The sequence below is a fragment of the Dermacentor silvarum genome, chromosome 9 (assembly GCF_013339745.2).
Source record: "Dermacentor silvarum isolate Dsil-2018 chromosome 9, BIME_Dsil_1.4, whole genome shotgun sequence".
NCBI lineage: Eukaryota > Metazoa > Arthropoda > Arachnida > Ixodida > Ixodidae > Dermacentor > Dermacentor silvarum.
The window spans coordinates 76,814,247-76,886,335 of record NC_051162.1 but is presented as its reverse complement, the minus strand read 5'-3'; the positions used below and the strand labels follow the sequence as shown (position 1 = coordinate 76,886,335).

Below are 72,089 nucleotides of genomic sequence, written 5' to 3'. Positions count from 1 at the left end.
GGCCTGCTGTCCTGTAGCAGTAGTTTCGCTTGTGCCAGGCTTTTCAAATGCTGCTCTCCATAACTTTTCAAAACGTGTAAACTCAAAGAAAATGCTTTCGAAAAGTCACAGAGAGCACCAAACGAAAAGACTGACACGAGCGAAAATACTACTACAGCAGAGCAGGCCCGGTCTCTACTACGGCCCGTACTGCTCCCCAGGGAAAATCAGCGATGTATATTTGAAGGTAGAGCGCCGTAAGGCGCAAGAAAGGTGTAATCTGCCATGGCTGAACGAGCACGAGCGCCGGAGGCGCAAGAATGTCTGTCGGACGTACTGCGCCCATGCAAGGAGAATAGGCTACGCCAACGAGGAATCCACCAAAAAACGCACAATACTTTGTGTCCGTCTTATCGTAGTTGAACGCATTACCTGCAGCTACTCTCTGCCCATTGACATGTTAGGAGTTACGTCTTTGCGGTTTACAAAGCGATGTCCCCGTGGCACATGGGGACATCGATAGTTAAAAACGGTGCCTCGTAGCATATAAACACAGAAACGCAAATAAAAAAAATTTACTGAGAAACTTAAAAACGTCTCAGTGGTATATTGTCCACACTGGATAAATAGAAATACAATTGCACCGATCAAACAGTACCGCCTTTATCGTGGGGGCCAGACGTACATGCACTGCTTCCCATGAATTATCCTCAATTAGTTTTATACGCGTACATCGCTATCTAACTTCCATTGCCATATTACAACAGCACCGAACGCTTAGAAGTTTCCCTGTAAACAGAGCTCATTTCATTCAGCGGTAGAGGAAAACAGCGTCTGAGAGTGCTATATTTGGTACGTCGTCGTCATTGAGTCTGGGAAACCAACGAGTGCCTTGCGTCGACTACTGGAAGCCATGACGCAGACCAACAGGTGGTCGTAATGTGTCTCTCATCGGAGCTATTGAAAGCGTTCCTATTCCGTCGTGTCAACGAGTGACAGTTGAAGCAAATATTATATTTGTAGTTGACGTGGCGACTTCTTCATCACCGACTACTGCACTTTTATGGTGACGTGAAGATACTTGGCACGGAAATCAAATTTTTGTTCCGTTCCACAGCCTCAGCTAGTAACGTGAATATATAATTAGTGAGGATGAATGAAATGTGACACATGTCTGTGTTCTTGAAACGGATTGAGTTCAAGGTAATTAAAGGAGTCATGACACCAAATTTTATATCTAGAAAAAGCATTGCATATTAAACCACACGGTGTCTCACGGCGCGCTGGCAAAATATGAGTGCATTCGCTGCGGAAGAAGATCTGTATATAATTTTTATGTATCAGTTGAAACGTACCACAGTCTTGAAACGCTGAGAGGTGGCGAAATAAATTGTCACAACCAAAAACAGCTCTATCGGCTAACCTAGGTCGATCTCCAAGGCCGTGCTTTTGTATGCTGCAAGCACCGGAAGTTCTTGCACGAGCTTAAAATATGTCATGCTTACCTTGAGCGATTTATTTCTTGCCATTGCGTTTCAGTGGTTTGCTGCTGCTTTTTCTCGGGCGAGTGAAGAAATTGCGGGTCCAATTCATCAGCGACGCCGTTGCTGAACCATTGGGTGTCAGAGCGTGCGGAACAAAACGTCCGATATGGAGTCGCATTGTTCACAGTGCGGTGGCCAATCATTTCCTGGCGTCATGCATTCCATGAAAAAACGGCCGTCGTCGTTAAAATGATTGCGTTAGAGGCCGCAATTTCTAATCAACATTTAGGAGTAAAAATGTACAAAGAGAGCCACTGTTCTCGTGTGTAAACCCATATTGGGCCCTCTACTAAGAGGGACAATGATAAACTGAGAATAGTCGGCCAACCGTGTGATGGCACCATTATGTGAAAATTTCGAGCAGGAGCCTAATCTGCCATGTAATCAAATGACTTCATAGCTAAACTCATACAATTTAGACTATGAAGCTAAAGAAAGCATGCGAGAAAATAATTGTGGCGATTCAATACTAACGTAGATGTAATGATGTAGGGGAAATGATAATGAACAAAACGGCAGCTTCTGGCAGGTGGGTACCGAAGCCACATCTGGCCTATCACACCACGTGCGCTGCTTTATAATCAAGCTAAAGCGGCGGCCATCGTACCGCCCACGTTTTACGGTATCCATGTATATGTACAGCCAGCATCGCTCCCGGCAATAGCAGAGATGTTGGAAATCCTTGAACACTGTAGGCATCACATAGTACGTGATCTCAAGAGCAGGCCGCAGGCGATAGTTCATATGCTTATAACTACCAGAAAATTATGCCTTTCAGAAATCCTTCTGGCTCATTACGCTCACAAGAAAAGTTTATGTGAAGCGAGGTGTCTTCTCGTCCACCTTCGATTCCACTTACTTTAGTAAGTAATCGTAAGAAATATTTACCACTACTAACAAAACAAAAGAAGCCCCTCGGAACCCCATCTTATTCTCCCTCATAGCAATCTAGAGATAAGTACACCTGTAGTGTATGAAACTTTCTGATCCTATGCACTTGTGACGGAGCATAACACAAGTTTTCTTATTATACCCGTGATTTTAATGGTGACTAAACTGTTAGATTCCTTCGATTTCAGTCCGGTTATATTTTTACGTGAATAATTTAACCGGCCAATTCACAATTGCTCAACACAATGGATGAATTTTACAGCTTAATGAGAAATATCCTTATAGAAATAGCGTGACAACTGCAATAACGCATTCAAGCAAGTAAGCGAAGATGTTGGAATGTGACAAGACTTCTGTCCCCATAATCATCCACGTGTGCACAGTTGCAATATCTGGTAAATATAATTACGGGGCGAATATATTACAGGAATTTATGGAGAAAAATAATTGCTTTCACCAGGTGTAGAAGAGACAACATCGATCCTTTAAGCAGGTAAACTAAAACTGAACAAACTATTACCAAGTCCGTCGAAGTCCTTCGACCCTTTCCAATCATATCTATTCTATCATAAATCTTTTACACAACGCCCAATGCACATATGCCAAGGTAAATACTAGCCGCATGTGCGTGTTTCTAATTTGGCGTTCGCTAGTTAAATAAAGAGAGCAAAATAGGTTATGATGTAAGCTTCAGCGAGTACGTACCTTATTGCTGTACCGTGTTATGTCCAGTTCTCAGCAGTATAAAAAAAGGGAGTTGACAATTTTCCGTCAGCAACCTCTAATCAACGATAGACCATAGAAAATTTATCGCCCTCTTGCTTTTCACTTCCGTCACAAAATGTTCGCAATATTCGATGAGACCGATCGAGGCAGATTCTCCGACTCCGACCATACCTTGTAACGGCCTCGGTACGATGTGCTTTATTTATGTGACGGCTTCGTAAGAAAGCGCATCTAAAGTGACTAGACAGCGCGCACCGAGAATCGGTGCCCGTTTTGTTCTTGCTCACAGCTGCTTCCCACAGACGTTATTGAACATCATGGCAGCTTCCGTGGACTACATTTTCATAGCACAGAGCTTCAGATGCCTCATTTGCGTTCTCTTTTTGGCGTCTCTGCACAATAGACACGTTGTAAGTACGGCATTTTCTCTGTCTACTTCTATTTAGGACTCCTTCAAATTATTCGGCACGGTTCATTTTCTATAGCGGTGGGTCTACGTGGCGTACGGTTACAGGGTGGTCACAAATGTTTTTTTAACAGCACAAAAGAGTTCACCTAAGAAGATAATTTTGCAGCGCTGTACATTTTTATGAACTGGCTATGTAGTTGGTAGTTGAGCTTGCACCAGCATATTGGGTCATTACAGTGCTTGAAGTTACTCTCAAGGATTCACTCGGTATGGGTTTTGTTTAATTTATCCTGACGCGCCACAAAATATTTACAACACATTCTGACCCCCGCCAGAATTTTTACCTACATGGCTAAACATAGTAACTTTGAAAAAGCCAGACAAAATATGTCGATCTGACTTCGACACCGCTTGTGCCGACGAACATCAAATTCTGTAGGCGAAGAGTCTCAGTGTCGATGATTTACATAATGTGGGCTTGCGGACCCAACAGCGAAACGATTGGGCATTTTCTGTATGAATATCCAACATACCAGCTGGCGCTGTGTGCTGCTGAGCTGCTGAGCAAGTTCCGACAGCTTAATCTTGCTCGAACTGCGATTAATGCTATCTCCTTTTCAAAAAGTCATTGTTTCCACTCAGTATGAGGATCAGAAAGCTTTACCAAAATTCTTGTCGACCACTGCACAAAATTCTCGTCTTTATGATCTTACTTTGCGTGTGACTGTGTATTGTGGTGGCGTGCCTTCCTCTCCCTGTTTCCTATTTTTATCTCCTGCAGTTCTCTGTCGTTTCTTCCTCTCTCCTCTTCCTAAAATAACTAATAATAACCAGTGATGTAATCACAACATATTACCATTAGTGCATGTGCAAGGAGGGCGCATCGCTAAATTTATTGGTAACATGTAACCCTTGAACATCATAGAGGTGATAAGACGCACCGTAGTGAAGTGCTCGGAAATATTTACCAAGTCAGTTTCTTTAAACAACAATTAGAAAGCAGGTCAGACGAACTGTTTCGCATAACTTTCCATTAAAATGAAGTCGTCGTTGACGCGAATCGAACCCAAAACCTCGTTCTCAACCGCAGCCCACCACAGCCAGCCCCCTGCGGCATGTGGCATGTAAATTTTAATTGGAGCCAGACTCACACCGGCAGCCACCTTGAGGCATTTATATAATAGACCACTGTCGGAGGACCTCTTGCTAGGCGCAGGGCCACAGAGCTGTCAGACAACAGAGGCAATGCGTGCTTTTTCACGCTTCTTAGGCGACACGGGCCTGGACTCACGCTTGTGATAATCATTTGTGCAATGTGTCCTTTCACCTAGTTCCTCCCATTATCATACCCCATTGTGACCCTCTTTCTTGCCCTCCTCCCCTTCCCTTATGTAGAGTAGCAGGCCAGATGCTCCATATTCCGGCCGACCTCTCTACTTTTTCACATCAATAAACTACTTCTTCCGAATTGAAGCCGAAGCAAACTTGACGTTACCATCGTTGCATCTGCCGTTCAATTTACATCGCGGAACACTTAAAATCCCGTAAATGCAACAATGCAAAAGGTGTTTAGTTGACGGTAACACAACACAAATATCTCACAATCTACAATCTGAATTGTCCCGTATAAGTTGTAAAAATAAATATTGCTGTGTTTTTTAAAGTTATTTGCTTAGAAGAGGTAAATACACGACTTTAGGTTGTCTTATTTGGTTTTGTGTTGCTCTTGTATCAATTCAGGCACATGGAGATAGAATCAACGGGCCCGGTGAGCTTCTTTATTGTATTTCGTAGTTATATATATGAACCTTTCACTAACAATAATGTTGACTAATTAGAGGAAACTGCCCATTTGAAGGTGTCTAAGGCATCGCGAGAAATTTTCAGTTTGCGAACAATCGTCAAAAATGTGGCACTGATGATGTTTGTTTTTAAATAATGTGGAATTACAACTTCATTTCATACAGGGCTGCTTTTCCTTTGCTTGAAGTTGTTCACCCTTTCTTTGTCCAGTCGACTGTCATTTGTTTCACAACAAAGTTGGTATTGTTGGAAAACCTAAGTTGGAAAACCATTCGAATTAGCGTAATCAGATATGAAGATGTTGGGCATGTCGAAAATTAGATTGCATCAAAAATGCATAGGGTAACTAGGTACACCCATATGAAATTACCTGATTTTCAATGCGAAGCAAGCCTTCGCACGCCAGCTTTCGTACCCCATATTAAGGTGGTTTCAGCGTTATAAGAGGAACATGCCACCGTCCGCTAAATACTTGGTGAAACTTTACCTTAACTTAATGCTTGTAAGAGCCACAAGTGTCTTCCAAGAGGCTACGAAGACCATGACCTAGACAACCCATGCTTGCAGCTACAGGTGGTGCCACGCAGGTACTGACATTTCATGAAAGAGCTTTGCACCCAGCCCCTGTGAAGAGTTTAAAATATATAAAAATTTGACGCGGTACATCTGCCATGTAGCTAAACTAGTTGAACAAATGAAGGAGAACATGCTTTATTACAGAACACGCCCAAAAAGAACACGTTTATTTTATATCCACATGCAAGAACAAAATTAGGGCTTAATGGATTTCAAGTTCTTGATGTAAGACAACGCTTGCCAACATGACGCAGAATTTCTAACTTTCAGTCACTGATGCGACATGCGAAATAACAATTCAATGTAAATTTGATGTGCCCGAATATAAGAAAAAAGACGGAATATATATTGAAGGCACATACAGCAAACAACAAGAATGACAAGTTGCCGTTCTCCATTTTGAACTTCTCTTCTGTACTTTTAATGGGGAGGAGGAGGAATAAACTTTATTTCTGTACAGCAGATTTGTGAGGCCTAGGCCTCTCTACCTAGAGACGGCCTCGAGCCCTTGCGGAAGCCACGTATATTCCAGACTCCCGAGGAGCAACGCGCCTACGAAGAGCCATGTCCCGCATGCGCTTGGCGTTTAGTGCACATCATCATCGGTGGTGCTTGCCGCCCGCCGGCGACGATTGCATTCTCGTCTCTGTTCCTGCCGTCGCTCTTCGTAGGCGCGGTGCTCCTCGGGAGTCAGGACTACACGCGAATATATAATAATATGTAATAATATATAATATTATAGTATATATAATATATAATACCAAGTGACACGAGAAAATGTGTGTGCGTATCTATCGTCACGGTGACCACCGATCAAGGCAATAAATGTACTCGTACCTTTGTTCAGAATTCTGTGTCCCCTCTGTGTCGTGTGCTAAATAGCTTCGCTGGTCATCCACCATCACAGAGTGTCGTGCCATCGCCGTCATTCCAGCCTTGTCATACGGCTGTCATCATCCATTGTTGTCACGCCATCGTCGTCACACACTCGCTGTCATGCAATCGTCCTTATGTCGGCTTCGTCACGCGGTCGTCATCACACATACTTCACTACTAATAATTGTTCATCTCGTTGTCAGCATTCCATTATCGTCATACCGCCTTTGCCCTTGCATTGACGCCATTCCTTCAATCGCTTGTGGCAAGCGATTGCCATAGCAACGTGGGAGGGTACCGGATTATACCACATATAGCCAAAGCAATGGAAATCTCAGAATGACAACTATAGATGCTTAACAAACTGAACGTCAAAAAAACGGTGTGCGGCTGCATTGTTCGAACGCTAATCGCATTACCCATCGATAGTAATTTTGAGATGAGCTCTGGCGTAATTTTATTTCGTTTCTTTTTTTTCTAGCGTCAGTCCTATTACTGCAAGTTTTTCCTGTAATTATCCTTGTTAAGACATTGCCAGAAACCCTAAATTTATTCAATAGCCTAAACTAAAACAGAAGACTACCTACGGGTTAAGCTGCTTCTAAAATAACGACGCATGTATAACCATCAAACATCATTATTTGCATAAATTTCATTTATTCATAAGCACAATAAGTAGCACATTACTTGTTGAAGAAACAGGTAACTCATGCAAAATTATTGCAAACATTGCGGGATCTGGCTATTGGCAAAGGCAATGAGGCGTTGTGGGTTAACCACAACGCCTCATTACCTTTCCGAAATAACCACATTCTCTCAGTCGTTAGACTAGTTAAATCAAACCTCGGTGCCTTTTAGTTCCGAGAAATCAATTACACACGATGCGAAAACTTGATACCTCCATCTTGTCTAATAAATACCAATGTTACCAGGTCTGCAATAAGAATGAACTGTATTTTACCGAAAATACATACTAATTATGGTAAGCAACGCGTCCATTTTCATCCGTCAATTTCTGGAACGCATTACCCATAGATTTTGAAACCTCAAAAATTCACCAATTTAGGAAACTAAAAGAATATATCCTTTCATATGCTGATGTTTAGCTAATGCTAATAAGCATTCTTTCAATATTTCTTTATTTAGTTTTCAATTTGATACCATAGTATTGCTCTTTGATGTACTTTTCATTATATGTATTCGAGTTTGCCAACTAAGTCATTAAATTATGTCAATTGCACGGTTAATTTATATTAGTGTTTACGAGATTAAGTGACGGTGCTCTTTCATATGCTTCTTGCTTATGCCCTTTTAATTACTTATTTACGCTATTTATGTTATAAAGATTTAATTGTTCCTTGTTCACGATTCTTTGCAACTACAGTAATCTGCGCTTTATTATGTTTAGTTTCGAAAAGAGGTCGCATTCTAGTCTTTGACTTCGGGACCTCCTTCTGTACTCTTAAGTCTTGTAATATTTTTATTCACCAGAATAGAAACGATTCTGATTCGCTCATCTCTCACACCCCTTTCCCTTCCCAAGTATAGGGTGGCAAAGAGGAAATAACCTCTCGTTATTCTCTCTACATTATCATTGATTTTAACTCTCTCTCTCGCTCTCTCACTCTTTCCTGGTGAATTTTAGAGTGATTTCACGCTGCAATTTTCATTTGTGCCTAGTCAGGTGGAATAGTAAAAACTTAATTTCAACGAAATCTTGTCATCTGTTTAAGTATATCACTACATTGTAATTACGTCCTTCTCGCATTACAGAATGCGGCATTTCAGCACCCATCGGAAGGATTGTTAATGGCGAAAAAATTGACCGGCTACAAATACCATGGATGGTAGGCACAGACTTCCCGTCGTATTTACATCGCTCCCTATCCCTTTCATCAGCCTATCTTCATTTCCATAATCACCGCACATTTTGGCAAGAGATTGTCACGTATCACTAACTTTACGCAGACGGGAATTTCAACGCTCTTTTGAAAACAGCATTTAAACATGTTTAATTAGTTGCAGATTTTTCTAATAGTTTTTTTTTCATTAGAAACCTAAAACACGCGTTTATGAATGATCACTTTACCAAAGGGCGATTTCAGTGAAAGCAAGTGGCTGAATTTGCTAATTAGTGCAGAAAGTAGAGGAAGTGTGAGTGAAAGTTTATACTTCGCACAGTTATCCGAAACATGCCCAACTCACCAATTTCTAAAAGCAGGTGTGCCCAAGCTTTCTTTCTCTTCATTTCGTTAAATAATTTACCACAAAGAAATTTGCCCAGATAGAGGGGCGATCAAAAGGTTTTGCAACTCGCATATCAGGAAAACTGCCAGACCTTGGAAAAAAATTATTTTTTAACATAATCTCCCCTCACACTAATTCACTTCTACCACTTTCGTGATAGGCGTTCGATACCCTGAAAAACATTATTCCTGGTTGCCAAGCCACTCCTCTGCGGCAGTTTGGAGCCAGTTCAAGTCATCAAACCTCGTTCCTTTGAGGTGTTTCTTCAAATTCGAAAATAAATAAAAGTCACTAGGAGCCAGGTCGGGACTGTAAGTGAGTGGTCCAGCTGTTCGAAACCACTCTCGAATGGCAGCCTGGGCAACACGAGACCTGTGAACTAGGGCGTTGTCGTGCAGGAGGGGGACACCTCTTATCACTAATCGTCGGCGTTTTTCCATGATGGCTTTACGCAGTTTTCGAAGAACGTTGTGGCAGTATTCGCCTGCAACTGTCCTACTGGTTTCAAGATACACAATGAGCAGAATCCCCTTTGCGTCCCCAAAAAATGCCGCCATCACATTCCTTCCTGAGCGTTGGGTCTTGAATTTTTTTCTGGGGAAGGGAGCCCGAATGCCTCCACTGCATAGACTGCTGTTTTGCTTCTGAGTCCCACTGATGCAGCCACGTCTCATCCCCAGTCACTAGGCGGGAGAGAAAATCTTCCGGGCCGCTTCAATAAAGGTGCAAGAGTTCCCTTGAATGCACGTGGTAGTCTCGGTCTTGCGCTGAGAGGTTCCATGGCATCCCATGTGCCGAGACATTCGTCATACCCAAAACATCGTGGATGGTAGTGAAAGCACTGCCATAAGAAATGTTCAATTCTCCGGTAACTTCGGACACCTTGATTCGGCGATTATTCATGATAAGGCTCTCGCAGAGGCTGAATGGTCGAAATCGGTTGAAGTGGTCGGCCGCCCTGACCTTGGGTCGTCTTCCACGTGCGCACGACCGTGTTTAAACTCATTGAACTACCGAGTCAGTGTAGCATATCAAGGACATTCACTGCCATACACATTCACCATCCTACTGTCTATCTCGTTGGCGAAACTTCCTTCTTTGCACAAAAATTTGATAACGCTCCTGTACTCGAGCTTGAAATCATGGGAGGAGGCCATGTTCGACTGACTGATGCAGACCAAGTAACGAACTGGAAGGCATGATATGCAGACCTTGCTAGGCTGCAGAGATGATCTAAGCAAAAGGTAGAGAGAGATCACTGTCAGATGTTTGGTTATAGCCAAGTTGCAAAACTTTTTGATCTCCCTAACTGTGCACGCCACTGTGTTAAATGATGTATGCGCAGTGGTCTAGTTAGCATCAAGTTACTATTTCACTGCAATGACAGTGCTAATAATAGGTTTTGTGTGTAAAACAAGTATCCAAGAGCACTCCTCTGCTTGCTGTAGCTTCGTTCATACTTGAGCATGAATATCCATATCTGAGTATATTCAAGACGGGTGCTTCCAATGTAGGCACATTTTGCAGCGATGAACAAGCGAGATTGCCTTGAAAAGAGGCAGGTGAACATTTCAGTCTCTACCTCCATCTTGATAATCAAAGCTGTTAACCCACATATTCTTTGGTATATTTTACCTTCGCGCGTGTAAAGCATAGGGCCGGCAAGAAGTATTCCTTTTTTTTCACCTCACATTACTTCAAAGGCCTTTTGACCAAGTTGTGCTAGCCTGTATTACTAAATCTTTTATTTTATTTGTGATCAGTTTCTTTTCCATTCACAATTACTGTTTTTGTTTTTGCAATACCACTGCATTTTAGCCTGCCCCACACCGTGCGCTTGTGCCACATTTTTATTAAGGTACTCGCTACGACCATCATTTGCACTTGCTGAGCCGCCGTAGTAGTTCAGTGGCTCTAGCATTGCGTTGCTGTACCCGAAGGCCCGGATCAACCCTGGCCGCGGCGAGCGCATTTCAATGGGGGCGAAAACAAAAAAAAACGCTCGTTTACATTGATTTAGGTACACAGAAAATGATCCGATGTGATCAAAATTATTCCGGTGTAAGCCCTGCGGCGTGCCTCATAACTATATCAGGCTTTTAGCGCATAGAAAAAAGTTATTCATTTGCCTTTGCAGGAAAGTGTTTCTCTTCACCAGATCCTGCAAGCAATGAGGACGTAATATTGCTACGGGAGCAACGGTCGTGTATTATGGGACATAAAGTGTATTCTCAAATGCGACGTGTACTTAAGACACTTGTCTTTAATATACTCACGTATGGATAGTCGAGCCGATCCATGTGTATTCAATGTGTGCTTTTACTGCTCACCTTGAACAGGTGTCTTTAGGAATACAAATTACAGAGATTCACCACAGGCAAATTTTTCGTCCGCTTTGAGGCCCATTTTCTTCTCTACCACGTGTACTTTCTTCTATAGGTATACATGGAGATAATGTACATGGACGAAGCAAAAGGTCGGGTAAAAATTAAGTGTGGAGGAAGCATTATCTCACCAAACTTCATCCTCACAGCTGCACACTGCCTCTACAGCAAGTAAGTACTTGCAAAATAAACGCGAATCACGATGAAGCGCGTACGTCTCTGGCAAATTTCCTATGCCTCTCTTTTGATGAGGTAACGATTTCTAATTTGGTATAGTCTCTAGCTTCATAAGCTTCAACAGAAACATTTTTCTGTACTCTGCAAGGACCAAGGTTGTCCCATGACCATCGTATTCACCTTGAAAACTCAAATCAAATCAATGGTAAGGACAAATGAAGTTTTCTGTTTCGGTGAATCTGCCCTGGCTAACGTCGTTCTAATCGACCGAAGCGAGTGTGTTCACAAGGGGATGTGAGGAGGTGTCCCTCGCTTAGGGTGGCAAGTGGAATTGGGGCACGCGTGTCCGATACTTCGCCGCCGGGGATGACCATCGATAGCGCCCCTTCTCGCGTCCTGTCAGCAACGTAGTTAGCGTTCACCTCACAGCAGGTATAGAGAGAGAGGCTTCGTGTGGTTTCCGCAGTAGCGAAAATAACTCATGCAGTGCAATGGAGGTTCGTGCATTTTCGTAACAGCTACAGCACAACCCAAAAAAAGCTTCTGGTTAAAAAAATTATGTATCGATCGGCTAGAAATATTGTCTTTCACTGGTCCAAATGCGTTGCACAGCATAGAATATGCTTTGTCATCAAAACGCTACTAATTTCTAGCACACTGTATTTATAGTTTAACTGGTTCGTCCGATGTATTTGGGTGATTCACAAAGTCTTACGCATAATTCACCGCGTCAGAAACCTCTTCGTTTACTTAGGTAACAAGCTCCGATGGCATCTACAAAACTTTTTCTTTTGTTCCTATGCGGGGATCGTAAATGTTTCAATGAAATGTTGTCCTATGTGCCATTGTTGGACTATGTGTTGTCCGTTGATCACCATTCATTGTTGCAATTGAGTATTGGGTGCATAAAAAGCATACCTTCTACCAGAATTCGCTCAGCTTCCTTGAGTTTGTGCGGAGCTAGCCTGCCTCTTGCACATGCAAATTCACCATACCATCAATGTGTGAACCCCATCTCATTGAGCCACATACACGCATTTCAAACTTCCAAAACAATTGTTAGTGAACTTTGTACTGTGTGTTGGTGCAATTCGGTGTGAATTTTAACGAGAACGGCAGTGAACCAGAACTTCGAAGTTATTGCTCAGTGTCTGGCAAGAGTAACTAAATGCGATATTCGCGGTTAAATATATTTAACAATCACGCGTATGTGTGAAATGTGAAGGTTAAGAGTATAAAGGGAAAGCCCTAGAAACGATTGACAAGACCACTGCAGTCAGTGCACAAGTTGTAAAACGTAACCTTCAGCCACCCAACGACAAGCAAGATTCTTAATGGTTCGTGATGAAGGCATCAGTATGCAGCAAGCATAGTCGCAAGATTATCAGCGTAACAGAGCACTGCAAATATCCAATAGCGTGACCAGAATCACGCTAACTGTATCAGAACGCTTGGCATACGTCTAGAACACACACCCACGTACGCGCCTTCAATTTTGGTGTTGGCAGTGATGGATTCTCAGCAACGATAGAAAATTTGTTGAAAAGCAATATTGGTAGACGACGGCTCTTTTACATATGTATATCTAAGAAATCAATGCTCAGCACTTACAGGGGCTTCTGCTGGCACTAATTTGCACAGACCGTCACTCAATAACTAAATGCGCACATGTTCACTCCCTCATCCGGTACTTCTTAATAAAGTATGCATTTATCAAGTGTAAATGTAGATGTTTTGTTATTTCTTGACATACAAATGACCTGCGATCATGAGGTAAAAGAGTAATCAGTTGCAATAGCACTCAGCTTCAGAGCGGTTAGTGTTCCCGAGTTAGCATTTCATTGAGCATGTGTTGCACAAATTCCTCAATTCAGGTCATACAAGTTCTCAGAAGCAATTCTGCATTAGTCATTCCAAACATGTACACATTTCGTTCTAGAAACTGTGATTACACGACTTTTGTGTGATACAGAAGAGACCAGTCCAATTGCAAGAATTATTTATCAGCTTTGATATATTTCTTAAGCAAGATATACTACCACAACAAAATGAATACTTGATCACAACCACCGCCAACTTTTTGACGAGGGTGTCGCTTCGTCGGCGTCCGATGCAGATTACAACTTCATGCATTCAATGTCACATTGCCATACTGTTTTATTTGCTCTTACTGTCCTTTTCGCCAACTAAACGTATCTTCCGCAACATTCCAAGGCGCAGACAGCCACTGGGTGCTATCATCTACTACAATGAAACAAGGAGAAAGCAAGGACCCAGGCGCACAGCTGAGTTGTTCATTCGCCATCCTTGGTTTAATAACCCAGCCAACGACATCGGCCTGATAAAGGTGCGGCACCCAAAGGCGGGCTCAGGGAGCTACGCAAATTCATACTGTCGTGAACGCATTCAAATCAAACCTGCCGTTAGGTAGCTTGGAACGACTTGGCTAACTTACCAAATCTTTGCTGTTGTGTTTTGGAAAAGGCACCAAAAGAATGAGTCCTGCGGCAATGCTAGGCATTCATACCATTCAGTTTCAGTTTTTTATCATTGCTCCGTGCAAAAAATTGCTTCTGAACAGAACAATAAACATTCCAGGTTGCTATTAGCTGTGCTATTGACTGCCAGAGCAAGTTGCTGTATATACTCTCAAAATAGAATATGAGAATTACAGCTCTGCTAAAGCTTCACTTGAGATATAGTGCGCAAAAGAAAACTTAAGGGAGCTCCGCTTCCTCTTCTAAATGTCATGGCTCTTCAAATTAGAAAGAGAGAAACATGCTTTTGAGATGCTGGAGATGTTATCCTGGCTATACATTTTAACATAAAAACATGGCAGTCACTGTGAACTAAGTTTTCTAGCAGCATTCGGCATAATTACACGGGATTTTGAAAGGTAAACATTGAAGACTTTAAAATCTGCATGGATTATCATATTTTCATAGGTTTTCCGCATTGTATGTTGGTAAACATGAAGACGCTCAGAGCCTTTCTGGGGACGTCACTTTTCTATCATTTATGGCCTCAATAATGAATTTGCATTCAATTTTGCGTGTCTGTGAGTCCATTTTTTGTGCAGTTGCGGCAACCTGTTCCTTTCGACACCTTTGTACATGCTGTCTGTCTACCAACGAGGAACATTAATCTTGCACGGAGGCCTTCTCTCGTAGCAGGATGGGGAAGGATAGCAGAAGGCAAGCATACCATTTTGTAGGATCATTTAACACTATCTGTAAACGTTAGAAACATCGACCTAATTACAGTTTATGCAGGGAACTTTAGTGCTTTACCGTTCTTATTTGAAAAATTGTATTCGTATAAGCTACATTCTCTGTAGTGTTCGGTCGAATTGAGCAATATCTCTTGTTTAAGACTGCGTTTACAGATTGCTGAACTAGGTATATTCTTTTACCAGAAAAGTCTACATGTGAACGGGTATACAGCGTGAATTGGCACTATACAGTTACGAGATGATGGTAAACAAGGAACATGTAATCTACAGAGCGTGCGATTGACTAATTAAGTTAATCTTTTAAAATTCAATCTTCTGTGATGAGAACATCATTGTCCTTTAAACGTGTTGATTATCAGCTTCACTATTCTGCGCCAAATATGCTGCTTAAGAATATGTAAGCTTTAGATGAAATGCATTTATTCTCTAGGTGGCGAATCGTCGGATGACCTCCTCTACATTACAAGTGAAGTGCTTCCATTCGAATTGTGCAAAGCATCTTTCAACAAGCCAAGCTTGCTTAGAAAGCTGCACAGAGGCAATGTGATGTGCACATCGTCCGTGTCCAAAGACAGCTGCAAGGTATATCTGAAATATTTTAATGTTTCAACAGAAAATGTTGAAGTCACGTGATGCGTGGTTTATTTTAGTTCTCATTCCTGTTCCTGCTTTCAGCACAACAACTGCAATTCTTACAATTATACTGCTTCAAAAATGGGTATAAAATGCACTTCTACAAAAATATTTCAGAAAAGCAATTAAACCTTCATTGGTAATTTTCTGCAATGACGATGACTCTAACAACACATAATCAGAATTCACGATATCAGAAATTGAACATCACAAGCAATTTTCACATCACTATGAAATACAAGAATTCTCGAGAAACAATGCCTGGCAAAATTTCATCGTCTCATCTTATACCCAACCACCAGTAGAAGCACTGAAGACCAACAAGTCTTCCTTTTTTTCTTTTTGCCTAAGGAAATAGCCCTTTACTTTCCAGATAAATCATAGTACGCACAATCCAGCAGGTCAGCCGTTGTCTTTTGAGGAACAGTGGAACTTTAGACGACCAAGTCACCGTTAATCATGGCTTTCGGCGGATTACTTCAATGGGGCAGTCATCGTAATTATTTGTAACCAGACGCACTGGCTACATGTGGTCGACATATGGGATATTTATACCATGTAGGGTGGCTGTGGCAGCGGCAAGAACGCATTTTGTGGTATGAAATGATGATAAACTGATCGTGATCACGCTTGAACTTAGAAATTATTAAATGCTTGAAGAACAATTAAAAGCCAAGGAATATATTTTATACCTAGCCCTTTTAATGGTCACCACATAGTTGCGCGGAGCTTGACAGCCCTAAAAGCTAATTGAAGAACTTTGTTTCGTCCAATACAAATCCTAGAGAACGTTCTTGAGTTGAAATGAATTGCTGTGTTCTCGACAAAATGGAGTAGACGAGAAACAGTGCATTAACGTATTGCGAAAAATACTATCAGAAGAAAAGAGAAATACCAAAGCGCAACGCATTGCTTCGTTTTCTTAGTATTGTTTTTAATGCATTGCTTGAAAAGATTATTTAAAACCTACCTCGCAACAAAGTCCTGCCTCATGGGCAAAACCATGTGCGCCTAGAATACCGACTTAATGAAAATTTTTACGCCGTGTTCAATACCCGTTTGCACTTGAACAGCCTTCCTTTCTGCCGTTCACTGCCTACGAGGTACCGGTAGCATAAATTAAAAATCTAACAGGAAATAAGTGATTCCAATGTCTATTACGCGTAATTACGTGACAGCGGGAAGTAGCCAGTTTCTAAGCTTGGAGTAGTCAAGTGTACAGCCGCCCAAATCTTTAACTAGCGTGTGTGAGCGGCGACTTTCTCTGGAAATTACGAACAAACTTACGAATGACTATGCTATCTTCACGAGCTTTGTGAGCATAGTCAGATAGCACTGTCATTTGTAAATTTGTTCCTAATTTAGGGCGCTGGCGCACAGAAAGTCGCCGCTCGCGCATGCTAGTTAAAGATTTGGGCAGCTGTACGTTTTAGAGTCTGAATTCAGACTCTGCTACAAGTGTGAGTTAAGCTGAAAACGAAACAACGATAGGAGTAATTTCGAAATCGTTCACGTTTGAATTTAAGATGATCGTACTCGTCTCCGAGTATTTCGTCATCTATGCGCAACGTTTATCTAAACACAACCAGAATACAGGGGCGGTAGCTGCTTTAGGCATATGCATTTGTCTAAAGCTAAGCAGCACAGCCTGTATTTAAACAAGCTTATTGCTTCATGGCTGTATTTTGGAACTTTTAAGAGCGAAGCTGTTCCAGCACCGTAAAAAGTGCCGCCTGCCGCAAAAGCTCGCCGAGCTACGACGTCACTGCGTTGCCTAGCAACCACCTCGCGGAGTGGCGAGTGCCTCGCCTCCTCTCCGTGCCGTGCACATGTTGCCTTGACATGGGACGTTAAGGAGAGGGAAAGAGAGCATGTGCGCGGCGCGCGCGATGCTCGGGAGAGGGAAAGAGAAAATGAGAGCGAGATAGAGAGAGAAAGAAATTGTAGCATCACCGACGAGGCAACGCGCAGCGCTGCTGCCGACGCCGCCCGCGTTTCCCCGGTGCGAACTCGGCAGGTTTCGACCAGCCACGCCCCGGCAAGTGTGGAGGCGCAGCTTGGCCGTGACGTCACCGGGAGATAAAGCTGGGAGCCACCGCGACAGCGGCACAACTATCGTTGACTCTGAGGCGAGTACATGTAGTCTTCACATGGGACGACCAAATAAGATCCGGACACCCTAAGAAGCCGCTCATCTTGAAGCGCGCCGCGCGGCCAAGTGAGAATCTACGCTTCGGCAGCGAGCCGATTCGGAATATTGTGCCTAGCAGCGCTTAGTATTTCCTAGTAAAACTTGGCCAAACCTGGGCGCTATAACGTAAAATGATTCCAAACTGTTCTTGATTCCAAATTCTGCAATCAGCCTCCACGATTGGTCGAAACATTTTCGGGCCACTCCCAACTTCGCCTGTCTGTCACGCGACGCTACGAAAACCGCGATAGCTCCCCATCTGATATAACGTGTACGCACTAATTATGCATAATTAAACCGCACAAAAGAAAAATAATCATTCCTGATTCGACGCCTTTTCATCATTAGCCCTTTGCTATTGGTCTAATGTTGTCTGGCTACACGCACTTCGCCTGTCTGTCACGCGACCTCACAAAACCGCGAAAAGCTCACCTCGTCAAAGTGACGTGTACGCGAAAAAATGCATTATATGCCGAACAAAACTGAATTTTTTCTGAATAGCCAGACTGCCCCGTTCCGAAAGGAATAGAAGATGGCTGCCCGCTGATCGCTCAAGCCCTCGCTACTCGCACCTGCTGGGGAAGCGTGTATTTATTTGCACATGATAAACCTTTTTGCGTGGCAGAAAACTTTATCGAGTTCTTTCCGCATGCATACGGCATCGCTCTGCCAACTCTTCCTTGCTGAGGATCCGTTTTAGCGGCATTCTTATCCTTCCGTTGCACGCCGCCGCGATTTTCGACCAGCCACCGCAAGCTAAGGCGAAGTGGACCAATCGGAGAAGCCGGCACCACCCTCTTCATCCGGTTATCTATTTTCATTGTGCTGGCTCGGTCCCACCGAAACCCTCTCCACTAGAGCCAATTAGATAAGAAAAACCGCTGAGTGTAGATAATGCTTTTGGTTTTGAAAGCGAACAAAGGTGACCTATAAACGAGGAGAGTGTTTGATTGGGTTGTTCAGACAACGCTGCGGGTCACTGCCCGATTGTTGCGTCGGTGGTTACGTCATTTTGACGTCAGGTGTTTGGAATCAAAATATTTTGGAATAATTTTACGTTAGAGAGCCCCTAGTAAAACCCGGAAGAATCTAGGTCGATCACCAGCTCCGCTGTTTCCTCCAGCCCTGCACCACTAGTGCAAGCAGCCACTTTTTTTCTTTTAATGTCATTAACATTCCAAGGGTACTTGGCGCACTTGCCGGGGTCCGACAGTATGTCTGTCTCTCTGTCTGTCTGTATGTAAGTATGTATGTACCATGTATGTACAATGTATATATGTATGTATGCATGTATGTATGTATGCATGTATGTATGTATGTATGTATGTATGTGTGTATGAATGTACGTGTTTATCTATCCGTCTGTGTCTTAACAGTTTTCGTGACAACTTGGGTCGCTGGGAGTGAGTAGTCCGCCATATAATGAGTAAAACATCAGGCTTCTGTGCAGATGGAATAGACTTCGAAACTAACCATCGCACTAACTTGGGCCACTTGGTCTGGGCCGCTCTTCAATGAACCTTACGCCGACTTGGGTAACGGGGCATGTGTCCCTACGGCGTATGTGCCGTACTGCAATGACAAAAAAAATCGCCAAAACCAATCTCCCGATGACTGTTGATGGTGATGCGTTTAGCTTTGAATCAATATAGTGACACTACGTATTTCCACTGTCTGAACGATTTGTGTATGATGCCTTTAATTCAGCGGTTCTCCACTTTCGCGCGTTCTTAAGAACACTCGGTGCCATCTAGCAGAGCCACCACGAAGCCTGCGCGCGGTCTCCAAAATGCATGGCACGCTGGTGCGTGCGAACGCTCACAAAGCGTATGCGGCGACTAGGCTCCTCTCTCGCGCTTCTCTTTGGACACACTGCACCATCTGGTGGCGCTTCTGAGAAGTGCGCGCGTGGCCTCCGAGACAAGAAGCGTGACGATGGTGCCTGCTAATGCGAAGAATTGTTCCCTCGCTTGCAGCACACCCAGTTGCACGCACTCAGTGACCCAAATTGGTCGAGATGTTCGCTGAAGGGCGTCACATATCAAGTGGATTCATGGCACAGCTCGATAAAGCGTTGGCCGAAAAAACGTATATTGAAACTTGACACACACACACACACAGTGCATTTGTGGTGCAGCCTGCTGAGGCGTGGGGTTGCTGCACTTGAGGGACCCTTCGGAGGCCGGCATCGCATCAAATTAAAGGATCTTTTTCGTCATTGAAGAACATCACGTTCCCCATGGCGCATGCCTGGTTACCCAAGTTGGCATCAATGACGTTGATTGAAGAGTGGCACTCGCCTACCGGCCCACAGCCCGTGACCCAAATAGGCATCGCAGAGCGTCAGTGACACTGAGGCCAGCACAGACCGAATGGCGCATACCCAGCGCTCCAAGTCGGCGTCAAGAAGTTTCGCCGAACAGCAGTGCCTACCCAGTCCCGCGTCTACAGTGACCCATGTCACGATTAAATAAGCTCGTTGAAGAGCGCCACGTATGTACACATTGCCACATACTCAGTGACCCAAGCAGGTCCAACGGTTTGTTTAGAACCTTATTCCATCGGCACAGTAGCCCGATGCGCCACCCATTCGATGTATGACTACCCACTGACCCAGGTAGGGTCTAAAAAGGTTAGATACGAACACACATGGACACATGCAAACATACATGAATAGATAACCCCCGAAAAGGTCGCGAAGTACTCTAAGAATGCTAACGCCCTAGCTGGGACCGCGTTGCAGTGAGAAGCAGAAAAGAAAAGAACAAAGCTGCGTGTCATTCTGATGGACAAAACACTGTGTTCATTTTCTCGGTTGTTTCGTGAGTGTTACCAACATAAATTGATTGCTTTCATTCGGTACCATATTGCCTCGAGCGGCTGGCAGGCTGACAGTTGTCGCGATATCTTGTATCATTTCTGTCGTGCTTTGAGTATTCAGCTGGCGTATATTGGTTTTCCTGTGTTTCGTTAAACTTTAAAGATGATTATTCGTCACACAGGGAATGGTTTTAGGCTGGTTAAGCTCGTTCTATTGTGTATTATGGAATTCACACTCTGTTTCGTTTTCGGATAGACAGTGAGGGCTGGATAAAGGTCATGACAATCTTCCTTTTCGTGCCAGTTGAGAGACAAGGGTTGTTTAATGAGTGAAGCACATGTTCCCCTAAGAGCTCATCCAATGCTCCAAAGAACATAGGTACGAAAGGAATGGAGATGAAGGTTTAGTTTCAATCGGGAGCACTTTTCAGCTCCGTTTCTTTTTACTTTTTATTGCTATTCCCTGCCGCGTTTGCCGTTTGTATTTTTGTTTTTTAATTAAACATTGCGCCATAATATACGTGTGCACAGACTCCCAAAAGTCTACATATGATCGATAGTTTGCTTGTAAATATAGCGTGAATAAGCCACGGGATGAAATTACAGAAAACATTATCTGAATAGTTTGCGCGGATTCAATTTTAACCACCTTGCGCTGTAAGGCGTATCGAAATTCACTTAGCACTAGTCGAGAACGAACATTTAACCAGGGTGAATGTGCCAAGCATGTTATCGGACACTGTTGTCGGTTCAGACGGCTCTTTTGTTCAGACGTATCTTTCTTTCCGATTTAAGTTGTATACGGTGCTTTACCGCGGAGAGAGAAAAGCAGGGGCTACCTGAAGCCTGGCGAACCCGTCGGTGTCTTTTTTTTTTACCTCTCTCGGTTAAAGGAGATTATATTGCCGGCTTTAACTCCCAAAACCATGTATCAGAGTTTTTAATGGGGGGCTCCTAATTAGGTTTAAACGAACTTGTAGACACAACAAAGCCCAACAGAACAAATAAATAAATAAGAATGGTCGTGCAGACCATTATTTATTTATTTATTTATTTATTTATTTATTTATTTATTTATTTATTTATTTATTTATTTATTTATTTCATAGGTGTAACATCAAAATCAAAATGCAGATGTAGGCTCTGAGAGCCGCCCTATATTGTCGGGCGCTGCGATTGATTTTGATGGCGTGGGGATTCGGCGAGCGCTCTTGCAATCCGCGCCCATCGGAACGCGGACTGCCGGCGACTGGGAACTGAACCCGCGACCTCATTCTCGGCAGCTCACCGCCATGGCCACTGAGCCAATGTGCGGGTTTTAGTGTCCTTGCATTCTGCTCCACTCGGAATGTGGCAGCCGGGACCACAATTCAAAGTGCTGTTCACATTAAATTCAAGGAGGACAGGGCAAACTTAGATGTCACAAAATTACTGCGTGCTCCAAACTCTTGCAGGGCGACTCGGGAGGCCCGCTGACAACGTGGCTGGATGGCGTTCGTTCGGTGCAAGTGGGCATCGTGTCCTTCGGCATCGGATGTGCCAGACCCGACAAGCCCGGTGTATACGCCCGTGTCGCCGCCTTCGTGCCCTGGATACAACGGCAAATTGCTAGAAACTACGATCGCTAGGGGCCCGTTGTGAAACACGCAACGGCTCCACCTTAGCGTCGGATGTTACCCCGTGAAAAACACTTTATACTCATTAAGGTGTCGCACTAGATATACAGATGTAGCTACGACCCTGTGGTAGCACACATGTTCGCACTGCATGCTTTTAAAGAACAGACGTTTAACACAAGGAATACACACCCTATTCCTTGAGATCTCACATTACAAAACAAAATAAACTGACATTCCAAAAAAACTATGCGTGGCTCTTCTATCGCAAACAACAAAGCCCTGCGGAGCTGGGGAAAGCCTAGTAAAATAGTGGCAAACCACACACTTAGAGCCGAGAGAGGGATAATTTATTTGAAGGAAGGCAGAGAGGTCGGCCTGAGATAGCATGCTCTAGCCTGCTACTCTGCACAGGGGGAGGGGGGAACGGGGACCTAAAGGCTGGATGAGGGGTGATGATGACATAGAAGAAGGATGTACAACGGTAATAACTTTTGCTGTACTTCCCCCACCTCCGCCTCTGGTGTTTGGGATAGCAGAGGCACGCATAACTTTTTCGACATGCCAGTGCTGATTGAGAATGATAAGGTTAGCAATCTCTCGCTTCAGTCTTTCGGAAGCCACGAGTGTCCAGTTCTCTGGTCGAAACCTGCCGAGCCGCCGTCAGAGGCATCGGCTGCAGTCACGCACACCAGGCGCGTTCGGCGCGAACGCGGGGAAACGCGGTCGGTGTCGGCAGCAGCTCTACGCGTCCCACTACCACCTGCCTCACTCCTCTCGATGCTATTTTTTTTTACTCTGCTTTCACTCTCTCTCAGCTCTCTCCCCCCAGCTCGGCGAAGCTGCGGACGAAGGAATGATCATTATAGCGAGGTTACAACAGCTCCGCTGAAAAAAAAAGTTTTTACGTTTCTCGTAACTGCGAATAAAATAGCTTTCATGGAGATCATGCTGCGTCATGGCGTTCCCAGTGTAAAAAATTTTAACAATTTATTTCCGAAGGCAGAACATCTCTAGGTAGAAGAATGGCATGCGAAACGATGCTTTCGTTGGCATGGCTTGGCTTGGCCCTATGGCACCGGTTAAAGAAAACACAAGATCACATTCTCCACCAGAGATCAATTTTAGCCTCTAGCTCCAAATGTTAATTTAACTCGTACTTAAGAACAAGGCACTGAAATTGCGAGCGTATAGACGACCACTCGGAATCACCTTTAAAATGGCCCCAAGGGCAGTGCGCTTCGACTGCATGAGAATACGTAGACTGTTTAGGTACCGTATCAGCTATTCAGACCGGTGTGTTCCCATGTTTTATTCAAGACCTGGCTCACCGTGTCAAACAACTTCGGCATGACACGTGTTCCTAACTTGTCACAGCAAACTTTCCTAGTAAACGGGTTGCTGTTGTGAATTCTTTCAGTGTGTCTGTTTTGTTGCGATTCCTCGTTACGTTTTTGTTTATCGACGTTGTGTGTCCCCAAAGTGACAAAAACGCATGTAAAGCGAGCATTGGGGAAAGGTGGCACGAAAAGTAATTTTGTGCACTTGACATCAAATTATGTGTAATGTAGGAGGCCTCTACCACGTTCTTTGATAGAATGCAGGTTATTGTAAGGTGACGTTCTGCAGTTCCACAGCGAGCAAAAAATAGAAGCAAATTATAAAAAAAACGTATGAGAGGCTTTGTGGATGAGAGAGAATTAAGTTGAATTAAAAGGATGTCTCAGTGGCCTAAGCATGGGTGAGGGTCAATGGTGGGGATCATAAATATGAATAAAGAAATATTGATTGAGTGCATTCTGCGGTAGCCTATTTAAACCACGCGGTCAGCATCAAGACAAAAACATCCTTTTTCACGAAATGGCGGTTTTAGATTTTTCATCTATGAATATGTTTTCATCAAAATTACTCAGCAGATTGTAGGCATGCCTTTATAGTTTAACGTACATTGCACGGCTAACAGCGCGGCTCTGAATTACTAGATCATTGTTCATGGTAAATTACAAAATAAAATTAAATCCTGATGTTTGGCTTTGATACATAATACAAGTGTGAGGTCTACTTTTTTTCTTGCGTCTTGCTATTGGAAAACCTATTTTCTATAATTCCCTTTGTACAGGGTAACACGCAAATATTAAACCGTCCGTTGCATAGACAACGCTGCATGCAAAAGACCTGTCGTTCGATCTCGCCCACTGCGAGGAGCTTGCGTTAGGAAGGATAGGCGGGGGGGGGGGGGGGTGCATTGACGCAAGCTGCAATCCGTCTATTGCGGGCGGACCGTTGGCCAGCCTTCAGCGCAACCTGTCCAATCTGTCCTCTCCCAGCTTGCCTCACACGTTTGCCGCACCTCATGCGGAATTCTCCCGGACAGCGCTCGTCAAGGTGCCACTACTTGCCAAAACTTCTCGGAAAAACAAACTAATCATGTATTAACCCATAACTTGCATGCATCAAGCGTTAGGCCGCAGGGCAAGCTGTCGACAAAAATATAACGCATTTATCCGAAGATCCCAAGCGCAAATAGGATAAAGGAGGGATAACAATTTAAGTGGTCATTGTTCATAATGCTCTGTGAGGGCGCAAAATAAATTGGCAATATTATTAAAGTTTGATTCCCAATGTCAGAAATCTTTAAAGGTACCGCAGTTAAGTGGTCATTCTTCATAATGCTCTGCGTGAGCGTAAAATAAATTTGAAATATTGTTAAAGTTTGATTCCCAATGTCAGAAATCTTTAAAGGAACCGCAGCAGGAAATCGGCAGGAATATAACGTATACGTTAGTCACCACGCACAATGTTTGGTTAGCGCACAAAGCAGATTTTTTATATTGACCCTTTTCGCGGAGCAGTTTGTTTTAGAGAAAGGAGATGGCGCTCACGGCGGCGACCCATACGTCTCCTCAGCGACCGCGCACGAATACGAAACCATTACCACTTCTACCTTGCTTCTCTGCGATCAGCTGCCGGAAATGCAACTGAATTTTCGCTAACACACGGTGCTCCAATCATGCTAGATTGAATCATGTGAATTGAAGACGTGTGCAGTAGTTGGCTGCAAAAATAGTGACTGACATGTTAAGGAATTGAATTAATCTGTGTGGCCAAGTTCGTGGACCGCTGCTGCAACTGTCCGAACGTGTTACCGGCACTTCGAGATGTACGGCTTTCCTCGAGGATACAGAAATTTGCTCATCCGCCAGCCTTGTATCGCTAACGTCTAAAGAAAGGGCTTCATCCCCAGAACGTCAGCAAGAGTACCACTCGTTAAACAATGACAAAGGGAGTAGCACCGCTTCCTGTCATAGTAAGTTTTGCGCACGTTATCTATACACATCAGTCCCAAATGGCAGGAAAACTTACGCCCAATTTATCGCCGACGTATATCAAGAATAAGTGTATGGGCGCGCACTTGAATAAATGCGCACTGTATACGCACAATAAATGACGGACTACACAAATGGCGCACGAATGGTCGAAGCTGAATCTTTCTTGACGCTCCACAAGAGTAAGCGAATTAGTAGCTGTAATATATATTTGCTACAAGGTATTACAACGTACAAAACAGCTACGTTTCAAGCCTTGTGCGCAGCAAGAACAAATCTATCTGAACTGAGCACACCCGCGAGCGAGTAGGCAGAAAATAATCAGATAGTGGCCGCACCGAGGAACTTCACTGAGTCAGAAACTGACAAGCCATTGCTTCACAATATTTGCCTAATAAAGAACAAAGAGCAAAACACACTAATCCTGACTGAATTCATCAGCGGAATGTTTGGATAGCTTGAAATACATATTTAGCCCCCGCGTTAGAACAAGCATCATATACGCTGCTTGCGCCGTTTGGACATAGCTTAATCAGCACTGACAGCGATTTGCATATTCTCTGAAGCTGTGATCAAAGCTTCGTGTCGTCCACCTATTCGCCGTCTACGATCTCCGAAAACAGAGGTTTTCTAAGCCGCGCCGGAGTCATACACTTCCATTGTAAACAAGGAGGCAACGGAGGCAGTTGAGGCAAGCAATAGACGCGTCACCACGTGATCAAACATGGCAGAGCCCACGGGATCGCCGCGAAAAGGGTCAATAATGCCGAAGCCAAGGTGACTCGTTTAGAGTACAGTTTTTCTTAAAGGGGCCATGGCATACAATTTTCTGTCATAATCTGTATTGTGTGAGTTAATCCTTGTGCGTTCAAGTGCACGTTTGCAAAACTTCAGCGCATCTGGGCCACCGCGTAATTTGTAATTGAATTTTTCATAATACACTTGAACGGCATAAGAGTCGAGCAACACTGGCGCGCTCGCGAGCCGTGACGTCAAAAGCTGCATGCTTGCCGAGCGAGCATGTATATTGCGGCGAAGAATGTGTGTTTGAACTGTGCGCGCATGCGCGAAACTTCGACTTTGTTCAGCTTGCAATTGGAATTGTTTAACTTGCAGTGGCTGAAACAATGCCACCGGGGTGCCTATGTAGCACTGTGGGGTGCCAGAGCGAACAGGAGCAAAGAGTGCTCCGTATTGTACTTTAGGTTCGCCAAGGAGCTCGTCAGGCGTACGGCTTGGGAGACGAATGTGGGCAGGAAGGAGTGGTGCGCATATGACGCTTCCGTTTTGTGCTCGGAGCACTTCACGCCTGAGCGCTACAACGACGATTTGCGCCTGCGCGCCGAGTTTGAGATACCCGTGAAAAGCTGAGGCTGCGGCCAGACGCGATGCCGACCGTGTTCGCGCACCGACCTATCCGGCATGCAGTGGCATGACCAAATGTCAGCCTTGTTATTTTTTAGCGATATCGGGTGCAATGAAGCAAAAAGTTGAAGAAAAGTTTGAGCCAAAGCGTACATCGCGCAAAATCGTTGCGCCTCGGACACACGTGCGCGGGAATTTGTTTACATATGCCACACGCAACTATACAGAGGAAAAAAAAAGAAACTGGTGGGAACGAGGATCCGAGAGACATGCATGCATGCAATGCATGCCCGCCAACAATCTACGCGCATAACAATTTACATCGTTGCAAGTAGCGCCCGACTTGCGGTGTGACTTAGAGCACTGCACGGGCCGATTTTTTCAGCCCGGGCCCGGCCCGGGTCCGATTTTACGTCAGGCTACCCGCCTGAGCCCGACCAAAGGCGAGACCGGGGCCCGGCCCGGGCCAGGAAATATTCTACGTTACCCGCCCAGCCCGGCCCGCCACCCCTTTACCTTTAGCCCGAGCCCGGCCCGAGCACGGCTCGAAACCGGCCCGAACCCAGCCCGAGACCAAAAAAGACCACTGAGTGGCATTAAAAAATTAAAATAAAGAAGGGAATGAAAGGAATTTATTCTTAAGGCATATATGCATGTCACATGCAATTATGAGCACTATTTGAGCACTCTGAACGCAAATACCAGCGCGCGAAATAGTACGAATGACCCTATCGAGCCGCATCGCCAGCACTTTTCAACGGCGCGACTTTGATGCGGCCCAATCCACTTCTATTGCCACGCTGCCACAGTATTTTTCCACGTCGGGCGCCTCACTGCAAAGCGTGCGCCACCCCAGCCGCTCGTCCCACTCAGCCGTATTCTAGTACACTCTAGCCGAAGCGCAGCCACGACCACTGATCTCCACGCCACGACAGGTCCTGAGCGCAGGGCATGGATGGAGTAAATGGAGAAAGAAAGCTTCTCGATCCTCCATGGTGCAGCGTAATGCGCTGCTTCTAGGCGGCCGGTTGAGAACATGTGTGTAATCATAGATGGACGCAGTGCCATATTTCAGCCGCGTGACGAATTATCTCATCTTACCAGTAATCATTTTACCAATTCGCCTTTGAAGAATCAGCAAGTCGCGAACGCGCTTACATCGTGCTGAAAGCATTATTTACATTGATTTCGGTAAGGAATACAATGGCATCTTTGGTTTGAGGCGACTTCGGTCTTTCTGTACTTTTACATCCTGTTCAAACAGCGCACAATACGACGGAAGAAGAAAAGGGAAGTACACAGGAGTAGCACTGCTACCTTCCAGTTGCGCCGGCGCAAAAGGTTTTTTGGCAGTCGAGACGCGCGACGATAACTCGCTGCACGTTAAATGCACACCACCAGAAAGTCCGAGCCCGGCCCGGGCCCGCGTCGAAATACCCGAGCCCGTGCCGGGCTCGGGTCAAAAAAAAAAAAACCTATGGCGTGCCCGAGCCCGGCCCAATCCCGTGAAAAAACTGCCCTACCCGGCCCACGGGCCCGGGCTTTCGGGTAAGCCCGAGCCCGTGCAGTGCTCTAGTGTGACTATATAGGTGTGACTATATAGGTTACTTTTGGTTACCATTCAAAGCGTATGACATTGCCTACTCTGAGAGGTATTTCTTATATAATTGACTGACAAGACGCGAGTAGCACGCAGAATTGGAGATGGTTTTGGTGGGGCTTAGCTAACCCAAAGCAAGTATAGATAGCCGCGTGAGGAAAGTGGTGTCAGCGTCTGCGATTAGTATGCTTTCAGCTTCCTTAGCTTGCGGTGGCTGCTTGAAAATATCGGTGGCGGGCACCCGAGAGTTAAACCGCCTCTTAAACTGCGTCTCAGTTAAAAAGTGTTGGCAGAGCGGTGTCTTATACTTGCCGAAGGCGCTTGTTAACGTTATACTGCCACGCTCAAAACTTTTATTATCCGCACAGAATATTATTCTTGCCGGCATCTCCGAGAAGCCAGTGCCAAAGCAACTGGCGGGCAATCATCTTCTATTCCTTTCGAAACGGAGCACTCTCTGACAATTCCGAAAAATGTTCACTTTCGTTCGGCATAATAATGCGTCTTTAGTGCGTAGAGTTCGCTTTGACGTGGCAAGTAATCACGGTTTTGTTACGGCGCATAACAGACAAAAGAAGTGGGCGCTGACCTAAAAATGGTTTACCAGCAGCGGTGGGCTAATGGCGAAAATGCGTTGAATCGGAAATAACTTTTTGTTAATTGGTTCTGCCTGACCATGCATAATCAATGCGCACATGTCACATTACTGAGGGAGCTTTCGCAGGTTTCGTGATGTCGCGTGACAGACAGGCATAGCCCGAGTTGCCCGAAAATTTTCGACCAATCGTGGAGGGGGAACGGCATAAATTGAATTGAAACAAATTGGAATAGCTTTACGTTATAGCAATCCTGACCACCAATGCGAGCTTACAACTTCCTGTTTTTTTTCGAGCGTGGGGAGGGGGCAGCATACGCAAGTATTCAGGAATACAATGAGGTTGCTAACCCGCAGCATTTTAAAGCTTGTCTATCCTTTAGTACCTCACTTTATTTTATTTTTTACGGTGCCTTAATTTAAACAAAAGTATTTATGAGAACCACAATGGCTCCAGGCTCGGATTGTCCGCACTTTTAACGAACATACGACTGGGAGAAGTGTCGTAGGAGATAAAAATTGAGAGCCTTCGTAAATCATCACTCCCAAGACACGCAGGTGCCGGGTGTCACATCGCGTCAATACTCGTTACGCGACACGCTAGCACATAGGAATAACCTTTTTTTTTCTTTCAAGGCTGTCACATGTAAATGGCGCTACCGTGGTATGAAGCGTCTGCTATCTAAAGACAATCAGCAGAGCACGCGGTTTTATTTCCAGCCGTTTTCCGCGTAGCTGCTGCCTAGTTCCACTACGAACTCTTTTGAACCTCGTTCCGCGTCACTATCTGACAGCGAGTAAGTTACCTTTAGTTGTTTCAATCTGCGTGATATGTGCCTCTATTTACTGTTTGGTTTTTAATGCGCAATACATTAATGAAGTGATGCTTTCAAATTGCGCTTCCTGCTCCGATGGACAGGCTTGTTGCTGCAGTCGTTTTCAACCTCCTGTCAATATCTAAGCGCCCTTCGATCCACGTCTTGAATGACGAAACGATCAAGTAATGAGTTGCTTTTACCACGCCTACAACGGTGCAAAGAGAGCGGCCCCTGAGTTGCGATGAGTTTGCTCGTAATGAGAATCACTTTGCTTCCTTTTGGTTCTTAACTTCTCCACAAACAGTAATCATCATCTATCTTGCGTGCCTTTCTTGCCTTTAACGCTGCCCGTTCGGCACATTCAAGTCGCAATATTGACGGTGGCACACTTACTACAGCCTTGTGCTACTGAGCACGAGGTCGAGGGTTCGATTACCTCGCGTGGCAATCGCATTTCGAAGAAGGCGATATGCAAAACGCGTTGCCTACTGTGCCCTTTGAGCACGTTAAAAAAAACCGGTGGTCGAACTTGATGCGGAGTCCCTCACTACTGCGTGCCTCAAAACCCACCATGCACTTGTGGGACGCTGAACCCGACAACCTAATTTTTGCTTTTCAGGTCACGAATGGCGTACACGTATGAGTATTACACAGTATTCATGACAGGAGGGTATGACAACTTGGTAGAGTTGAAGAAAATAAAAGCATGCAAGACAGCTGACGGCTACTCTTTGGAGACAGGATCAGCCCCAAATGGTGTAAACTCTTTTAGAGTGATATATGGCGCACGCATTTATGTAGCACGCAATTCAGAGCAGCTCGCACTCCATTGCGGAACTCGCAATTAAGACCCGATTCAGTCCTTAACAGATGAAACACGTACGGCTAGACTATCTGTGAAGCTATATAATAGCTGTACTGTGACGCGCAAATGTCACAATCTATCTATGCTATTTCATTGGCCAAAGTCTTGCCTGATTTGCCCACTTGGTAGCGCGCGACGAATTGAAATCTCTCATCAGGGGCTGCGAACAATTAACAACTAACCTTGCAAAAAACTAGTAAAGGCACTCTTGCATTCAGTTACGTTACCAGCAAAAGCAATATTAGAGCGCTATGCTCCTGAGCATGATCTCTTGGTTCGATGTGACGGCCACGCCGGCCGGATTACAACGCAGGCTGAGAGCAAAAAACGCTCGTGAACGTTTTTGCTTCGGGTCGTCATCATCAGCCTATATTTATGTCCACTGCTGGACGAAGGCCTGTCCCTGTGATCTCCAATTACCCCTGTCTTGCGTTAGCTGATTCCAACTTGCGCCTGTAAATTTCCTAACTTCATCACCCCAACTAGGTTTCTGCCGTCCTCGACTGCGCTTCCCTTCTCTTGGTATCCATTCTGTAACTGTAATGGTCCATCAGTTATCCATCCTACGCATTACGTGGCCTTACCAACTCCATTTTTTCATCTTAATGTCAACTAGAATATCGGCTATCCCCGTTTGCTCTCTGATCCACACCGCTCTCTTCCTGTCTCTTAGCGTTAGGCCTAACAGTTTTTTGTTCGATCGCTCTTTGTGCGGTCGTTAACTTGTTCTCGAGCTTCTTTCTTAACCTCCCAGTTTCTGCCCAATATGTTAGCACCAGCAGAATGCAGTGAGTGTACACTTTTCTTTTCAGCGACAGTGGTAAGCTCCCAGTCAGGATTTGGCAATGCCTGCCGTATGCACTCCAAACCAATTTTATTCGGCTGTAAATTTCACGGTCCCCTGTGAGTATTTGAAATACATAAACGTACTCGTTTACATACTCTAGAGGCTGACTGGCGATACTGAATTCTTGTTTCCTTGCCAGGCTATTGAACATTATGTTTGTCTTCTGCATAATAATCTTCGACCCCACTCTTACACTTTCTCGGTTAAGGTCCGCAATCATTGGCTGTAGTTCGTACCCATTGTTGCTGAATAGGACAATGTCATTGGCAAGCTGAAGGTTGCGGAGATATTCGCCGTTGATCCTCACTCCTAAGTCTTCACAGTCTGAGAGCTTGAATACTTCTTCTAAGCATGCAGTTCATAGCATTGCAGAGGAGAGATTGTGTCTCCTTGCCTGACCCCTTTCTTGATAGGTAACTTTCTACTGTTCTGGTAGAGAACCAAGGTAGCTGTGCAATCCTTGTAGATATTTGCCAAGATATTCACGTATTCCTCCGGTACTTCTTGATTACTCAATGTCTCTATCTGGTATGCTGGTATCTCTACTGAATCAAATGCTTTTATTGCGATAGCAATTATATGGACACTCAAAAGCAGATTTCTGCCGTCGGCGTCACCGTCGCCGTCGCCGTCGCCGTGAGGTTCCGTATGACGTCAATAGAGATGAAATCGTCGCCGCGCGCCGAACGCTGTATGTGCGAGTGAAAGGGCGCGAGGGGCGCGCGCTTTCACGGGGAGTGAACGCACGGCGGAGAACAAACGCGCGTTCTGCGCCGTGCTCGCTTAAGGGCTGCAGAAGTAGGCGTCTCTTTCCTCCTTTACAATCACCATATATGTAGAGCAAACGCGCCTTCTTCCGACGCGCGAGAGGCCGTGGGGGAGGGGGGGAGGAAAGGGAGGTGACGTTTAGCTGCGGCACTAAGTGCCTATTTATATCAGAGGCTCCGGCAACAGTCACCAACGCCGCACGCATTTTGAGCGAACGCGGGCAAAACGCTGACGGCGTCGACAACGTACAGTTCTGCGTGTTGCCGGTGCTGCTGCATGTCCAAGTTTATACAGCTGATAAAGCTAATATCATTACTCCGTATAGCTCTCTACAAATTTGCTATCGCAATTGATGCTTCGCCTTTCAAGTGAACCTGCGACAACTTTTTTCATACTCTATGAAAGCCACATAGAGAGGTTGATTGTACTCCGCAGATTTCTCTATTACCTGATTGATTACATAGATATGAGCCATCGTAGAATATCCCTTCCGCAATTGTATAAAATATTCACCACGATAATTTCCAATAGAACCAGTGCAACACTTTATTTCCGCCAACCAAGAGATCAGGCAGCCTGTTCTCTTGGTTGGCTGAAGTCAAGCGTTGCCCTGATTCTATTGGAAATTATCTTGGCGAATTTTTATACAATACTGAAAGCAAGCTAATGGGTCTATAATTCATCAATTCTTTAACGTCTCCCTTCTTATGTATGAGTGTAATGTTAGCGTTCTACCAGCGCCCTGGTAGACTTGAAGTTGTGAGGCATCGCGTATAAAGGGCCGCAAGCATTTCAAGCATGATACCTCTTCCATCTTTAATTAAATCGACTGTTATTCCATCTTCTCCAGCAGGTTTTCCACTGGTCATAGTCTCTCGAGGCCCTTCTAACTTCATGTCTAGTTAAAGAAGGAGCCTCTGTATCCTGTTCATCACTACTTCGAAGGAAAGTAGCTTGGCTGCTCTGGGCACTGTACATGTCTCGCTGCTCAGATATTTGAAAGGGTGACATTTCCAATAATGCAACCGGCAATATTTCCTAAGTAATTTCACTTTTGCTGGTAAATAAAGGGGGCACACCTTGCCTATCCCGGAGCGCAATTATGCTTGATAAGCATGTGAGTTTTACTTCCATAGAAAAACAAACCGCCATTGTAACGAGAGTTGGAAGTAGGTACACCCACGAATGTAAGTAACTTCAACGAAAATTTAGCAGTACTTTTACTGAGGAAAACACGAAGGCGGTGAATATGAAAAGTACCATGCTTCTGACATTATACGGGAAAGCAAAGTGACACGTATATGGCATACAGCGGAACACGGATATATCGAATCTGAAGGGGATAACCAGAAAGCTCGATATATAAGTAATTTGATACATAAAATAATAGGCCCTGAGGCAAACGGCGGCTTAACGATTGGTGCCTCCGAGGGTCACTAAGTTACCGCACGCAACTCAGAAAAAACAACACACATTTTTTTACGTGTAAAAACGTCGCAGTTTCCGCCGAAACGCGAACCATCGATTGCGATAGCGAATGAGTAGAGAGCTATATGAAGTAAACATAGTAGTTTTATAGGCCGTATTAGCTTGCAAACATTCGCTTACTAACTAAATTAACAAGCATGGTGTGAGCGCACACAGGCAAACATGTACACATCGCACTCGATGACCGCGGACAATCGGTGTCATACGCTGGCGTGAGGAAGTGTGGCGGCAGCCGCGAGCCAAGTAACCGTCGTGCTGCGTCTCGCATCAACGCAAACTGAGCGGCGAGAACGCTGCACGCCGAAAGGTATGAGCCGCCATCGCACCCCAACGCAGATCGCTTTCAATATACGCAGTTGCTGCCAGAGTACCACGCTCCATCCCCCCTCACTCCTCCGCCTCATGCGCGTGACGGAAGACGGCGTGGTTTCTCCCCACTCTCCTCCCTTGCACGCGTGAGATCGAGCCGGCATCGTCTGCTCCCCAGGTGCCTTCCTCCTCCGACTTTCGGTGTCTCCCTTCTCCACGTCATTCTTCCTCCCCTAAAGAACCACTTTTCTGTCCGTGTTGTCGTTTTTATTCATCACGTGGGGCGCTTTTGAAGGTCAAGGGGCCCTTCTCTAGCGCTGTTTTTCGCGAGTCACCTTTCGCAGCGCACGCGCGGAGAAGTGCACTTTGAAGTATTCGGAGTGGCGACGTGATCGATATATGGAATGTGCTGGTGAACGGGCATTCTACATACGCGAGCACCAGCCCTATACATTTGCATGGGATATTCAAGGGGATTTCATAGCTGTTCGATATACACAATCATTTGTTATAAATGGGTTTGATACATCGGGGTTCGACTAAATCTTCTAATTGTAATAACTTTTTAGGATGTCAACAAACGTTTCTAAAGGCGTCGGAATCGTGTTGCAATGTTCCACCATCCTAAAAAGATGAACGGTTTCTCATCTGAACCTATACTCCATTTCACACATCAGGTGCAATGCTGTGGGAGCTGCCGGTCATTAAAATGTATCCCTCCGCGCGTTCCGTCTATGCTTCGCTGTGCGCCAGCAGCGTGTGCTCGTGCGAGCTTCCACGTGAGGCTGTCGCGGCGGGTGGAAAATAAGAAAACAAAGAAAAACAAATGGATCGAAAACAACGTTTTAGCAGCCGTATGTGTACATGGTTTGTTTGTTTCTAAGGGTAAATTCATTTTTTTCGTTCATAACTGAGCTTATATAAAGAGCGATTTAACAAAAATCGGTCAATAAAACACCACGATATTTCTAAGGGCGAACGCAGCCATGCACTGCAAGAAGTATCTCTAGCCTCCACAGCGTTGCACCTGATGTATGAAACGGAGTATACCTGCCCTCACTTTTGAATTTGATAATTCTCTAGGCATAAAAATTAATGCCAACGAACTCTGTTCATCTATGCTGGTATACCAGCCTGTTAACGTTTACACTGTCATGACATTCCAGATATTCAGACTACCTATGGTATCCGGAAAACGGAGGATTATCAACTTGGCAAAAATAGTTCAAGCGTTCTTGATCCTTCTCTGCAGTCAAAGCCAGGTAATTTTCCTGGTTCTTTGCTTAGCAAACTTTATAGAAATGGGTACGTAGACATAGATTACCAACTGAGGATTGCGTGATCCTCATAACACTCAAAACTACCACATATAACAAGTATATGGACGTATTATTCAACATACGTAAACGTAAACACGATAAAAAGATACGATTTCGCCTAGCGCTGTGTCCGCGTCGTCCATCAGTGCCTCGTCCCTTTGCATGCGCTATTAAGTATAAGAAAAAAAATTCATCGACACATCCACTCGGTAAAGATGGCTAACCAGCGAAGCTGAAACGTTCGGCCCCGGTGTTTTCTGCTAGGTTAATCCGGAGGGTTCATTAAAGTATTTCTAAACTATGAGCTTGCACACACGTTCGGCTGCGACAGAGATAACGACGTCACTGGCGGTATGGTATGCCCGCACTCCACCGCTGTTGCTTGCGGTCGATGCCTCGAATTTGCAAGACGGCGTGGTTAGCAGCATTCTCCCGCCTTTACCGCCTTGCGATTCTTAGAAATTGCTTCAAATTTAAATCTGTCTGGTACGCAAGACAATGAATGGCTCATACGCCCGCAAACGCGGCCTTTCCATTACGACGACAGAAGAGAAGTGAAATTCTAAGCTGGAATGATGAGCGGAAATGCAGCCAGCTCTGAAAGAAGACGACGAACGCTGGAGCAGTTACACGAGCACGTGCCGAGCACGAGCACGAGCGCAATTCAAGGGGCGCAAACGAACCAGAAACCAGCTGCGGAAGAAGATGACGGTGCTCGAGCCAATGCTGATGATGATAGTTTTCAGTACACAGGTGAATTTGTATAGCCATATAGGATTTCGCCTAGACATATACAGCTTCGCTCTAGAATTCCCGAAGTAACGGCCTATATAAATCCGTGCTATGGAACAGAATTTTATGTCCAATGTGCACTCAAAACGCTATTTTGCGTGCACGCACGCATACCATTGTTCATGTTTAAAAGCGAACACTCAATGTAAGTAGAGCTCAGAGCATCCTACAAATCAAGTCTATTGGAAGAAAGACCAGATAGCCTGTTAAAGGCCATCACTAATGAGTGGAGTGACCATGGACCACGTACTTATAGACTGTAGTGAAACACCGTTGGTCGTAATACTCGGATATTCAAAGGCTACTGCCTAGCAATCGGGAAGCAAATCTATTCTTTTCATGGAAAATAAGATGTTGACAAACAAGAATGCAGTAAAAAGGCAACAAAATAAATGCGCCTATCTTAACACGACTCTGCCACCACAACGATTTGTGGTGGCAGAGTCGATGGATCCTTTAGGACGACGCCCGTTACGAAGGCAGAGCCCTTGTATTTCAACGCAGTGCGAGACAGCCAGCGAGCACCAACCCGACAAACGATGATGATGATTATGAGGATGCGTTTACACAACGCTCACACGCTATGAAAATGACTAGGTACAATGATATGCACCTATGTGCTAAAAGTATCTTACTACATACAATACCATACATTTGTTATTCCATCTAATGGCAGTAGAACACAGGCCAATAGGCATAAAATACTCTTAAAAGTCCTTAAATCTGAAAAGTCAAACGAATATTTCAAGAAAGAGAGAGCTAGTGGCCCTCCAGAAATATCTGAAAAGGATTAAAATTGCTGGTTATTATCGATTGGAATTTGTATTTCTTTCATTGCCAAAATACATGTGCATTTCTCGTACCTGAGTGGACGTTTCTTTGAATTTAGTGTATATGAAAGCCAACTTTATGTGTCGCATGTCACTTTTGTTGTTACTTCGTTGTCATTCTAATGTGAGCTGAGTACTTTATCATCTGTTTGATCTGATTTGATTTCTGTGTTGCCTCTTCGACATTAATGTAAAAAAAACTATGTTACAAATTCTTTGAGGTACTTTATATTGTGGCACCTTCCTGAAGCCAGCCTGTTGTCTTGGTTGGCTGATGTCAAATGTTGCCCTCATTCTATTGGAAATTGTCTTGGTGAATATTTTATACAATTCAGGAAGGTATATTCTACGATTGATCATATCCATGTCATTAATCAGGTAATAGAGAAATCTGCGGAGTACATTCGACCTCTTTATATGGCTTTCATTGAGTATGAAAACGGATTTGATTCAGTAGAGATACCAGCATACCAGATACAGGCATTGCGTAATCAAGAAGTTCAGGAGGCATACGTGAATATCTTGACAAATATCTACAAGGATTGCACAGCTACCTTGGTTCTCTACAAGAAAAGTAGAAAGTTACCTATCAAGAAAGGGGTCAGGCAAGGAGACACAATCTCTCCAATGCTAATAACTGCATGCTTAGAAGAAGTATTCAAGCTCTTAGACTGGGAAGACTTAGGAGTGAGGATCAACGGCAAATATCTCAGCAACCTTCGGTTTGCAAATGACATTGTCCTATTCAGCAACAATGGGGACGAACTACAGCAAATGATTGAGGACCTTAACCGAGAAATTGCAAGAGGGGTTGAAGATAATTATTGAGAAGGCAAACATAATTTTCAATAGCCTGGCAAGGCAACAAGAATTCAGGATCGCCAGTTAGCCTCTAGAGTCTGTAAAGCAGTACGCTTATCTAGGTCAATTGCTCACATAGGACCCGGATCCTGAGAAAAAAATTTACAGCCGAATAAAATTGGTTTGGAGTGCATACGGCAGGCATTGGCAAATCCTGACTGGGAGCTTGCCACTCTCGTTGAAAAGAAAAGTGTACAATCATTTAATTCTACCGGTGCTAACATATTGGGCAGAAACTTGGAGGTTAATAAAGAAGCCCGAGAACAAGTTAAGGACCGCAGAAAGAGCGATGGAACGAAAAATGTTAGGCCCAACGTTAAGAGACAGGAACAGAGCGGTGTGGGTCAGAGAGCAAACAGGGATAGCCGATATTCTAGTTGACATTAAGAGGAAGAAAATGGAACTGGGCAGGCCATGTAATTCGTAGGACAGATAACCGGTGGACCATTAGAGTTACAGAACGGATACCAAGAGAAGGGAAGCGCAGTCGAGGACGGCAGAAAACTGGGTGGGGTGATGAAGATAGGAAATTTACAGGCGCAAGTTGGAATCAGCTACCGCAAGACAGGGGTAATTGGTGATCGCAGGCAGAGGCCTTTGTCCTGCAGTGGACATAAATATAGACTGATGATGATGTTGCGGCACTGTTTTGAAGTGTGTGGTTTAATTACAGCTAACATAAAATGCTAACCCATTTACTCGAAAGAAACAACGTCGCCGGGAATGACGTGGAGATTTTGCAAGGTCACAGAAATCTGCTCTATTCTTTTCTTTTTCTTGCCTCATTTCCTCTGCTGATTACTATATTGTTAAGCCTACGCAACTTAACCCATCGCAATAGAAATCCCACTTTCCTATAACTCACTGCGTAGTATAATGTGCTGTACTCCATACACTCAGATGCAGCCGCTGCTGTTCTGCCACCTCGATTTTATGTGGGCGCCGATGCTTAACTCTTGGCGTTTCCAAATACGTCCTTGAATGAATACGTATGTTCATTTGGGCGTCGCTGATTTCGAGTGCGTCTCTTCGTTCCCCACAACAGTGTACCCACCCCCTCAACACTTCTTGTGACAATGCTGGAGCTCATGTTTCAATGCGAGTAGCATTCTTACCATAATTCCCCCGTCCTGACCTGCTGCTGATGTCCGCTATCTAACCCCTGAAACGCCACTGTCGCACGCCACACAATAGCGCATGCGCAAGGTTACCCAATACAAAATACAACAGCTGCACGTTGACTCCACTATGACGTTAATCACGACTTTATATAAAACTGGTTACACAGCCTCTATTGCAGTTACGGCATGCACCCGAATAGCGCCTTATCAGCTGACGAGCTATAATGAAGAGAAACGACACCAGGTGAAGATGCCAATCATGATAAGAGGAGACTTTAATGTCGATATATCTATACGCTCAAATGCCTGGCTCCCCAAATTTATGAGAGAGGCTTCCTTTGTTGAAAGGGCCTTAAGAGGCTTTGACCCACAACGTGAACAGCTGGAGTCACTGAAGATGTTTTTATTAGGGAACTGAAATAAAGGACTTAAATACGTATCGTACTTCATTATCCAAGAAGCTGTCAAATACGCTATTGATGACGGACCCAAGGCAATCGAAATAATAGAATGACCCCTACAGGTTGTAAATAAAGGTATCTTCACCAGTAAGGTTTCAGCTGCATTACTTCAACAGCTAATTGTAATAAGGAAGACGGTCATCGTGAGATAGGTTCTATCAGAATATTTTGGGCTATTTATTTATTATTTATTTGCTTATTTATTTGGTACCTGTAGTGGCAATGCGGGTATTACAGGGATTGGTGAGTGTTTAAAGCTATGAAATGCAGAGCTAATGGACAACCATGAAGAAAGAGAGGCTGTTGTGACGTTTGTTTTTCTTCATGGTTGTCTCTTCACACTTCATTGCGTCCTAAACCTGATCCTCGCCCTCACCGTGCAAAATCAGACACTTGAGCAGGTACAAATTGTGAATGTGAATTTTTTTTTCGAACCCATTCAGAACATACTATAAGATAGCACGTCTGGATGACCTTGTTTGCTGTTTGTAAATGCATTGACATTGATGTCGCCGATGTGCGAGTCCTTGGGTGCCAGAGTTAGTTTTTAAGTGTGTGTGCGGTTTCAAATAAAGTTAGTTGCGGGTGAACGCTGTCCTGCATTTTTCCCTTCCTTGTCTCTCGGTCATTCGCACTGCCCCATCAAGACGCTCAACCAGTACCAACTTGCCCGAATGTCGATTCTTCTAAGAAAAACGATGTACTCGAAGCCAGACAGACGGTGTTCTCACACGAATAAGCCAAGTTCTCGAACGAGAAGGAAAGTATAGACAAACAGGAAAATGAAACGCGGGGGAGGGGAGAGAGGGGCACCTGATTGGTTTGACGCAGGTGACAGCAACCGCGCCCGCTTGATGTCAATGATATCACGTGAGCTCCACGCCTCACCGGCATCCGCGCGGTTTGACTCACCAGATATCACCCTCGTAGTAGTGCGAGATCTGACTTCACCAAATCCGCTTATCGCTTGAATTAAGACAGGCCTACTGTAACAAATGTTCCTAAATGTTGTTTGCCGTTTTTGTACCAAAATTGGCTTGTCTAATGAAACGCGCACATAAGGTTTGCTGCGAAGCCATAAAATGGCATAGTGGTATACAGCAGGATCATCTAAGAAAGCTATCGCCGACTTAAAAGCCATCAAAGATAGTTTCTTGCACGTGTATTCTTTATTGTTTAGTTAATTGTTGAGCCTGCCTCGATCTTTCCTTTTGCAGGTCACTTCTGATGACATCAATAATAAAGGTATGATTATTCACAGTAGTTAACAACAAGCCCCTATATTTTTAACCTGGCATCTTTGACAATACATGGTTGCTACGAGGCTGGAGACGAAAGGTGACATCAAGAGTCACCTTCCTAGGCCGTGTTTGACTTAACACGCAATGACGGGCGGCCGCGATTTGCAGTGAGTAATTTATAGTTAAAAAGTGAAGTTCCCCTTAAAATAGGCCCTCATTGCTTGATTTACGTAAGCAGCACAATATTCAAGTCAACAATATCAAGGAAAAATGTTTCCTTGTTGCATATTATAAATGAATGCGCCTTTCTAATAGACTCCGAGTAATACGCAATTATTTGCAAATAAGCTCACTTCAAACAAAAGCGTTCTGGCTGCATCCCAGACAGATTCGTGTTGTAGTTTACTAAGAGAAAAAAGGCACAGTTGCGCCTGAAAGGCGAAGCATCGATTGCGATAGACTATTAATGGACAGCTACACACAGTAGGAAAAGAAGTTTTATTGGTCGTATAAAATGTAAACATAGGCATACTAACTAAATGAACAAGCATGGTGTCACCCGCGCACAAGCAAACATGAACGCATCTCTCTCGATGACCGCGGCAACTCGCTGTTAAAACGCTGGAGTGAGTAAGCGCGGCTACAGGTGCGAGCGGAATGACCTTCGTGCCGCCACTGGCATGAACGCGAACTAAGCCGCGAAAACACAGCGCAAAGCGGACTCTGGCCCCGCAGCAGATGGCTTTCAAGATACAGTGGCCGGGCAGGGCGCTTGAAGTAGAACGCCCCCCTCCCTACCCACCCTCCGGAGGGTTGCGCGCGACTGGAAGACAGAGCGCTTCCTTCCTGCTTCCCTCTCTTGCGTGCGCGAGATTGAGCTGCGATCACCGGCAGGCCCATGCACGCTTTCACTCGCACATACAGCATACGGCGCGCGGCGATGATTTTATCGCCCTTAGGCTTTATACGCAACCTCACGGAGACGACGACGGCGCCGGCAGAAATGCGCCTGGAGTGTCCAAACAATTGCAATCCATATGCGCATTGTCATGTCATGCGCTGTACAGAATATTCGTTTCAGATTGCGGCATATCTGCCCCCTCAGGAAGAATTGTTGGTGGGCATCTTGTACATAGGAAGGATCAAGTACCATGGATTGTAAGTACACTGTTCATGAGTAAATAATTGTAGCGCGTAAACCTTGACTGAAAAATAAAAAGTTCTCGAGGTTGACAAATTAGAAACGCAAATGTAGTAAAAAATTATCCCCCTCAGACAATAATCTCCATGGAGCGCCTGGAATGTTGACCAGCGACACAGCTTTCAAACTATAACGCAATCAATAGGTGGATTATTTGCGCAAGCATTTGTCGAAACACCGATAACTTTAAAGGAAGGTAGAAATGCAGTAAATATATGCAGTATAATCTTAACATTACCTGCCGCGGTGGTTTAGCGGCATGAGGTCACGGGTTTACTCTCTGACCATGGTAACTGTACTTTGATGAGGATGAAACGCAAGAAAGCTTCCTTACTGTGCGCTGGGTGCACGGTAAACAACCACAGGTGGTAAATGGTATTCAGCAGACCACCACTACGGCGTGACTCATTATCATATCATGGTATTGGCACCTTAAATCCACGAATCTAATTAATTTTTATTATTGACATTATTTTTTGTCACGAAAAAAGTCAGCTTAGACAGCGATTTAAGTGAATGTCGCCGTACGCTATGCTAGTGAATTATAACAACTTTTAATATAGTAGAATAAATTTCTTGTGAAGGTTCTTTCAGAAAACGCGTTCAAAATTCCATCAAAATAGCCCAGCCACGGTAATCGGGCAATTTTGGCAGGTGAGCTTTCACCACAAAGGCATGCATGATAAAATGATTCGAAGTACTAATTAGGTAAGTCATTCAGAAAAATACACTGTTTCTTTTTCCTTTGCAAGTTACGCACTTTGTGCTAATTCAAAAATTGAGACCCGTCATCCAAGCACCTTATCACTAGCTCCTGAAATATGAAAAAGCTGACGCTGCTAATTTCTGGCACCTATTGGTATTCGGCCAATGAGCTTAAGAAGACCGATACTTGACTGTCAGAGAGCCCTAATGTAACCTCCCGAGCGGACGGCGGTGACTAACATTAACGTTGGGAGGAGCATGATGAGAGCGTTAATATAAACCACGATCTCCTTATTTCGCTACGTCATGGTAATTTATTTAAACAACTGTACCCTGAAATTAGATTTTGAGAATTTGTGACAGGTTGCACATTAACTAAATTTTCCTGTTATTTTCGCCTTCTGCATCCCTGCTAAGTTGCGTCCCTGTCATGCTTTAGTTATCGAGCAATCAGTGTAGATGCTTGGCGGTAACCGATGTGCCCTAGAAAATCTATAAAATGACGAACAAACACGTTCGGCTCATTTTCTGCCTCTTTACTGCTGCATTAAATCACAGTGCTCCTAACTTGTCTGACTTTTTTTTTCAGGTGCAATTAGGTTTGCCTTTCATGTACAACGCAACCTACAACGTCAGCAAGTTTTGTGGAGGAAGTATAATTTCCGCTAACTTTGTGCTCACTGCAAGCCACTGCATTGCTAAGCAGTAATTATACATATTATTTTCATGCTCCTGCCTGCCACAGCCAACTCTCAACTGTCCACAGAACACAAAGTCTTTATAGCACTTGCTTTCTTTATCTTGATAGTTTTCATAATTCACTGTCATACAGTTTCTAAAGTTTGCATTGTTCTATCATTGTTTCACACATTGTTCAAGTCATTTTATACTCTTTTTCTATTACCTTGCGTTTCATAATACTCAAACCCTCGTTTTCATTATTGCTTTTTCATAATTTTTCTGTTTGTTTTCTCGTGATTTGTAAACTTTTCTCACTCTTGTTTGTTTTTTTTCCCATTTTTTGTATTCTTTTGTAGTTTTTTCCCCTTTTGGCTAATTGTATGCGTGCGCCAATGCTCTGACTTTAGGGTTGTTCCGGGACAGGGTAAATATAGTAATAATTGGTAAGGATGATGATGATAATTAGGATGATGATAAAAATGATTGTTATTGAATGCGACAGTTCAGTTGTCCACCACATAGGCAGCCTGTTCTTTTAACCGTATTTGATATTAGCTCAATGTTTTAATTGTAGCTCTATATGTATCTTTTGAATTACAAAATCTGATAAAATAAGAATGCGACATAATCATTTGATTGGCTAAAATTGGAAAAAGCCCCCACACACGACAAGCAAGGCAGAAAGCAAATTTGGTTCCTCGAACGGCAAAATGTTATTGTCTTCGCTAGATCAATTCAGTTGATACTATTTTGATGTTGTTTGATACGCTAGTTCCTGCATCGAAAAGTACCACCGTATCAATTCATCGACCATGAAACTACTTGCCATCTGCACAAGCCCATGTAATTGTGTAATGTATTTTATTGATGGAAAATTCACGTATTACGCTTATTAGGCGAAGTATATTGCGCGGGTAGGCAAATAAAGCTTTGCTTTAAAATTATGGAGATTACGTATTGTACAAAACCGGCTCTATATTTTGTTGGACTCATATGCAATTGTGCTATCAATATCCCCATATTGACGAGAAAAGAGAGAAACCAAAATGATTTTAACGTAAATAAACGAAAGAAAAAGTCCAAAAGCGAGTGACATATTTAGTGTTCGCGAAAGGTTTTATATGCACGCACACAGCGAAACATAATATTCGCCGTCACAGGCACTTGAAGATGCACTTGCAAAGTAATTTTGCAGCAAGTTATGTGCCAATGTAAACCTTCCGCGCTAAGGGTTCTCTTCTCAAGGACGAATACAACTTCAGTGGAAAACACTCGCTTTAGAATTTGATGTCCAGATTTCTTTCAGCCTTTATAACGCGCAGCGCATGCTTGCATGTTCAGCAAAAGGGCGTAGCGCGGCCCGCGTCAACCTAGTGTTGACCTTCAGTACACAATAAAGTTCGTCACACCATACCGTACCGTGCATCCATTCAAACAACAAAAATAAAAAATCACCTAAAAAAGCACGTCGCTTTATCCGCACAGATAGCACGTAAAATCTGTCAAGCAAACCTTAACAACTCTTACGCAGACAGGGCAATCATCAATAGCTTTCGTTTACCAGCACTGCTCTGTCTCAACGACCCTTCACTGGTCATGGCGTCGGAATGGACATTGCATTGCGCGGGTTGGCTAGGGGTACCAACAGTCCCGAATTTAGCTGGGACAGTCCCGAACACTGAGTAAAAGTCCTAAGTCTCGATTATGGCTCAGTCAGGATGGTCAAATGTCTCGACTTGGGCGTTTTTCTCTATTGAGCAACCATCAATAAAACAGTTTACATTTTATCATTTCTGACCGCTCGCTTGTAGATTTTTCCCTTTTGTCAGCTGTTGCCTTTTCATTAACATGCAAGTGGTTTCGTTTTTCTTGTGGTTCTAGTTCTCTGTAGGCGCTAACCACTTACAGTCCTTTTATCGGTATTGATAGCCGTGTAAGCGAGGCAACTACAACGCATATGTTGTTGTAGCTGGACGCATGGTTGCACTGAAAAAAACAGAGGAACATTGCGACACGTAACGACGGGATCTCTTTGGCAACGACATTCAGCAGATTTATTTCTTCCGAGTAACGCCTGAGACCGCTGGTATCTCGGCGCGCGGATGCGTAGTCATGCGACTATTTTCATATTTCGCGCGTTTTCTATATAACGCGGAAAAAAATAACTACGCAAGGCATAGCACACTGAAAACAACTGAATGCGGTTTTTTCAAACACAATTATTACTTTGCGATCAAAATTTCTGCCATTGATTTTATAATTAAAGATGCGTTTATTATTCTCTTCTAATTAACAGAAGTTAAATTAAAAAAAATAAAACCAGGTGCGGTACCTCACCTCGTATATCCTTTATTTATTTTTAAGAGCCTGGCTAACGTTAGCTGGGACACCCTATATATTATTCAAGTATGTGTCTTGTTGGCACTGCGCTTTATTTCTATTTAACTTGAGCGCTACCAGGCAGCCAAAAACAGGAACCAATTTATTTTGTTTTCTCATCTTCCTATAGACGGATTTACCTTGACGGAGCCGTAATTATCTACAACAGCACGGAAAAACTTCGAGGTGCAAGAGTTGGCATTGCTGCCTTATTCAGCCATCCTTCATTTATAGCTGGAAAACTTGGTCACGACATCGCGTTGGCAAAGGTTAGTTTTCTTCCTCCGTGCCATCGCCGAACTCTTGCATTTCCAATCAATCAAAACATTTTTCATAAAGTCATCGTCTCAGCAATTTCTAATATATTTGTTGATAACTGCTTCGTGCTGCATTTTATTGCAATATCAATTATACTGACACACTACGCAAGTCTTCAAGCTCGTCGTTACTATGCTATCGCCAGGAGAATGACCGGCCCGTGCATCGTATGCTGCGCGCGTGAGGGCAGTTGTGCAAGGATGAGCTGAAAGGGACCGTGGCTTGATGCGCGATGTCTTGCCGCGCACCAACGATTGAATATCACGTGATCAAGCGCGCACTACGGGAGGAAAGTGGCAGCGCATGGCTTTCCGTGCGACTATATATATACATATATATATACAGGGTGTCCCGGCTATCACGCAGCACGATTAAAAAAAAGAGGAACGGCGTTACGCGAAGCCAACCTAGTGCGTATTGTTTCCAGTACAGCGGAGTAGCCGCCAGTAATTTTTTGTTACTGAGATTTAATTAATTAATTGTAATTATTACCTAACTCGAGAAGTACTGTTTTAATTATCAAAGTGACAATGAGAAAGTTGTAGAGCAACATGAAAAACTCCCGATACAGTTTTCTGTTGCTCAATACGTGCTACATAAATGTGTTTATCCGAGTGTGAAAGAAGCCCGCGAATACACGCATAACTGCCGCACGACTGGCCGCTCGAGGCACTTGGAGGAGGAGGAGGAGGAAAAACATTTATTAAGAAAAAGAAAAAAAAAACAAGCAGGCGTCTTCCTGCTTGTGTTGGGAGGTGCCCTCAGTCCAGGGCTCCTGCGGCTCTTGCTGTCTCCCGGGCCCGCCGCACCAGTTGTTGCTGGTCACGAGGGTCCGAGCTAGTCAGCACGGCCTCCCACTGCTCGGGTGTGGGGTTGGGTATATGCGGGACTACCTGTATTTTGGGGCATGCCCATGTGGTGTGATATAGGGAAGCGTAGTCGTTGCAAACGGGGCATTTGTACGAGTACAGTGCAGGGTGTATTGCGTGTAATCTGCTTAAATGGGGGTATGTGTTGGTTTGTAATTGTCGCCATGCTACTGCGTCTTCGCGTGAGAGGGTCTTGTGCGGGGGTGGGTATTGTCGCCTGTTCAATCTGTGGTGTTCTAATATGGCGTGGTATTGTAAAGGTACAGGCTCCATAGATGCGATCGTATCCCTCTCCTGTGGCGCCCGGGTGACATGAGCTCGGGCTGCAGCGTGCGCACGATCATTTCCACGGAGGGACTCGTGTCCTGGAGTCCATACTATTTCAACGTCGGGTAATAGAGAGGCTTGTTTGAGGAGTCGGGCGGCGATGGAAGATATTCTGCCTCTGGCATAGCTACGGCAAGCTGATTGGGAGTCGGTAATTATTGTAACGTGTTCTTTGGTTTGACTAGAGGTGATGGCTAAGGCGATGGCTGTCTCCTCCGCTTCGAGGGCGTTGGCAGTGCGGACCGTCATCGAGACCACCTCTTGAAGGTTATGGTCTACAACGCTGACTGCCATGGCTGCTTTTCGGGGGTACTGCGCGGCATCTGTGTATAGTATGGTGGGGAGGTTACCGTATCTTGTTCGAAGAGTCTTTGCGCGAGCTTTGCGACGACCGGCATGATGTTCCGGGTGCATGCTTCTGGGGATGGCGGCGACCTTGATATGCTCCCGGATGTTGGGGGCTAGATAGATTGATTTTTCGTGGCCTCGGCCCTGTGTTGGGTAGCCTAGGCGCGCTAGGAGCTTCTTGCCTGTTGGTGTGAGGGCTAGGCGTTGTCGTTGGCTTGTGAGGTGGGCGTCTATGATTTCTCTTACTGTGTTATGGACTCCTAGGGCTTCGAGCTTGAGTGTGGCTGTTCCCGGTGGTAGGCCGAGCGCTTGCTTGTATGCTTTCTGCAGAAGTATGTCTAGCTGATCTTTCTCTTTGGGAGTGAGGGGAAGGTACGGGGCAGCGTAGGCGATTCGGCTGATTATCAGGGCCTGGACGAGCTGGGTCACGTCGTCTTCTTTCAGGCCGTGTTGTTCGGTGGTGATGCGGCTGACCATTCGCATGACTTGGAAAGTTGTGTGCTTGAGACGTTGGATGGTGTATGCGCCTCCGCCGTCCTGTTGTATATGGAGGCCGAGGATGCGGACGCGATTTGCTGTGGGTATTTCTTTGCCGTCGAGGGTGAGTGTAATGTGGGGTATTTCATTGAGTTTTCTACGGGATTTCTGTCGAACGAGTAATAGTTCCGACTTCTCGGGGGAGCATCGAAGACCGCTGCTTCTTGCATAGTGCTGGACGACGTCGGTCGCTTGTTGGAGTGCGTCTTGCTTTTCTCCTTCAGAACCAGTGGTGGTCCAGATAGTGATGTCATCGGCGTATACTGCGTGCCTAATTCCTGGTATTGCGTTGAGTTTATCAGGCACTTGGCGTGTATTCGCGGGCTTCTTTCATGCTCGGAAAAACACTTTTATGTAGCACGTATTGCGCAATGGAAAGCTGTATCGGGAGTTTTTCATGTTGCTATACAACTTTCTCATTGACACTTTGATAATTAGGACAGTACTTCTCGAGTTAGATAATTATTACAATTATTTATTAAATCTCGGTAACGAAAAAAATACTGGCGGCTACTCCACTTTACTGGAAACAATACGCACTAGGTTTGCTTCACGTAACGGCGTTCCTCTTTTTTTTTAAATCATGCTGTGTGATAGCTGGGACACCCTGTATATATATATATATATATATATATATATATATATATATATATATAACAGGTGATATTGCCTAATAAAAGCACTGCATTCTCCGCAAGGTCAACCATGGCGGCTCAGAGGCGCGTTTGTCACTGAAATCTTCAGCGCGTTTCTTGTCCTCATGCGCAAGCTATCGCTTACCAAAATATCCACCCAATGTTGGTTCTGCCATGGCCGCGCTGTAACCCTAGAGCTTGAGTCCCAGCGCAGCCGTGGTTCGGTCGGGAATTTCATTTACGAAGGTTTACGATCGGTTCACACGCTGAAACACTGCAGGGAAAATACAATCAGACTTGCATGTAGAAATCAACTTTAGCTCTGGCAGCTTGACAAAACATCAGCAATTCCACCGACGACTGCATCTTAATACTTACACCATCGTAAATTCATAGTTACAGAAGTCGTCTTTTGCAGCCACGTTGAAAAAAAAATGAAGGTAAAATTTTATACCCGCATCATGAAATAGCTCACGCAAGAAAAATATTTATTACTATTGTTTTATTTCCGTTGGTGAAGTGCTAAAGAGTCTAGCTCCGATGAATTTGATATAAACGCCTGAAGGCTCAAATAACGCAGACAGCATGAGGTTTGCTGCAAGGTAAAATAGCTTCACATTGAAAAGGTAGTACGTAAAGCAAATTCCGAAAAAAAGAGACGAGCGTGATTTTCGTAAGTCATGAACTTATGAAGCTGGCAAACATGCGGCAAATTGGGTGTCCTTTGTAATTGAAATATAGCAATAATAGGGGAAATGAATAGACGACGAACAATCTTCATCTGAATGCACTCGCCCGGCCGCTTCGTACTTACGACGCTTCTCGAGGCGTGCGGCTCGCTCTTCCTCCGTCTCCTCGGCTTGCTGCCTCCTCTTGGATTTGTTCCGACGTCGAAGCCTCGCTTCTTTCAGTCGGTCCAACTCACTTTCCATATCTGCCGACGAATCCCACCGATCCGGTCTTCTATATATACGATGCAACACCAGCTCCTCCGGCGATGCAATGCCGGTAACGCCGGAAACGCGCAAACGCCGGCAACATTACCGGCAAACGCTGCGGTGTTTGCTAGGCAACAGCTCCGCTCGCGGTGCGGCCACCGACCACAACAAAACGGCTAGAATGCGGCCAATCTAGCTCTTGCTGCAAAATTATTGGACACGAAAACACCATTGTCGTCGCTGGAAAGCCATACCCGCATCTTCCGGATTGCGCTTGCAATGCTCCACAAATCGAGCTACGGCCAGCGGCTTTTCTATTGGCAAGGTTCTCGAGTATTATACTCGCGGACAACTTTCTGTGACAATGAAGGGGAAGCTGCGGAGGCAAAGCGCGCACAAATGAGAGCACTTCTTAAAAGAGTTCCGCGTTTTAATCCACGTTGGTTTAGGCTGGGGAAGAGAAAACATAAGCAGTTTATTAGCAACAGTTAAATAAGACAGAACACAGCAGTGAAAGTCAAAGTTTGCGCTCATTTGGCGGCTTTTCCCTTCCGCGTCTGGGCAAACGCTAAACCGTCGCACGTGGAAGCTGCGTCGATTCAGCGTCTGTTCCAAGCAACCAAAAGCACTCACAAACGCTGACGGACTACTTGGCGTGGTAACACATGTGCAGCATCCACGCGCCTGTACCTTTCCCTTCATTGCCACAGAAAGTTGTCCGCGAGTATTTTTATAGTGCACTAGATCTGGTCCCGCATGGGACTGTTAGCTCCATTGATGGATTCGGTGGAGCTAACACATCCTTTTAAATATCAGCTGTCACATAGTAAGTGAACTTAGCAAGCAAATGGCCAGAGAAGGAGAACCATTTATGAATAACGACATTTGCAGGGATGCCCTTGTAAGCTTTACTTCTTTTCGCAGACAGCCGAACCGTTTAAGTTCGACAGATTTGTCAGACCAGTGTGCTTACCATGGAAAGGACGCAACCTTGTGGGAAAAGAGGCTGTAATTTCTGGCTGGGGCAGAGTGTCCGCACGTGAGTAATCAAAGAAGTGAACCATTTACCTGCGACTCACAGCTTAACCCACAATCAACAGCGCATTTTGCCGCCCTATAGTTTCTTACGATTACGACTGTACCATTACCAAAATACTGTCATGTAGACGTTGTACCAATGGTGACGATTTGGTTACTGCCCAAAGTGTGAGCTAATAAACTAAACCTTCTTTAGACCCATGTTGTGCCCAAAAAGACAGACAACACCCAAACCACAACCATAGCGCCGAAGACGGCCCTTAGTCGTCGAATCTGACTTGGGCATTAATCCATCTGCCATTCAGAGAGGAAATAGCGAACATTCAATGGTGCTCACATACCTTCGAGAGTACACCAGAATTTTCGCGTAAAGCGTGCAATCTGATTAAACGCGGATCTTTCATTAATGAGTCAGCAACAGCCTTCAAGGAACTTCCGATAAGTAGGTCTAATTTCATGAATGCAATATTCTGGTCGAAAAGAATTGGTTACAAAACGCACAATCGTGTACGCGTGTGATTACTTGCGTAACTGCATTCTCGTTAAAATCAGTTTTGTAGTTACAGTCACCGAAAGCATAAATAAATCCCAGCTCATTTAGTTCTACGTCGGAGTCACGTGACGCAACCTGACGTGCTGTTGTTTCAATAGCTTAACGCACGTGGTTGCGTCAGTTTACCTCAATCAGCTTTAAAACAAGCCCCTTGAAGTGACCCATATTATCTTAGATACATGGCCCTATTCTAACTACTCTTTTTAATTGGCAGTGCCTTGTACCTGAATATTGTAAACAAACTCTTAGAAAACAAGACATGCAACACTTCTACTCAAGATGCATGATATAATGTCGAAGTAGCATTTCGTGCGAATCTAGCTTATTGAGTCTCACGCTTTAAGTGTAACATTTATCGGGCAGAATTTCAGGGATACACTAGACCGAGATCGCTGCACAGGCAAAATTGACCCCCCCCCCCCCCCCCGCAGTGACCTAAATTTATCATTTAAAGTGCGTGAGCTTGCCTTCCGTTTCTTTATCTAAAAATAAATTGGTTCTTCTCAACAACAGCTGGTAACAGCTCATTATTGTCGGCAGTGCACACGTGTTTTCTGTACCATGTGATTTGCTGGTTTGTTTTATTTCTTTTGTGTTCCTATGTGCATTTATTCAATGTTTCTGGCACTAAACTTTAGTTCGAAGTGAGCGCTTGTGCCTGTCGTATTTTGTCTTTCAGTGTTATCCTAAAGTTCTGCGCTATGTTTGAAAAGTTACGGATTAAAACTAGCCCCAAGCAATGCTAACTCCGCCTTCGGAAAGTAACTGTCTCCATCAACGTAACTTTGTAAGAAAAAGTGGCGCAATTTTAAATAAGCTGAGCGCCAGCATCCAGTAGTGTCAACGTTGGGTTTGTTCTTCTGAAGCAATCTCCTGCTTCAAATCATAAGCGATGGCTAAAAAAAAACAGTGTGGACCTCGCCACTTTCTTTATGCGAGCTAGTTCAACCTTGAGTCATTCATTACCATGAGGCTAACTGAAGCGTGCAGACACGAGCGTACAACAGTGAACGACGTTTATTGGTAACGAGGCTTTTTATAGGCGCTGGAAGTGTGCGCAGAGAACGTGCGCAATGGCAAGGAGGGGTGCCAGTGACGATGCATCAGCCTGCCGTGTGCAGTGGCGAGGAGGTGTGCCAGTGACGATGCATCAGCCTTGTTCCCCCTCAAGGCTGGTAACGATCTGGCGGGCGGCGGTTTCTGGTAGACCTGCGTAACATGTTCTCGCCAGGATCAGAATCTTTATTGGCATCACAATTTGCGCCGCTGACGTCACGTATAACTTGATTGTCCTCCATATCTGGTCTGCTATCCGCGTCTGGCCCACCTGGGCTCTCGGGTTGTTCGCTTTCGATCACTGGTGCACCAGGTTCCCCAGCTTCGGTCTGCTGTGCGTCAACGCCGGGCTCTTGCTTGATTTCTGTTTCACAGGCGGCGAACCCAGAGTTAGTTTTCCTCGCTCCTAACTGGTCGTAGTGCCGACGATGAAGCTCGCCATCTCCATATTTGATGGTTGCCATGCGGTCGCCTTCGGGGACCTGCACAACGCCGGCCTTCCATCTGGCTCCAGTCCCGTAGTTCCTATACCAAACAGTCTCCCACTTGGCGGATTGTTCCGGGGTGCTCGGTATCTGCGTGAGAATAAGGGCGGCATGACACGATGTTATCCAACTTGTATCTAGGCTCGAAACCAAGCAGCATGAAGGCTGGTGTTTTTCCACTGGGCAGAGGGATTCGGCGATATTGAAGGAGAATTCGGTCCAATCGACCTCGCAGTGTGCCGCTAGCATTCTTGCGCAGTCCCAGCTTTATCTTTAGCACTGCCCTCTCTGCTAAGCACTTTGATTCAGGATGATAAGGCGCAGTGCGAAGGTGGCAAATTCCGTTCTCTTTCATGAACGACAGAAACGGCGCACTAGTGAACTGTGGTCCATTGTCAGAAACCACGGTTCGGGGCAGGCCAAACCTACTAAACATTGATTGTAATGCTTCGATAGTACGTGCCGCGCTGGCTATCTTCATGGGGCTCACCTCTATCCATTTCGTATGCGAGTTAACTGCGATGGAGTCAACTGCGATTTTGCACCACGCCATTACATTCCATGGTGCAAAAAAGTGGTTGAACCATGTTGACGGACGTCGCTTGCATGTTGAGCAGGAATTGTTCATAGTCGTCATTGTCCGACCATTGTCCTTCCCAGTGGGCTACTCTGTGCTGCTGATACTGGCGCTGCTGGCACACCAGAGCTAGGTGCCCTTGCCTCTTACAATTGAAACATTTAGCATGACGGAACTTGCATTTCCCCGCAGTATGACCTTTTGTGCCGCAGCATGTGCACGCTCCTTCGTGCCGCCTGTCTTGCCTGTTCGCAGTCGCTCGCAGTGACGGAAATCTGCTTGGCTGGCATTTACTTTTCATCATAAGCATAGCGTGCACGTTGCCTGTATCTTCGCCACTCGCCATCTCGTCTACGTTTGCAGCCACCATCTCGGCAGCGCGCGCTGCCTCTTCCGCCTCCCTCAGGGTGACTTCCGTTTTTACCAACAGTTTCCGACGCACATTCGCGACGCGCAGCCCACAGACAATACGGTCCCTTAGCATCCTGTCGAGGGCGTCACCGAAATTACACCTACTTGCAATCTTTCGTATCTCCACTATGAATTCGTTTGCAGACTCTCCTGCAAGCTGATTCCTTGTAAAGAACTTGTACGATTCTGCGATTTCGTTACATGTCGGAGCAAATCGCTCACCGAGGAACTTCACGGCATCGTCGTATATCAAGTCCTGTATCTTCGCCGGCGCGCAGCGCGCATCCAATAGATCCACTGTCATTGTGCTCAAAGCTGTGATCAAAATCGCCCTGCGCTTCTTTCCGTACGCGACGTCGTGAACCTCGAAGTGTGCTTCCAAACGCAGCTTGTAAGCCTCCCAGTTGACCGCCTCCTCATAAAAAGATGGTGGTCCCCCGTGCGCAGCCATGGTCGCAGAGCGACGACCCTTGTCGCAACTGAAGCGTGCACACACGAGCGTACAACAGTGAACGACGTTTATTGGTAACGAGGCTTTTTATAGGCGCTGGAAGTGTGCGCAGAAAACGTGCGCAGTGGCAAGGAGGGGGTGCCAGTGACGATGCATCACTAACTAGACCCATTAGCTGAAGGTACTGACAGAAAAATGCGCTAAGTGAATATGTTATGAGGACAATTACCAGGGCTGCCAACACTGACTTTATACCTTTAAAATATTCTGGTGCATCAGTGAATGTTCGCGCTGTATGAATTTGGTGGGCTGACATATTCTCACGTTTCGTTATGTCATTTTGTAATTTACGTGCAAGATTGCCGTTCCCTGTAGGTCTTGTTGCCAGTAAGGAGTCACTCGTGTGACCATTGATAAATTGCCATCAGTACCAAAAGGTCAGAACTGAAACCACCACTCTCAGAGCTCGTTATGTCACTTCGAGAAAAGCATCTTATTGGTGTGGCGAGTCAAGAGTTTCCTAATCGAAACTGACGATTTCATGTAACATTTTAGGTCTGCATTCTACTAGCTGTTCTGTGCGATTTCATACAATGTTATGTATTTTCTAGAAATTTTACAGCCACTCACAAAATGTGTTGACTGCGTTTTTTTATTGTCTGTGGTTTATCCCGCAGTACAATTTTTTAAACTCTGTTGTACTTCGGGGATTTTGGGAAGCGACGTAGCCATTACTGCTGTAGTGCCACTGTTTTGAAAACGAAGACCTACAATGTGCCTGTTTATCGTGCTCTTCCGTTTTACCCACAAGTGTAGTTACGTGTTTAACAGGCTGATTCGCGTAAGGTGGGTACAATGTCTCCGTGTGGGCAGCGTGGGGAATATTGTCTAGGGGGACTAGAGTTTTCTCATTGTAACTCCTTTGTGCGAATGCAGATGAAGTTTCATGTTTGTGCGAGTTGGATTTGAGACATTTGCAGTATGTGTTGTCAGGATAAGCACACTTCATAGACAAGCTGTCCGTCTCAACAGGCAAGAGTGGCTTGGACTTGCTTCGAATCACCCAGACGATACTTCCTTACAACCGCTGTAAGAAAAGCTTCAGCAGAGAAGAACTTGCGAATAGGTTAACGCCGAACGTGGTGTTGTGCGCCAGAAGAAAAGGTAAAGGAATATGCAAGGTGAGGTTCATTCACCAAACTGTTCTCGGAGCAAAAGTGAACCATACAGATACTTTCTAAACAGAGACTAAAGAGAAACAGAAGATCAGTTTACTCTGACTAAGCATTACATCAAAGCTGCAGTTTCGTTAAATGTGTGGTACTGTGTTCAATAAGAAGAAACAGAAGAAATGAAACTCAAAGTTTCATTTTTGGAAATCTGTGACAGAACCACATGTCCAGTACGTCACTTCGATGTCATGATTTTAAAGCATTTTGCCGTGTTAGGACTTTTATGGCGTATGTAGCCCTTCTTAAAAGTTTTCAGAGTCAGTATTTGCCGTCCTTACAAGGCATCGTCACCGATAAATGGTTATCGTGAGTCGAGCGCGTAATGTGAAAAAAAAAATACAACGTGAAGGTGATGTGATGCGAAAAGTTCAAGGTGGCGTCGCCATCTTTATAATGTTCCCGAGGCTTTTCTTGCTTACAAAGCATCGTCTTACGGTACGAGTGGTATTTTTTAGTATTGGAGAAGGGTAATTTACTTTATTATGGCTCAACCCAATTGTTCCTTCAGTGTCCCTTTAGAGTTCGCCCATCCTATATTTCAGGGATAGCTATTTAGAAGCGAATCCATCACATTATATCCGCGCGAACAAAATATGTTTTGATTTCTGACTTCCTTTTATATATTAGCACAGTGAAGCTTTGTAAGCAAATTACCATGCATGTAGTATGAAATCAGAGAAAAGCAATTCCGATAACACACCTCCGTTCTATAGTCGTCTTCTCAAGTTCCTTGCCACAAGTTCCTCTGAAACCATGTATTGTGTGAGTATTTGGCCACACGACGACAGATGGCTTAACACCCCTCAAAATATGGATTACATGAAGAAAAGCAACTATAGTGTTAATTCACAATAGCGCCAACTAATTCGTAGAATATAGTGCAAAAAATAATAATGGGACAGAAATCTTGAAAAGTGTTCTGCACCAGGTGTGCAAATATGCCCTATATAGAATTTAGAATAAAGCGGAGAGAGACATGCCAAACTGGAATAAATGTCTGCTAAATGTGCTATTCAGCGGACTGTGTGGGCGCTTCACGATTCATAATGGTACGTAGACAGCAGTGCCTCTACAGTATTTATCACATAAAGCCTGTAAGGCCGCTAAGCCGGACTAGTTTGTGCACGATTGAGAGGTACGCAGCAGCAAGATACTTAACATGCATGCCGTCTTTTGCTTTTCTCTTGAGTTCGTCGGCTGAGGTTGTTTGTCGGCTTAGACAAGCAAACGGCTACTGTAGGGCGTTGTTGCGCTCCCCATGAGTTAACTGGAAAGCTTGCTGGTCAACTAAAGATGTATAGGGAAGTTTCTTGTGAATCTAGTTTTACAAAGTGGAGACCTGCAACGCGTTGAATTGGAAAAATCTTTGTCAACCTTTTTTGTTATACTTTGCCAATATAATAATGCAGAATATTCTTGAAGGAATATTTTCTTTCTTCCTTCTGCTTAATATATGCTGATTTTATTGTGCCGCATGGAAATTATATAAAGTTCAGAGTGTCCTTGCAATGTCTCTGCTACCACGACAGCCGCAGACTGTGAAGTAATATAGCTATCTATTGCCGTGCGCTTCTTTCAAGACGTGATAGTGGCTAATGTCGTTTCTTTGTGTTTAGTTTATTTAACTGATGTTCAGTTTTCTATATTATATACCAGGAATGATCAATCACAAAGACATGTTTCACCATCAGTGCAAGTAAATATTTTCTCAGAATTCAGCGCTGCCACTGAATTGTCTTTTTACACTAATAATGCTTGACTCTCTGTCATCATCATAATTATCAGCCTATATTCATGTCCACTGCAGGAGGAAGGCCTCTCCTTGTGACTTCCAATTACCCCTGTCTTGCGCTATAGCTGATTCCAACTTGCGCCTGCTCTGTACGCGTAGCCAAAGAATCCTGACTGCTTTCGTATTAATCTTCATATCATGCGCAATAGGTTTTTTTTGGAAGCTCATCAGCCAGTGGCGTGCTTGCAGATAATATATGATGTTTAATGGGACACCTTTTTTTCTTGTAAATACAGAAGAATATGCGCAGTGTACTGCAGGGTCAGTCAATAATATTCCAATGGCCTCCTTTATTTATTTATTTATTTATTTATTTATTTATTTAAAGATGCCTTACAGGCCCCTAGAGGCATTGTGTGAGGGGTAGAGTGCAATAAAACAATACAACTTATACAGTAATTAGAATTCATATGTGAATATATATACAAAATATACAGGGTAAGAAATGCGCTAATATAGTAATGTAGTGTTACAATATGTCCAAGAAAACAAACTGAAGGCTTTCAACGCGACAGCTCATTTAACAATAAAATTTCACAGAGTAAAACATAATCAATGGTATTACAGAGTGCCCTAAACATAATTAAGCTACAACAAAAATGTATTAACACGTAGTTGCACGTTGTTACTGGAAAGGCAATGACAAAAATAATACGTTAGGATATGTAGAGTTGCTTGAAAAATGCGTTGTTAGATGAAGCCGGATATGTTCTTGGTCACTTTCATAAACTATGGTGTTAGGAAGGTCGTTCAAATGACGAATGACTCTAGGAAGAGCGGGGTAGGTAAATGAGTTAGTCTTTCCGTAGATCGATATGAAATTCAACCAATTGTAGAACCGTTGCGACCTTGTAGTTTCAAGAGGCAGAACTGATGGCTCTGTGTTATGTACGTATTTATGAAATAAGGATAGCAGGGCTATATCACGACGATCTTGCAAGGGCTGTAATGAGAGGCCGAGCTTAATTTGTGTAATGCTTTTGTTATAGCCATAACAACGTGAGATAAAACACGCAGCCCTATTCTGAATAGATTCCAGTTCTTTTATCAAATATATCTGATGGGGAGGCCAGACGGATGCAGCGTATTCAAGCTGAGGTCGAACAAATGTTAGGTAAGCTAGTTTATGAATATATTTAGTAGAATTATGTAACTTTCGGCGTGTGTACCCTAATTATCTCGAAGAATTAGCGCATGTGTATGCAATGTGCGTTGACCACGAAAGAGTCGAAGTTAGGTTAACACAAGATATTTATATTGAGTATCATGCAAAATACTGATGTTATCTATGTGATAAGAAAACGTAGAGTTAGTATGCTTGCGGCTAAAAGAAATAATTTTACATTTAGAAACGTTAAGCTTCACTAGCCAAGTGTTACATCAAAGAGGAATAAGTTCAAGTTCTTTTTGGAGGGTTGCATGATCATTGTCACTCTTAATACGATAAAGTACTATAAAGACTGCAGTCGTCCGCTAAAATGCACACGTGTGAGGACATGTAATAGGTAACGGTCCAAGAACGCTGCCTTGTGGTACACCTGAAGCAACGTGTGAAAGATGCGAGGATCATTTATTAACCGCTGTGAATTGCTGACGATTAGATAGGAAACGGCGAATTCATGTTAGTGTGAGAATCTAATTTACAAATAGATAATTTGAATATCAAACGGCAATGTGCTACAAGGACAAACGCTTTCGAAAAATCTAGACAAGCACAATCAGTTTGTACATCTTCTTTCATGTTAGTAGGTAAATGAGTTGTTAATTCGAATAATTGCGTCTGACATGAGAAATTGTACGATTGTACGATAAGTGGAACAAAAAAAACATTTTTACGCCGACTTTGATGGAGCATATCTCCGAACTAGTCTCATTATGGAAATTCATTTCAATTGGATATGCCTTGCAAACTCACCGGCTACAGTTCCTGAATTGCTATATGTGCCATAAATAATTAGTTATGAAGGTAATTATTTATTTTTCGTTATTTATTAGATAATGTGCTTCAATTTCCCGTGCAAGTAATGTCCGCCTCTCTGAATAATGGAGCTAAAGGAATAGATTTGTGTTGTCTGCAACAGACGATTTTTTAATTCCGTAGAACGCAAAAATGATCCATTTTATAGCCATAATGAAGAGTGGCACCTTCGTGCCAAGGTACAATGAAAAAATTACTGCAATATGCAGATAATGCATGCAGCTTTTTTGTGTTTGCAAAGAAGGCAAACAAAATCAAATAAAGACAATGGAGCACCCGCACAGTATGCCATACATTACACCTTTGGCTCAGAGAACAGGTAACAAAGCCTTCAACGGAAAAACAATTGACGGAAAAAAACATTACTCTTTTCATTGAACATAGTCATCACAACAATGCCTCCCAGTAATCCTAGTGGTATCCATGCTTAGGAAAAAATAAGAGCGCTAGAGAGCCAAGGGACACAGGCAAAGAGGAACACGACACTGGCGCTTCTCTTTGCAGTTCTTCTTTGCCTGTGTCCTTTTCTTTCTAGCGCTGTTATATTCCTAAACATGAATTCCCACCAACTCGCCCAGATTTCTCTTCTAGTACTTGGTGACACTGTTGTTATCTCAATGCCCTTATTTTGAAGTTCACTTAGCAAGGTGGTGAGCCTGACGTGTGAAGTCTATGTGTTTTACAGGGAGATTCCGGCGGGCCACTTACCATCCTCGGCCAAGGCGGTAGAGCTGTTCAAGTTGGCGTTGCCGCTTTCGCCTACGGCTGCGCTCATCCGACCAAGGCTGATTTCTACACACGAGTGTCGACGTATGTTCCTTGGATAAGAAAGCAGCTGGCAGCGTTGGAGAGAAGCAACAGCTAAGAAGCGAACGCTGAGCGTAATAAAACCAGGAAAATCATCATCGCATTAGAATTATTAGCAAAAAGGAATGTGCACACACCATTTTTTTTCTTTTTATTCTTTTTACTCTTAAAATGCAACGTAATATCTCAATTGAAGCTGAAATTGAAAAACAGCATGATACCCGCCGTGGTTGCTAAGCACGAGGTCGTGGAATTAAATTCCGGCCACATTTCGACGGGGGCGAAATGCGAAAAACCCGTGTACTTAAATTTCGGTGCACGTTAAAGAACCCCAGGTGGTGCAACTTCCACCAGAGTCCACCACTAAAGCGTGCCTCATAATCATATCATGGTTTTGGCACGTTAACACGCCACAATAAAACAAAACAAAAAACAGCATGATGTTTTGCCAGAAGCTGTGTTAATAGAAATACTTAGAAAGATCGATATTATTATATGAAACTTCCACTCAAGAGAAACTCATATACACCGTTTCTGCAACCGACCCGTGCCAACTAACCTTACGATTGCAGGCCTAAGTTGACGACAACTGTGGTTTTGTGCTCTGCGCGCCATTGTGGTACGTAGCGTAACGCTGCGTAGCGTTGCTAAGCCCGTAGACACGGGATGAAATACCGGCCGCAGCGGTCGTATATCAATGGGGGCGAAATCCAAGAACACCCGTGTTCCGTACAATGGGTGCACGTTAAGGCACCGACGGTGGTCAAAATTGTTCCGGAGTCCCCCACTAGGGCATGCCTCGCAATACGATCGTGGTTTTAGGACGTAACAGCCCAGACTGTTTTCCTTTTGGTGCCCTTTTAACGTTGTTCTTTAAGCCTGTCATTTCTGACACTTGCTTAATATTCATTTTGTTGCGGTCAGAAGACTCACTATCTCAGGAACGTCACCATGCCATCGGTATTTTAAACTTTGACCGAGTAACTGGCCAGCGCTTGGTCTGTAAGCAGACTGTGGCCAGCAAAGCCGTTCTAAAGTTGAAGCTCTCGGCAGCACGAGCCATGTGCAATCAGCGCCATTTGTCAGCGCGGAGCATGAAGTGATCGCGTCAATAATTGGACAACGTACGCTATAAATTGAGTGCAGCCTAACGCTTCTCCATACAGTCAGATCATACCTCTGACAAAACGTACAAAGCATTATATCATTATGTGGCTAGTCTGACTTCGGAAATTCTTAAGAGACGGCGAGCCCTACGTCCACATTGAATACCTAAAGGGGCAGATATAGATCGTTCACATATAAAAGGACGCATTTATCCGCTCAAACTATTTCATTCACTATTTACACATGCTGGCATATCAAGTTTGGTTTCATTGAGCATCGTGGTGAAAACCCTACAGGGGCACCTTGGAGATTAATTGTGCAAGAAATGAGCGCTACAGGATCACGTGAATTGTGCGAAACCGTCGCTGTCCAGAGAGAACAGAAAGTGTGGGGGTCGCTTATCTCTGTGTGCGTCCTTGCGTTGCGAAACTCTGGTCCTCATGCTGAAGAGGAAGGTCAGAACGAAGCCACCGCAACTGTAAATTGCGTCCGAATCCCGGACCTCCCGACGACTGCCATGGCTCCATAAACCCATTCTAGGTCTCAGTCCCAGCCGGAATTCGTAGCCCCGGGTTTCGTCACCAAATATAAATGTCTGAGACCGACAGAATGGCTGCCCCGAACTTATTTTTGTACTAAACCGTAACCAGAATGAGAATGCGCGCCCCCATCTTGTCGCCGATGATGTCGGATGAAGGGGACGACGTGTAAGCACCAGTGCGGTTATTTCGTGCGTGATATCGCTCATTTTGCCTAACGACGTGGCACGAGCTGGAATAACGAGAAAGCGCCTTCTCTGATATGCTCACGCGCGGTGGTGGAGTCCATGGATGAACGAAGTTGCGCGCGCTGAAGTCGACATCACGATGGCGGTTTTCATGACGGAACTTCTGCCGTGTCTGCGACGCGGAAAGACGAAGGCGAGCAATCAGATTGGGAGGGCACCGTGTGCTAGGGCGACGTCGCGACGTGGGCAGCGTGCGCGGTCCAAGAGATGCTTGAAAGCTGATCAGGTGAGCAGCTACGAAATGTCGGTTCAAATACGATGGCGACAATGTGGCGAGAGATATGTCTTGTGGAAATACTTGAAGGGCAGAATCCTGAAATTCAAGGGTTTAAGACAAATTTTGGTTGACCGCGGCAGTCACAATGGTCCGTGGAAAAGACATGTGGTGCGACTATAAGACACAGCAGAGGGAGCGGCCGTACAGTCGCCATCCAGTACACAGGGGCTTGGTTTACGGCAGTGATACAGCTTTGAGTTTCCGATGGCCAGATGAATCAATAATGCACAGCATAGCTGGGTCTGCACACTGTCGGGAAGGTAGGTCGATGGAATCAGGCGAGTCAAGTTGTGCGGCACCAGCTGAGCAGTCAATTGTTGGCGAGTGCGCTGAGGAAAAAAAAATCGAGTCCAGAGGTGCCATCGTGAGGGCAGCTGTCAAGTACATGGAACGGGCCAGATGTGTCGCGACTGCTCACGCTGACACGGGAGCAATACATTCTCAACATACCGGGGTTTCTTCGTCGGCGACACGTGCTGTCGTTGGACTCGGTAGGTGTAGGTAATTTATTTCAGGGTTCCGAAATACTAGGTTTTCGGATTGAGTTCGGGTTTCTGTTCAGGCTTCTGCATATTTTCCTGTTCAGTTGAGGTTCAGCCATTTCAGCTCCGGAACAAAATGTTGCGTGAGCGTTGCTTGCTTGAGCCGCACACAATCAGAATGGGAGGACGATTAAGCTTCGCCTTGAAGAGTGGAACGCGATAGCATTCAAAGATCCCTGGCTCCTTATCAGGCTTTTTTCTCTCGTATATTCAAATTACAATTCGACGCTATCATGTCCGTAGGTTATCGTTAAGTTAGACTTTACAATTTTCTGGCGGATTTACTTTGAGAAATTTAATGTTTGTTCACTAACGCCTTGCGCAACACGGAGGGCCTGTGTGGTCGGAGTGGCTTGGAATTAATTTCTCCGCCACGGATGCCACGGACGCGGATGCTTATGCCGAAGCCGACGCCAAAACCAACGTGGATGCCGCATTTTCTGTGACACAGGGATACGGACACAAAAGTTGGCGGGTGGCTTTTTGCGTCGGAACGAAAGTTGAACACGAATACAACAAGCTGCTTTGAAAAAAAAGAACGAGAAACATCTTTTTTTTTCGATTTTCTGTTGCACCTTGCCTCCAAGCGGCCGCCGGCAGAAGCTTAAATTTCACGTCATGACCCCCACCGGCGCGCGCGCGCGGCCAAGGTCGGCCACAGCCGTCGCAGTGTTTCCAGGGGTGTCGGTCCCTTGCAGCGTTTGTTTAACCCCTCGCTGTTATACCAGCATCGTCGGTCGTGACACGCCGTCGCACACGTTTCCCAGAGACCAGAAAGTGCGTAAACTTTCGATACATGCCTGTTAGTCACCACGCATAGCCTGGAGACCTCTGAAAATGACTTTATTTGCGCGGACCACTTCGTCGACGATGATTATGTGACCAGCCCGGCTGTGCTGAAAAGCCCTGTCATGCCACTCAAAAGGCAATGCTTAAATCCTGACGCTGTGCCATCGGTCTTCTCACGAAAACGCAAGGCAGAAATGATCAGCGGCGCGTTGGAAAAGAGGAGGCGAAAAGATTTCGGTACTGTTTTCGTTCACTTGCAGCCTTCTTGAGCAGTGTGAGGGCGAGGCTGGGGCGAGATGCCCGAGGCTGGGCACGAAGGCAGTATAGTCTTTAAAAATGTTGGCAAAGCATAGTAAAACAATACAAGGCTAGCGAGCGCGACTCACGAGATCAGACACACACACAGCTCTGCTTCTCCACAGAAAAAAAAAAAAAAACTGGGCAGAACGACAGACAGGTGCTGCCATCTGTCGGCATAAACTACTATTCAGTCATCCACGCAGTGCTGAAAAAATTAAATTATGGGGTTTTACGTGCCAAAACCACGATCTGATTATGAAGCACGCAGTAGCGGGGGACTCCGCAAATTTGAACCACCTGGGGTTCTTTAACGTGCACCTAAATCTAAGTACACGGGTGTTTTCACATTTCGCCCCCATCGAAATGCGGCCGCAGTGGCACGCAGTGCTGAAGTACCCCGCAGCTGCCTCGCCTGCGTGTGCTCTTGAAAAAGCAAGTTTACAGACGAAATGACAAACAATTCTTGCACAAGTGTCTGGTGCAAAGCGAAATCGTCGCGCTACGGTTCGCGAAAACCTGACCGACACTTCCACGGCCGCCTGCTCTCCTTCGTCGCTTGACGCGGAAGGCTCGTAACCGTAAGCGGTAATATTTATTGCCAAGTTGGAATGGTCCTCGTCTTCAGACATGTTCTCATCGCTGGTAGAGGCACCAGAACTCGAATCCATGCTCGCGATGGAGGCGTCGGTGCGCTTCGAATGACCGCGGCCGGCCGGCTGGCTATCCGACGAGTGACTCGTGACGTCACGCCTTCCCACTCCAGGGGGTCGGGCGGCGAGGCGCGCGCTTACAAAAACGCCAAAAATAAAACCATCGGCTCAAAAATGAGCTAAGTGACTACTTATTTTCGATATAATCACACACGGAGGATTCATTTTCAGCATTTTCGTAAAATTTTCAGATTTCATGTCCGTATACTTTTAACGCTGTCGCGTTAAAATATACTGGTTCCAAGGAGACTGAACCGCTTGATACGGGTTCATAAATGTTTGCAATCAAATGCGCTCTAATGTACAGCTAATACAAGCTGTTTCTATTACATTGCTGTAAGCCCTCCATGATTGGTGCGTGTGTGTGTGTAAAAACTTTTTATTTACAAAAGTCCTGAGGCTCGACTATTTCAAGTCGAGGCGGGCCGCCCCCACGATGGCACCGTTAGGCCCAGCCCTTCAGTGACATCGTGGGCCCTATGGACAGCCCGTAGCTGATCTTGAAAAGATGAACTCTCTAGCATCTTCTTCCAATGGACGAAAAATATTTTGGGCAAACCCCCTTCCCCTGTCTGGCACGCGACGTCACGAAAACCATGAAAATATGACGTGTGCGCACCGATAATGCATTACTACAAAGAAAAAATTGGAAAATAATTATTTCTGATACCACTCCTTCATGGCCATATAGCACTCCGCATTTGGTAACAAGTATTAGGGCAGCTGCCACTTCGCCTTTCTCTCACGCCACATGTCAACAAACCGCAAAAACTCACCCCCTCCATGTGACCTGTATGCACTAAAGCCGCATCAATATGCCGAACTAAACTGAACTTTTTTCAGAATAGCCGGAGCCAGGCCCCATTCCGGAAGGCGTAAGAGACGTCTGCCTACCGATCGCTTTATCACTGGTTTATCGGAGCTGCCGGGGAGAACGGATTTATTTGCGCATACACAAAGTTTTCACGTTGCAGTATAAGGTTTGTTGACTCCTTTCGGCAGGTATGCGACATCGCTCTGCCAACTCTCCTGCGCTGAGGATCCGTTTTAGCGGCAACTTTACCAGTCCCTTACAAGGCCCCGCAATTTTCCACCAGCAACCGCAAGCTAAGCAAGGGAAAGCGGGCCAAATCCCAGACACCGGCACAACCCTCCTACTCCGGTTATCTACTTTCACTGAACTATATCTCGGCCCCACCGGATCCCCCTCCTTTTTAGCGTACTTCTGGCCTCTTGTCAGCCAATGAGATAAGAAAAAAATGATTCGTCATCCCGGCCAGGCGAAAGTGAATGTCCAGCGACGCTGTGGAAAACCGCCACAACTGCTGAGCTACCGGTGGCACCGCCTACATTATTTCCGAAAGTGTGGGACGAAATACATGGGCGTTCCAGTTACTTTTGTGCTTCAATGTATAAAACAGCATTTCGGTAAAAAAGTAAGTGGAACAACAGTGCATTTTTACGGCGAGTTTGATGGCGCATATCTCGAAACTGTTGTAATTCTGTGAATTCCTTCCAAGTGGATACGCCTGACAAGCTCACCGGCTACAATTCGTGGATTGCAATATGTGTCGTAAAGTAATGAACTAAGAATTTCTTAGGGAATTTTCGTTAATTAGTTGAATATGTGTTTCGCTTTCTTGTGCTATTATTGTCCCCCTCATCGATTAACCACAGCTCAACGATAAGAATTATGCTACCTGCCAGAGGCGATTTTTGAAAATTCCGTAAAGCTTAATGTTGAACAACCTGTATATGACGCGGGTTTGGTTCCGCCCTGCGCCAGAAAAGATTTAAATAATGAATTTATCATGGAAACCCCTCTCGTACCCAGAAGAATATACCCAGTGATCGAAGTTGGCATCAAAGAGGTTCATTGAAGAGTGACACCATACCCAGTGTAACCCACCCAGTGACCCTAGTTGGTCCGACGACTGGATTTGAGCCTGGTTTTCACAGCACTATAGCCCGAAGCGTCCGCGTCTTCGAAAAGCAGCGAAAGGCTTTGATCTGGCCACCGAGCTACGTGATTGGAAGACAGCTTCAGTGCACCCTCTGGTTTCAGCCAGGAGCAGGTGGTGGATGGCATGCGCCTTGGGCGCAACGTACTCCGTTCTCAACAGGCAAGCACGTTTGCGCCCGGAGGTGCCCTTTGATAAGATATGTTTTTGATATGACAATAACAATTTTTGCACTAGCCTGGTTCTGCTCCGTTTGTTCACGCAAAGGTAAAGGGAAAGGAGCGAACGGCTTTAAGAGAGACGCCGAACTCTCGGATTGGCCACCAAATGTCACACAGCCCTTTCATGTAAGGTGGCTTGTAGAGCTCACGCATATGAATCTCTTTCTTCCTTTTGGCACAAGCAATGAGGCTGACAAGGAAATTTATTTACCCGTAGGCACGCGTACTACTGTTGTATGAACGTATACAGTGCAATATAACGTACCACACATGCAATACATCGTACTTCATATAAACAGAACAGATGAGCAAACAAAATAGTAAATTCCGTCTGCTTGACATTACCTTTGCCACACATCAAAAACACTGTGACAGTGTACATGCAAAATCATAAATGAGGCGCTGCCAGCAGTTGTCGCACCTTTAGAAGATACAATGGCTTTACTGCAGCTCATTGTTCTACTCATTAGACCATGCACTACCCACTGACTCAAGCGGGCGGGAAAATTGTTATAGACATAACAAGACACGCAGATAGATAGACACAAGAAAGTGCGACAAGCTTCGTAACAATGTTATGCGCATTAAATCTTTATTTACTGCACCACATTTTGTAGAAAACGGATTACTAGGTCCATCATAGCATCACAATGCCCCAGTTTACAATTGCACTATCTGCAGGAGGGGCCTCTTTTTTGTGACACGCGCTGTACCTCTCGGTAGTGCATCGTGGCCGCGCATGAAGCGCGCATGCATCATGGCCGGCCATTCAGACTCTTATTGAATAAAGTGATGTTTTCATACCTCGTATGTCTTAGAAACTTGTGAATTTGTGCGCAATGTGGCACGCTCGTTCACAGTCAACACACCTCAAGTTATCTGTTACAAACCCCAACAATGGGTGAAGTCAGTATTTGGAAGCCGAAGTCTCTTTTTGAAACATGTAGTGCGGCATGCAGTTGCGGCTCTTTCACGTGCGCCACATAACGTACCGGAAAGGCAATGCTTTCAAAAGAAAAAGAAACAGCCACGTTACCAGCATGTTCGCTTCTTAAGACCAAGATTCCATTGTGGGTATCTGCCAATGTCTGGAATTATCATCATTATTAGCATAATTGTTTCACGCAGAACGAGCCGCGTCCGGGGGCGAAGAAGAACGATCCCTTACTGCCGCAGCCATGGCTGGAATGGCGTGGACCTTGCACCCTGCGCTCTTCTACGAGAAGTACGGTGCGGTGCTGGTCCAGCTCTGGGATTCGGGCGCGATGGGCACCCTCTTCCGGCCAGTGAGACGCCTCTCCAAAACCATCGGCGACGCCCTCGCCGCGCGCCGCTCCAGGGCCGCCGAACCAGACGTCCAGGAGGAAGGGGCATCGGCGCTGCAACTCACGGACGAGACCGTCCCCACGATCGACGAGGCGCAGGGCAGAGCGTACTTCGTGCCGGGCGACACTTCCTCGTCACTCAGCTCGTCCGAGGAGAATGAACTGGCCTTCCAAGGTGACGTGTACACGCAAATGCGGCGAAGCAGACGGCAGGCCGAACGTACCAAGAAGATACGCGAAGCCCGCCAGCAGTTTCTCGAAGGCCGCAGCGGTAGCAGGTCTTCCAAGCGTCATCGCCGCCACCGCCGGCCTTCTCATGTCGTCCCTTCAAGTGTGCGCCAGGTGCTCCGGCGAGGCCTAGACGGAACCGGCACACCCCTGACTGAAATCGAAAGCGCTGAGGAGAAGCCTCGAGTTATCATAATTGATGCGGCGAGCTCGCCTACTCCTACAAGTCCGACAAGTCCGACAAGCGGAGTGCTCACCCCGGAGTTGAGCGAAGGCGCCAAAGAGGGTACCTCCTACGGCGGTGTAGGTCGCGACCAGGCTCTAGGCCCCGCCGACCTAATGGGTGACAACGACAGCCTCAGAAGGTTCAGGGCGATCCATGGCCGCAAGAATGTTACCCGTTCGCCGCCACCGGGCTTAGTGAGCGATTCGACCGACTTGGCAGCTGACCTCGACCAAGGCGTCGGGAGTGGCCACGTGATCGTTGCCCAAGAGCTTCTACCGGATAACGACAGCGTCAATAATTTCAGGGACATGCACAGCCGCGAGAAAAGGGCTAGTCCTACGCTTTCGGAAGACAGCACCTTTCAGCCGGAACCGATGGGGGGCCTTCATCCAGGCAGGCCTGCCCAGACGATCAGCCCCGACGAGCTTCTGCCGGACAACGACAGCATCCGGAAGTTTAGGGCCACTCATGCACAGAAGGCAAGCTCCTCTCAGTCACCTATTGCCAGTGCCCAGTTGGAGTTGCAGACAGAGACTCAGCCTGCAGAAATCCAGGTGGCCATGGGATCGGTAGTACGCGGCCCAGTGCCTGATTCTTGGGATATCACTGTGACCGAAGACAAAAGTATGGAAGCAGCCGGCGGAAAGGTGCAAGCGAGCGCCTTATGCGAGGCACATACACTGATAAGCCCAAAAGACCGCAGCGCACATTCGACGCCGATATGGCCGCATGACACAGATATCCAGAGCTCCCTGCCACCACAGGACGAAGTGCCCACCTTGCCACTCAAGGCAGGTAAAAAGAAAAAGAAAGCAGCCAATGACGATTCGGGACAACTCAAGAAGGCCAGTCGAAGTAAGAAAGGGAAGTCAAAGTTTTCTCTTGGAAGGCAAAAGTCTTTGGAGTACACGAGTGGCCTGGACACCACTGGAGAAGGAACGCTCGTTGCCACAAGCGGAGAAATGACGAGAAAGAGCAGCGTGGGGCCGGCCGAATGCTTGTCAGATGGGACCAAGACGCAGCTAGAAGGTCAAGACGTGGTAGCTAAACTTAGTCCAGAGGTTGCCGAAACTGGGGCCACGATCAAAGAAGCCTCCGAAATGGACTCTGCCATGCCATTTGCAGGAAGATACGAGGAGCTACAACGCGCTCATCGCAACGTGCGCGCATTGACGAGTGGCACTTTTGTAATGCACACAGAATCTGAAGGACCCAAGCGAGGTCTCATGGTTGACACTGCAAGTCAAGAAAAAATGAAAAGTTTCGAACCGCCACAACGCGCCATGACGGGCACAAGTATATTGGCTTCCGAGGAAGGCCAAAAAACTAGAACAACAGAAGCCGCTGCGCTATCGGTATCGGCAATCTCCACCGAGACCAACATCTACGATAGCGACAAATTGGAGCAAGCCACGTTGACCGACGAGACCGTAGGAAAGCCCCGCAAGAAGACCGACTCGGTGAAATGGGGAAATCGCAAAGTAAAGCGACACAAGAAGCAGCACGAACGACGTCCTCCAGTATCATCCACATTCGAGAACACGTCGCGGGCGTTGAACAAGGCGAGACAATCGGTGCGGGACGGCGCTGCTACCGAAGGTTCCGCGGAGACTGAAAGGAGATCAGGTCGTCGTGGCTGGTGCCACAGCGACAGACACAGTTCTAAAGGGCACACAAAGAAAGACTCTGAGACCCGGTTCCGCAAAGCAAAAAACTCGGACAAGAAGGCGGGCACCGACGCGGCCGTGACCTGTCCTGGGACCGGCGCCAACGCCGTTTTACCGGACACGAAAGAAGACGTGACCACAACGATGATTAGCCCGCCTTGGAAATCGTCAAGTACGACGCGCGCTTCGGGGGTCGCCTCCGAGACGATGACCAGAGATTCTGTCCTAGAGGTGCAGGTGGACAGCGGCCAGACTACAGTGTCGAGCGGTCGTTTGGAACCCTCGGCATCTGCGACCATCGTCACGCCAATCTTGGCAATCGCTGGTTCTTCGAGCCGTGAGCAACCACAGCAGAACGCAGCAAAGATGCAAGGAAAGGACCCGACGCAGCGAAGTGAAGATCCGAGTCGTAGCAACAATGGGCCAACTTTTTGGCCGTTTCGTCGTAATCCTTCGTCGAAGAAATAATTTGGTCGTGGCACCGATTAGCAACGAGCACGTTCTTGGAGGGTTACCAGCGCTCTGTTGTGACGCAATTTGATTTGTTTCTCCCTTGTTAAAATGAGGCAGTCCATTGGTCGTCAATGCCTGTTTAATAAACGGACATATTTAGGTTGCGTGGCGATCACGTCCCTTATTCCACGGTATAAGAGTTTGGGGCCAAGCATCAGATACGGCTGGAGTTTCGTTTGTCTGTAACAATGATGGCTGAAAGAAAGTCGTAGTATTGTGTTTATCCAGCAAGTTATGCTATATTGTATAATCAAAAGGCACGCATTTATAAAGTAATTTTCATTTTGTGTTCGAAAGATAAACGCGAGTGATCGCACACCAATTTTACTTGGATGTAGGCCATGTCTCTCGTTCCTAGGTGCGAATCATTTTGTGAAAAACTGCGCCGCTTTCCCACAAGTACTTCGATTCCTTCTCAACCATAGGACGAGCGCATAGGCTTTGCTTCTTGTCTTTACTATTTGCGTGATGACACAGGTGCGCGTGCACCAATGTGATTCTGCAACACTGTGGTTACGCTGGAGACAGGGCTACAACCATGAGCGTCCTGAAACCAAAAGCGCACGGTGGAATATGTGAATTACGCAAGCACAAGCCGTCCTTACAGGGATCGTTGCATAGACGAGGCACAGTTTTCTTTCTGTAGGTGACTTTAGTGTAACTGAAGCAACCAACTTCTTTGTATCTTCCCACCAATGAATACCAAAATTCATTCTGCCTCTTCTTGTAAGTGCGCCCACACCTGCCACTCAAGGCGTGTCAATCTTGTGTAGCGTCATCTAAGGCCGCGTGATCATGTACTATTTACTGTTGCGCCTAAAACGTGTGCACACGACAACAATATCGCCATCGGGCACGCACTGATTGGCTGGCTGAGCAAAATTTAATGACGTTGTGCTCAACCAGCGAATCATCTCATCAAATTTTGCTAAAACAGCCAAACAGCGCGCGCCATTGGCCAAGGCGATAGTATCGCCGAAGTGGATCGTTTCTGAATACGGCCCCAATTCCGCCTTTGAAGGTGACCCGCGCACAATCTAGACACGAACGTGTTATATTTGCTTCAGGTTTCGCGCTGTGCATTTAAGCCACAGCTCCCTAAGTTATTTCCACACAAATCAATGGTAGTAATGATAGAACGCTTTAGCTTGCCCCTACGTTATTACCGTTTGTCCAGTACCACAAAGCCATGGATGCGGCAGCGCCAGTGTCAATTGGTGATTTCTTGTGCCGTTCCGTTGCCACGAGCGGCCGGTCAAGCGGCTATTCGCGGGCTTTGTTCAGGCTCAGAAAAACACTCTTATGTAGCACGGATTGAGCAACAGAAAGCTGTATCGAGAGTTTTTCATGTCGCTCTTAAATTTTCTCATGACACTACTCATGCAATTATACTATTTGAAAACTTGGT

General features: G+C 45.3%; 1 protein-coding gene across 1 annotated transcript; it reads left to right on the top strand.

The window, feature by feature from the left end:
• Positions 1–29,680: 29,680 nt before the first annotated feature.
• LOC119464799 (venom peptide isomerase heavy chain) lies at positions 29,681–60,112 on the top strand. Its single transcript, XM_037725726.2, has 9 exons — positions 29,681–29,787; positions 35,252–35,347; positions 40,687–40,714; positions 41,792–41,868; positions 43,206–43,321; positions 45,807–45,945; positions 50,573–50,687; positions 55,252–55,400; positions 59,907–60,112. Exons 2-9 carry the CDS (start codon positions 35,267–35,269, stop codon positions 60,084–60,086), a joined length of 885 nt encoding a protein of 294 aa, XP_037581654.1. The 5' UTR covers positions 29,681–29,787; positions 35,252–35,266; the 3' UTR covers positions 60,087–60,112.
• Positions 60,113–72,089: the final 11,977 nt, after the last annotated feature.

Coding starts and splice junctions, on each gene's coding strand:
- LOC119464799 (XM_037725726.2), top strand. CDS start 35,267: ATGGTATCCGGAAAACGGAGGATTATCAACTTGGCAAAAATAGTTCAA. Junction 45,946..50,572: donor ACGACATCGCGTTGGCAAAG/GTTAGTTTTCTT, acceptor TTCTTTTCGCAG/ACAGCCGAACCGTTTAAGTT. Junction 55,401..59,906: donor AAGGTAAAGGAATATGCAAG/GTGAGGTTCATT, acceptor TGTGTTTTACAG/GGAGATTCCGGCGGGCCACT.